Source organism: Electrona antarctica (genome assembly GCF_951216825.1).
Source record: "Electrona antarctica genome assembly, chromosome: 11".
Taxonomy (NCBI): Eukaryota; Metazoa; Chordata; class Actinopteri; order Myctophiformes; family Myctophidae; genus Electrona; species Electrona antarctica.
In genome coordinates this window covers 41143405-41215304 of record NC_136792.1, presented here as the reverse complement: position 1 = coordinate 41215304, position 71900 = coordinate 41143405, and the positions used below count along the sequence as shown (strand labels likewise).

General features: G+C 41.1%; 3 protein-coding genes across 4 annotated transcripts in view; 1 reads left to right on the top strand and 2 right to left on the bottom strand.

Annotated features, from left to right (window-relative positions):
* Positions 1–4211: 4211 nt before the first annotated feature.
* Positions 4212–20492, bottom strand: LOC306932709 (myosin heavy chain, fast skeletal muscle-like). Its single transcript, XM_079514611.1, has 40 exons — positions 20274–20492; positions 20049–20192; positions 19718–19874; positions 19601–19628; positions 19397–19508; positions 19185–19277; positions 19033–19096; positions 18793–18891; positions 17647–17750; positions 17349–17487; positions 16958–17076; positions 15572–15721; positions 15310–15480; positions 14760–14947; positions 14455–14570; positions 14139–14203; positions 13790–13877; positions 13214–13331; positions 13005–13128; positions 12772–12908; positions 12188–12443; positions 11020–11262; positions 10641–10817; positions 10267–10412; positions 10089–10179; positions 9612–10001; positions 9042–9168; positions 8772–8890; positions 8487–8683; positions 7949–8132; positions 7701–7866; positions 7433–7557; positions 6980–7288; positions 6671–6874; positions 6461–6586; positions 5072–5242; positions 4884–4988; positions 4668–4763; positions 4356–4484; positions 4212–4247 (listed from the first exon to the last, which is right to left on the bottom strand). Exons 1-40 carry the CDS (start codon positions 20478–20480, stop codon positions 4227–4229), a joined length of 5805 nt encoding a protein of 1934 aa, XP_079370737.1. The 5' UTR covers positions 20481–20492; the 3' UTR covers positions 4212–4226.
* A 17810-nt stretch (positions 20493–38302) lies between these two features.
* Positions 38303–54913, bottom strand: LOC306932707 (myosin heavy chain, fast skeletal muscle-like). The gene is made up of 41 exons (XM_079514610.1): positions 54870–54913; positions 54259–54477; positions 54034–54177; positions 53769–53925; positions 53650–53677; positions 53446–53557; positions 53234–53326; positions 53082–53145; positions 52857–52955; positions 51713–51816; positions 51415–51553; positions 51024–51142; positions 49638–49787; positions 49376–49546; positions 48836–49023; positions 48531–48646; positions 48215–48279; positions 47866–47953; positions 47290–47407; positions 47081–47204; positions 46848–46984; positions 46267–46522; positions 45099–45341; positions 44720–44896; positions 44348–44493; positions 44170–44260; positions 43693–44082; positions 43125–43251; positions 42855–42973; positions 42570–42766; positions 41911–42094; positions 41667–41832; positions 41399–41523; positions 40960–41268; positions 40657–40860; positions 40447–40572; positions 39224–39394; positions 39037–39141; positions 38827–38922; positions 38538–38666; positions 38303–38429 (listed from the first exon to the last, which is right to left on the bottom strand). The coding sequence occupies exons 2-41, from the start codon at positions 54463–54465 to the stop codon at positions 38409–38411; spliced, it is 5805 nt and encodes a 1934-aa protein (XP_079370736.1). The 5' UTR covers positions 54466–54477; positions 54870–54913; the 3' UTR covers positions 38303–38408.
* An 11350-nt stretch (positions 54914–66263) lies between these two features.
* Positions 66264–71900, top strand: part of LOC306931839 (zinc finger FYVE domain-containing protein 1) — a 26655-nt gene continuing 21018 nt past the window's right edge. For both annotated transcript variants that reach the window (XR_013791077.1, XM_079513464.1), the window contains exons 1-4: positions 66264–66833; positions 68781–69062; positions 69570–69792; positions 70710–70927. Coding sequence is in view for 1 of the 2 variants with exons in the window: in XM_079513464.1 (XP_079369590.1) it covers positions 66693–66833; positions 68781–69062; positions 69570–69792; positions 70710–70927 (864 nt within the window). In the remaining variant the exon portion in view is untranslated. The remainder of the gene's footprint in view (positions 66834–68780; positions 69063–69569; positions 69793–70709; positions 70928–71900) is intronic.

Below are 71900 nucleotides of genomic sequence, written 5' to 3'. Positions count from 1 at the left end.
CAGGGGAAGTTTGCACAAACGAGAAATAGAGACCCTGATACCAGAGCAGAGGCTCCCTTACAGATGGTGCACACAGACCTAGCAGGTCCTGTAGCCACAGAATCAACAGATGGTTACAAATATGCGCTATCGTTCACTGACGATTACTCGAGCGCAGTGTTTGTATATTTTCTAAAGAAGAAAAGCGACACAGTACAAGCTACGGAAAAGTTCCTAGCAGATATATCCCCTTATGGGAAAGTGAGGTGCATGAGATCCGATAACGGGACGGAGTACACATGTAATGATTTCCAAACACTGTTGAGGAAAAATAAGATCAGACATGAAACGTCAGCTCCGTATTCCCCACACCAGAACGGGACCGCTGAGAGGGGTTGGCGTACTCTTTTTGAGATGGGTAGATGCATGCTAGTTGAAAGCAAGCTACCAAAACAACTATGGCACTATGCAATACAAACAGCAGCGGTGGTACGTAACAGATGTTTTAACAGGCGTACAGGGCAGACCCCTTACCAGCTGCTGACAGGCAAGAAGGCTAATGTATCTAAAATGCAGAAATTTGGGTCTGTATGCTACACGTACAAACAGGATAAGGGAAAACTGGATTTTGTGAGATATGACAAGAACAGCCCGGCATATTTGGTATATCATCCAGATACAAATAAAGTGCAAAAACACAGGCTAGTGAAGTTTGTGAGCAGGGCATCTGTGGAGAAACCTACGCAGACAGATGAGACAGATCCAAATGATGGTTATGACCATATGATACAACCTAGGACTAGCGCGACCACGCAGGGGGTCAATAGGAGAGCGGAGAATGCTCAAGAGCCAAGTGTGCAGAGTAGAAGTACACATAGTGGTAGTCCAGGTGCAGTGAGGAGCCAAATACAACAGAGTGTGACAGGTGATGAACCTGAGAGTAGGAGGTATCCAACTAGAGAAAGGAGGAAACCTAGTCACTTAGATGACTTTGTTGATGAAGACAGTGATAGTGATGGGATTCATACCACAGTAGACTACTGCTACAGAGCGGTATATGGTGTTCCACAGACTTTTGGGGAGGCTATGAGGTCAGCTAACTCAAAAGAGTGGGTAAAAGCCATGGATGAGGAGGTCCACTCATTAAATGAGAACAAGACATTTACCCTGACAACCCTACCAATAGGCAAGAAAACAGTGGGGGGTAAATGGGTTTACGCTATCAAGAGTGATGTGGACGGAAGAGACAAGTACAAAGCACGGTTTGTGGCCAAGGGTTACAGCCAGGTAATGGGAATAGACTATGGGGAAACGTTTTCACCCACAGCAAACCTGACGAGTGTAAGGGTGGTGTTACAGAAAGCAGCGCAGGAGGACCTGCTCCTACACCAGATGGACGTGAAAACAGCGTATTTACACGCTCCCATACATTATGACATACATCAATCCACCAGAGGGTTATGAAGAGAAGGATGATGGTCTAGTGTATAAGCTAGAAAAATCACTTTATGGTCTCAAACAATCAGGGCGAAATTGGAATAGAGTCTTGCACGATTGTTTAACTGAAAACAAAAGATGAAAAGGTAATCATAATCATATGGGTCGATGACTTGATAATTGCAGCCAGCAATGAGGAGATTTTGAGAGAGGTGAAAGAGATGCTTGCAGGAAAGTTTAAAATGAAAGATCTAGGCAGACTCAAACATTTTCTGGGTATCGATTTCAGCCAATCTGATGGATGTGTAACCATGTCACAGGAAAAGTACACTAACAAGATACTACAGCGTTTTAATATGGAAAATTGTAGAACCAGAGAAACGCCCTGTGATAAGAAACTTGAATATTCTGAAGATGCAATCAAAATGAATGATGTCAGGATGTAGTACAGGGAGGCTGTAGGGAGCCTTATATACCTAACCACTTGTACCAGACCAGATTTAAGCTTTGTGGTGAGCAGGTTATCACAGTATTTTGCCGAGCCTACAGAAGAGCATTGGGTTACTGTGAAACATGTTCTAAGATATCTCAAAGGTACTTCTGAGAAAGGGTTAAGTTTCAAAAGAAACAGTGAGAAGCTAGGTATACAGGCCTACAGTGATGCTGACTGGGCGTCTGATGTCAGCGACAGGCACAGTACCACAGGGTACTGTGTGAGTCTTAGCAATAACAGCTCTCAAGTTTCTTGGAAAACTAGAAAACAGCCTACAGTAGCGCTCTCCACATGCGAGGCGGAGTACATGGCACTGGCTTCAACCATACAAGAGTGTCTATACCTAGAGCAGTTACTAGAAGGTATAGATAACTACAAGTACACACAAACTGTAGTACATGAGGATAATCAGGGAACGATTGCTCTCGCCAAAAACCCTGTAAACAGACAGAGGAGTAAGCACGTGGACATAAAGTACCACTTTATCAGGTCCACTGTGAGTGAGGGGAGAGTCATTCTGATGTATTGTCCTACAGATGATATGGTTGCTGATATAATGACGAAACCTGTAACTAAATTGAAATTGAAGAAGTTTGGTGCTATTATTTTTGGAGTCTGAAATGTGTAAAGACAGGGGTTCACATTAATTCTGTATGTTTTTTTGTTTTGTTAAGATTACAACAACCTGAGTACAAGTGGGGGTGTTAAGTTTTGATGGGATATATGTGACCACACGCGATATAGGGACTGCCATCGCGGGGGTGGCAATTGTTGAGGACAGCTGAAAAACTATTTTCTTTGTCCTTTTTTATTTTTCTGTCTAAAATAATCTGAAGCTATATTATTATTCATGTCATGTTAGAGCAGGTCTGTAATAAATGTCAGAGCTGATAGACATATAAATATGAAATAAATGCTTAAACATGTCACTATGTCCTCATTTGTATGCAATACTGTTATACATATAATGTGTAATGATATGATTGTGCCACTGTGAGGCGTCAAGACACAAGCTATAGGATGCATACCTGCCTCCTATATGTCAGTATGTCCTAATCACATCCATATGAATACCACCTGTGTGTAACTTAACTTCAGTGGATCGCTGTCACCGTGAGACTGATGAGTGCAGCCCTTCTAATAAAATACGCCAGGCTTGGCTAAATGGATTCTTATCTCCATGTTTTCTCCGAATGCAACGCAGAACTACAGAATAACTTAACAGGGACATTTCACCGCTGGAAGAAACTGCAGTCACTCAATGTTAATAGTGTTTGTAGTAGATAACAATTTCAAATGTGCACCCTATGGCCAGAAAAAGAATGAAGTCTGTGTGTTTGACTAGGGTTTGACTGGATAGCTGAATTCCTACAATGACCATAATTATTTTGTGCACTGCCCCTCCTTGTGGAGAGCGGGAGGCTGCGTGAAGGTGTGACTTGACTTCCAGGAAGAATGTGAGTCACATTTTCATGACAAATTTGGGTCTGAACATGGCATCATGACTAAAATATCTAAACACACATATTATACACATAAAAACCCCAGGAAAGTGTTTCTTGTGTCCTAAACATCATTAAAGCTATATTCAGTGATTTATTTTACTTAAACTTCACCACTTCTTTTTTTGTTTTTGGCTTTTGGCTAGGTGGCCCAGCCTTCATCCAATCAGGATAGAGAGGGGCCTTCCGCCAATCATGATCGAGCGGGGTCGGGCCTTGGTGTGTGTGCTGTTGGCCTGTTGCGTGTCCCCCCACTGTAGTGCGTGCATGTGCACTGCACATCTTTTTACCGGGAGGGACCGGGGGTTTTCTAAATCACTGAATTCTCATTTAAAATAAGATCTGGTTGCAAAAGGGGTGAAGTGGCCCTTTAATACAAGATAATTTATATGTTTGAGGTCGTAGCATTCGTCTCCCTGATCTTCTATTGAGACATTTAGATCAAGTCAAAGGTCACGTCTCAGCTAGACAGGATCTGATATGAATTTTGGTCAAGATTCAATTTATACCGAGCAAGCAGGCCAGCTCTATTAGATCAATGGTAACATTTCAGCACACCACACATTAAACTGGGTTCAAATATAGAAGAGGAAAGTTACATATAGTGCTGCTTTAAGTACATTTATTTATCCTTGCAATGGTTTTACAAAATAGTATATAGTGGACGTGTGAGTTAATTGAGACAAACCTGACAATACAAAGTGAAGTAATGAATACATTAAATGACACCTTTATTGAATACAATGGGTCATATTGTATGACTTTTTGAATGGGTCATATTTTATGAGTTTTTATGGTGAGTTGTATTGGAGAAGTTATTCAGCAGCCTCCTTTCCCTGTAAAATAGGAGCATGCTATTAGATATTCAACATGATTTATTTTGTTAAATCTTAGCCATCTTAGACAGCCAACATAATAAACCTTGATATTGCACATGTATTTACCTTAGAGTCACGACTTTTAGCTCTCATCTTGTTGACCTGGGATTCAGCGATGTCAGCACGCTCCTCTGCCTCCTCTAGCTCATTCTGAACCTTTCTGCACTTAGACAGGTGAGTGTTGGCTGCTTCCTCCTACAATATGATAGAGATGGTTCAAAGCCTCAATATTTGAAAAGAGCACCTTACAATTATAGTCCAAGCAAGACAATTTCATAAAAACTGTAAAGTGTGGTTGTGGCTAATGTTCATGTTAGTGTAATTATTTCACAACACTCTGCCCATGGCGAACACAACTAAAGATGTATATTGTCTTACCGCTTCCTCAGCCTGCCTCTTGTAGCCCTTCACCTTCATCTGCAGTTTGTCTACCAGATCCTGAAGCCTGGCAAGATTCTTCTTGTCCTCTTCAGTCTGAAGTGAGAGTGAATTTATGACATTTATAGATCTTTGTATTTGTATTTTGTAGTTCATGCAATCTATTAATTTAGTTAGTGGCATGATGGATATTTAAGTGAACATGATATACAGTACCTGGTATGTCAGCTCCTTCACTCTCCTCTCGTACTTGCGGACACCTTTAATAGCGTCTACTCCACCTCTCTGTGCAGTGTCGACCTCTCCCTCCAGTTCACGCACCTTCACAAAGGAAATATGCACTATGAAATGACTTATTCTTATTTCATTGACTATAAGCTGTGTTGAAGTAAACCACATCTTACCCTAGACTCCAGTTTCTGGAGCTGCTTCTTGCCTCCCTTCATAGCCAGGTTCTCAGCCTCATCCAGACGGTGCTGCAGGTCCTTGACTGTGACCTCCAGGTTCTTCTTCATCCTCTCCAGGTGAGAGCTGGTGTCCTGCTCCTTCTTCAGCTCCTCGGCCATCATAGAAGCCTGGAAAGAAGATAAAATGTACTTCATTGTCCCGCAAGGAAATAATCATGTCACTGCACACTTGACAAACATGGTACATAGATTACATTTATATAAATTCACATGTTGACTGCGAGAACAAATGTTGTAATATAACAGGTAATAATAGGGTAATAAACAGATACTAAGCGTGGTCATAAGACCAGAGGGAAACAACAACATCATAGGGGGCAAAATCTGTGAAAAACATGGGAATTATTTAAAATTATATTCTAAAAAAGTTAATTCTTTCAGCGCCATTGCTGTAGATGTAGGTCAATTGAAGCCTATTTTTTGATACAACGCTTACCGCCATTGCCGTTGATTAATGGCAATTGCGCTTTTATAGTGCATTCGATCGAGCCATAATGCTACTTACGTTAGCCGGTTAGCTAGCTATGTTGTTAGCACAGCACTGGATCGCCCATCTTAGATCGTCGTCGCCATAATAATCCATTCTATCTGTTTCTTTCAATCGCCTGTATCCCCTATTCCTTGTCCCAGATGACATTTTGGTCAAAACAACGTTTCTTTGACGGCACAGAGTCGACGATGTGGAGCTCTCCAGTGCCCCGGTTTGGATTCATATTGTAAACAACGCCTGTCCAGGCTCTGTTCAGCTTCCTAGGTTAATACTACTTCTGTTAGACTGGAAATGTGGCTTTTCAAAATAAGAGCTCGACTGGAAAAAATGCTGGCGTGAATTAGATCCTAATTTTTCAATAAATGCTAGTGCTGTAAGTGTTAATAATGGAGCTGGGAACTTCTCCTTTGGTCTACCCATTCCTGGGATATGTGAGAATGATCCAGTGGAAAAAAAAAAAAGCAAATCAAAAGCCCATTGTGGGATCACTCTCTCACTAAACACGGGTGAAATTCACCCGAACACTAATGCGAAAGAAAAGTAAAAAAAACAAAACAGGGATGTGGTCAGGGAAACAAACCTGCCCTCTATGATGTCACTGAGCATCATGAAGGTACAGTACTGAAAGAACTTCTGAACAGAAATAAAATGTATGTCGCCACCTCTGTGTCGACACCTCTGTGTTGCCAACACTTCTGTCACCACCTCTGTGTCGCCAAAACTTACGACACAAAGGAATGTGGGTGTGGAATTCTCTCAATTGTAATAATTAAGCATGCCATAAGGATCTCTAATTGTCCTGGTATATTGGATAAGAGGCAGAGCTCCTAACTTACATCAGTGATGGCTTTCTTGGCCTTCTCCTCAGCATTCCTTGCTTCTTGAACACTGTCATCCACTTCACCTTGGACCTGGATCAGGTCAGTTTCAAGTTTCTTCTTGGTGTTCACAAGGCTTGTGTTCTAAAATAAAGATTCAGTTTAGCAATACAAGTATGAATGAGTTGTATGTTAAAAATATGTTGTTGAGTATTTCCATTGACTTACCTGAGAGCCCAACAGTCCAGCGCGCTCACTGGCATCCACCAGTTCTTGCTCAGCCACTTTGCGGCCTCTCTCTGTCTGTTCCAGAGCCACTCTCAGCTCCTCGATCTCAGCGACCATTAGGCCGTTCCTACGCTCCACCATAGCAGCTTGCTCCTTGCTATCTTCTTGGCCTCTGCTAGCTTCATCAAGGTGCACTTGGGCATCCTAAAATAAATCACATTTGAGGTGGTCACGATAAGAGAAACATCAGAATGTGATTTGTTCAAAGCAGTTCCATTGTTTGAAGATCTGTCTAAATATGTTTTGCACCTTAAGCTGTCCCTGAACGTTCCTCAGCTGCTTCTGGGCCTCAGAAGCCTGGCGGTTGGCGTGACTCAGCTGAACCTCCATCTCGTTCAGGTCTCCCTCCATCTTCTTCTTGATTCTAAGGGCATCATTTCTGCTCCTGACCTCAGAGTCCAGAGTGCTCTGCATGGAGTCAACCACCCTCTGGCTGTTCCTCTTGATCTGCTCCATCTCTTCATCCTTCTCTGCCAGCTTCCTGTCCACCTCACCCTTGATCTGGTTGAGCTCCAGCTGGACACGGAGAATCTTGGACTCCTCGTGCTCCAGAGTACCCTGAAATGCAATACAGGATCAAAAGGTTGTAGGACTTTTTTAATATAACATCCATCATTATACTGCTACACTGTTTGAATGTAAAACATATTGAAAGAAAGAAAGAAAGAAAATACAGACATCTATAACCTAAAGTTTTAATACCTCTGCTTCCTCCAAGGCTGTCTGGATCTCTGACTTCTCTGTCTCTGTCTGCTTCTTGGACTTCTCCAGCTCATGGATGCTCTTTCCAGTCTCACCGATCTGTTCAGTCAGGTCTGAGATCTCCTCTGCAGTGGATTGAAAGTAATGAATCAGTCAGCAAATATTTTGTATTTGCATTTTAATAAAGTTGTAACCTGATCCACCATTTGATCGGTTGTTGTTTTTGTTTTTTTACTGTTGCTCTTGAAAGAATGATACGAAAACGTACGTTGCAGGTTCTTGTTTTCACGCTTCATGGTCTCCAGTTGGTCCAGAGACTCCTCGTAGGAATTCTTCATCTTAAACAACTCAGTGCTGAGAGAACGAGCCTCTTTCTGAGCTCCCTCCAGTTCTGCCTGTCCCTCTTCAAATTTCTGCTTCCATTCTGCCAGGACCTGCATACAATTTGTAAGGATTTGTCATTTACCCCACTTTAAGGACACAATAATTATTTTGTAATAATGTATGTCAAAGCACCTTATCGAAGTTCCTCTGTTTCTTGTCAAGATTGGCAGCCAAACCATTGGCCCTCTCCACATCAATCATGAGGTCTTCCACTTCACCCTGGAGTCTCTGTTTGGTCTTCTCCAAAGAGGCGCACTTGGAATTCACAGCCTCGATTTGCTCCTCAGCTTCCTGAAGACGCTGGGCGAGCTTCTTCCTGTTGATCAGTTTTTAATGGAATTCGATTATTGTGAGTGGTATGCATTTTGAGCTTGTACATCTGATAATTCCACTCTTTCCGAAAATGTTGGAAAAAATATGAACATTTTTTAACATTGAAATGATTATCACGATTTTGACGATTATGCCCATTTTTTCATTTTTATCTCAAGCTATTATCTCAGATAATTGCGATTGGGCGACAGGCCTAGTGGTACCTGACAGTGTGAAACCGAGCCCCCAGAGCATCTGTGAAACGCCAGTGAGCAACTTCTATTGAAATTAATACTGGGAGCGGGTCTGTCCGCTCTCTAGTTTATATAACTCTATGGTAAAAACACTGCTGACTTACTTGGCCTCCTCCAGCTCCTCAGTGCGTTGGACAGCATCAGTCTCATACTTGCTCCTCCACTGACACACCTCAGCGTTGGCCTTGGACATTCCACGCTGCAGCTCTGCCTTCGCCTCCTGCTCCTCCTCAAACTGCTCCCTCAGAAGGTCACAGTCATGGCGAGCTGATTGCACAGCATGAGCAAGGGCATTCTTTGCCTGTCAGAAGAAAATGGAAAAAAACAATGTCAGCTGAATGAAATGACAAAGAATATGAAACTAAAATAGAAAATAATCTGTTCCTCACCTTAACCTCCTCTTCAACAAGTCTCTTCAACTCCTCAATCTGTTGGGTGAAGGCCTGCTTGCCTCTTGTGAGCTGAGAGACCAGAGCTTCTTTCTCCTCCAGTTGACGACCAAACTCACCTAATTAGAAATTTGGATATTAATTTCAAACATATCATCGGTGGCTGGGATAACTGTTGATCAAAAGCATTATCTCTAATTATGGTCAATTTGTGCAAGTACCATCGACAAACCATGTAGTCAAATGATTTATGATTAAATGAACATTTACCGTTCTCTGTCAACAGTCTTGCTCTCTGAGCGCCGATATCATTGATCTGGCGAACGTTTTCATCACTCTTGGCCTTGATTTCACTAAGTTGGTCCTCAAGGGTGCGGCACATCTTCTCAAGATTTCCCTGGAAACGAGCATTATACATGTTCAATCATCTTTTTTTTCAGATAGGTTCATTGCTTCGATTTAAAGCAAAGCCAATCGATATAGTCTATATTTCAGCCCTCCGGTTTATAACTGTATGGTTTCCTTACCCATCACTGGGTTGCTTGGCCATCATTAGCTATGAGGAGAGAACAGCACTGCACTGTTTTTAAAGCCTTAAACACTTAACATTTGCCTAATTATCTTAACAGATTAATAACATTTAGAGTTTGCATACTCGTTCACAAGATTACTTGTATGAAACATTCCCACTGTTAAATCTGAGCTATAAAGACTGCCTTTCAATGCCCCACACATGTGGAACTATCAGTTTTAAAATTTGAGTATTTCATTTCACTTTAGTCACTTTAAACATGTTTGTTTGTCTCAAGAATGATATTATACCATGGCATTCCATCATACCTTTGCCTTAGCAACAGCCTCCATGTTGCTGGACAGGTCATCGATCTCCATCTTGTATTCACTCTTCTCCTTCTCCAGTTTCTGCTTGACTCTCTGGAGGTTGTCGATCTGTTCACCCAGTTCCGCCACGCTGTCGGCCTGTTTCTTACGGAGAGCAGAAGCAGTGGCCTCATGCTGCAGGGTGGACTCTTCAAGGTCACGACGCACCTTCTGGAACTCAGCCTCGCGCTTCTTGTTCATCTCGATCTGAGCGGCGGTGGCACCTCCAGCCTCCTCCAGCCTCTCACTGATCTCTTCAAGTTCCCTGGAGAGATCGGCTCTCTGCTTCTCCACTTTGGCACGAGCGGCACGCTCTGCCTCGATCTCCTCCTCCAGTTCTTCAATACGAGCCTTTCAAATGAATGATGTTAGATTAACATCTGAAAATAACCATTCACACTTACTTATTATTAATGATTTTACAGAAAATAAAAATACCTGGAGTTCTTTGATCTTCTTCTGCAGCTGGGCCCCCAAAGATTGTTCATCCTCAATCTTACTCAGAAGCTGGCTTACTTCAAAGTCCTTCCTGTTGAATACAGTCAATAGTCATATTTTAGCATCATTCTGCAGGTGGTTTCACTCCATGACATTTCATATTGTTGGTGCACATTACTTCTTTATCTTCTCGTCAGATTGCTGCTTGTCATTTTCCAGGTCCATGATGGATTCCTGGGCCAGTTTCAGATCACCCTCAAGCTTTCTCTTGGCTCTCTCCAGGTCCATGCGGAGCTTCTTCTCTTGCTCCAGAGAACCCTCCAACTGCACAACAATATATTGTTGTTGTTAATCAGTAAAACAATAAAAATATAATATTAAAGATGGAGTGCCGTGATATTTGTATCTTTTCCAGTTTTCTTTGTACACTTTTTTGAAAAAAAATTGTCCACCTCATATAATGATAATACCTGATGATTATGTTTTAGGGTGGAAAAAAATCACGACACCATCTTTAAATTCAAAACATCTGATTCCCTTTGGTAAACTCACATCGTCAACTTGCTGCTCCAGCTTGGTCTTGGCCTTGGTCAGAGTGTTGACTTTGTCCTCCTCTGCCTGCAGGTCATCCAGGGTTTGCTGATGGGCCTCTTGGAGGGCTTTTTTCTCCTTGGTCAGCTTAGCGACGCTCTCATCCTGAGACGCCATCTCCTCAGTCAGGTTCTTCACCTGATAGAAGCAAAACATAATGTGTTGTCATAGAATGGCTCAAATTCAATCAGTGCTTTTCAAAGTGGATTCCAGGGACTCTCAGGGTTCCTTTAGGGGAGGGGGGTTCTGAATTGACCCTTACAAGTCTGTAACTCTGACAGTATAGATTGACCCTTACAAGTCTGTAACTAGAGTGTATGATCTTGAGTATAATCTATACCTTGTTTTCAGTGGCATGTTTCTCCTTCTCCACTTTGGCCAAGGTGAGCTCCAGGTCATCAATGTCCTTCTTGAGCTCAGAGCATTCATCCTCCAGCTTTCTCTTCTTGGCAGTCAGTTCTGCATTGATCTCCTCCTCGTCCTCCAGTCTCTCGGTCGTCTCTTTGAGCTTTGCCTCCAACTGGATCTTACTTTTAATAAGACCTTCACATCTCTCCTCAGCATCATTCAGAGCCTCGTCTCCCTAGTTGTCAATGAAAATGAATTTGAAGAATGTCAAATTGGGTCAGGCCCTTGTACTGAACAGCCGTTCGACCACCAGGCATTCTCTACCATGGCAGAGAATGCCTGGTGGTCGACTCTACTTATACATTCTACTTTAGATAAAAGCTTTAAAGGGCAATATCACTTTGGTAGAGGTTTGGGTTGTGTATTTACCTTGTCATGATGTTATCCAAATGTGGACAAGAAATCAAAAAGAATTGCTCTAGCAATTAGAAATTGATCATTCTAAATATTCTCCTCATTGACTTACATTGTACACTGAAACAGCTCACAAAGTCACTGAAGGAGGAGAGGACACTGGAGCAGCACGGACATTTAGAGCCTTTTATTAGGTACTAGTATACAGAACGACTAACGTTTCGACCTACGCTCTCAAAGTCACTCTTTTAGTACGTAAACAAACAAACAAAGTTGATTCAGACAATATAGAGCATCACCAAACCCAGTTCTGTTAGGTTTTTTTTAATAAAAATTCCTGTTGATTTTGCCATTTTTATAGGAAGAAAACCCGGACTGGATCCGTGGATCCAGATCCAGATCTTCAAATAGTAAATTCAACAGGAAGTTAACATTATTATTAAAAACAAAAACGGTACTGGGTTTGGTGATGCTCATATTGTCTGAATCAATTTTTTTTGTGTTCATTTAAAAGAGTGACTTTGAGAGCTCTTTCAGCGTACACTGTAAGTCAACGAGGAGAATATTTTGAATTATCAATTTCTAATCAATGGAGCAATTATTTTTGATTTCTTGTCCACCTTTGGAGTTACATCATGGCAACGTAACTATACAACTCAAACCTAAAAAAAAAGTAGTCTTGCCTTTTAAGATGATAAACAATATGAAATATTAGCAACATTTCCTGTACAAGTGTAGCTACTTACTGATGCCGATGCCGATGCAAGGTTATTCTTCTCCTGCACCGCAGCTATCAATTTCTCTTCCAGTGTCTTCTTCAAGGCCAGGGCAGTGGCCAGGTCAGTCTTCATCTTTTCATAGTTCTCCTTCATGTTCTGCAGCTCCTTCTCAGTCTCAGCACTCTGCAAGAGAGGCTTGATCTTGTAGTAGACCATCATCCATGGCCAGTGTTTCACATTGACGAATGAGCGCAAGTTGAACTGGATGGTGTAAATGGCCTCTCTGTGGACAACAGTGGATCATGATTGAAATGCAGATTGAGGGTTTCCATGTAATACGCCTGCAGGCTGTTATTATATAATTGTGTCATTATAGTTGTACTATTGTTGTTGTTATTATTGCTGTTGGTATTATTGTTTTTAACTGCCGCAATGTAAATGCAGGATGACCCCCCATGCTATATCCTGATTCTGCTCGAGGTTTCTTCTGCTGTTTATTAAGGAGATTTTTCCTTGCCACCATCATCAAAAGCTTGCTCTGCAATTTTTGCTATTTTATTATAGTGATTTGACACTTTATTTCTTTTATTGAATAGATGTTTTCAAAGTACCTCCTAGCCGTCATCTTGACAAACTCCTTCCTCATGAGGTAAGCTCGTGCGAGTGCCTGAGTCATGCCGACCAGAGCAGCCAGCTTTTCATCTCGCATCTCTTCAAGGACACCCAGCAGACCAGCTTTGAAGAACACCTGAATACAATGTCACAAACACTGTAACTAAACAACCATAAAAACAATTTTTTGTCCTCTGTCCATAATGTTAAACCAGATTGGGAGTGTGTTTACCTTGGTGTGTCCGAACCTGTACTCATCAACAGGTACGTCAATGGACCCAAGCAGCTTCTCAGATGCCTTCTTGTTGTCCATGAACGCGCCTTCGGGACATGCGCTGGCGTTCAGTACTTTGTATCTGTTTTGCAGAAGTTCATGGTCATTTTGCATGCCTCCCGTTAATAAGTTTGGAACTAAAAGCTGCTGGAAAAAGGAATTGATACCTCTGCTTGAAGTCAGCATAGGGGATTCTGCTTGGGAAGCCCTTTCTACAAATTCTGATGCCCTCCAGCACACCATTACACCTCAGCTGGTGGATGACCAGGAAGTTCTCCATCAGTCCTGTAAATATGTTGCTTCATTATTATTACAACAAAATAGTTACGCACTGGCCAAAGTTGCATTTAATGAGTCAAAACTAGTCAACCAAAATACAAACATACAAAAGAATGTCATTTGCATAGGGAGATCTTATATTTTAAGTGTATTCTGTGTTGTACCCATATATGTCAGCATTTGCTATAATTGTCTGGGCAAAGGGCCCTAGAGCTAAAGCAAATTGTGAGGACAGTGTCTGGTTAGTCAGTCTCATAGCTGCAGTGGGGTTGCTGTACAATAGCCTAATCCATGTAATGAACCTATCTCCAATGTAAAAAGAAATCCATCACTGAGAACAAGTACGAATATTCCACCTGGTCGAAAGCCTTTTCCGCATCCTGGCTTAGTACTACACGCCAAGGTCTTCCTTGGGGCCTCTAGGAGAGAATTGATAAGGCGTCAAATGTTTCTTTTCTGTTTACCTGGACACTTGGACTCGTTGGGAATCAGGCAACGCACAAAGTGAGGATGTGTGCTCCTCAAGTTGGTCATCAGCAACTGCAAGTTTGCCTATTGAGACATAAAGGTTTATAATTAGTCAAAAGTAATAGAATGTTGTACTTTTTCTTCCACTATAATTATTTGAACTCTTTAGATACTACTTACTTTGCAGATTTAGATTGTTTTCAAAACATACTTTAACGACATAAACCCTATTTTAAACTTTAATTCCAACATTTAAAGACTATTTCTTACATGGATATAATGTTGATAATAATAACGCTTCATTCTTACAGGGATATATGTTGATAATAATAAAGATATTCTTACCCTGAAAGCACTAGACACAGTCTGCATGGAACCACCCTTCTTCTTGCCTCCCTTCTGCATCTTATCTGTTTATATTAGAATCATGAGTTATCATTAGTTATATAGAATGAAAATGCTTCCCTTCTTGTCAGATTCTGAATGTTTATAGTATTGATATAACAATACCTTCAGGCTCAGGTGGGGGATAGAACACACATTATATTATTGTCCTATATTAATTTGTTGATGTCCCGCCCCCTCAGTGTTCCTATGGGGTACAGCCATAACTCCAGTTCCCAATATGCTAAATGCTCCAAACCAATTGTAATAAACATACCTTCAGGCTCAGGTGGGGGATATAACATACAGAGCAGCTTCACTGAAGACTTCTGGTACAGCTGACACACAGAGTCGTTGAGAGGATCCTTGTTCTTCTCTAGCCATCCTGTGATGCTGTTGATTGATTGATGGATTGATTGAATACTTTATTAACAGTTTTTTAACAAAAGCCTATCACTTGTTTCCATTGGGGTCCTCCATACTCAATTCATCAAAAACTGTAGTCCACAGTTCCGGTTATATTATATATAATGTATAATTATATATACAGTACATATAGGCATACTATAGGGTTCTGTTCACCTGTAGTCCACAGTTCCAGCATAGTGGACCAGGGAGAAGTGAGCCTCACCCTTGCCTTTACCAGGCTTGGGTTTCTCAAAGGCCTTGTTCTTCCCCAGATGCAGGTCAATCAACTTCTCTGCAAAACTTTTGTCTGTAGCTTTTGGGAACATGCACTGCTCTTCAAGGCTGGAGAAGATGCCCAAGGGCTTTGGGAAGGAGACAAAAGAGACAAATCAACAAAAGCTTAGTGCCAATGACCAAAAAATATGTGTGTGTGTGTGTGTGTGTGTGTGTGTGTGTGTGTGTGTGTGTGTGTGTGTGTGTGTGTGTGTGTGTGTGTGTGTGTGTGTGTGTGTGTGTGTGTGTGTGATGTCCATTAAAGCACAAAATAATTGTATACCTTCAATGAACGCAATGCTGACACCTAAGTCCATAGCAATACATAATAATATAATACGCTATACTAATAATAATTCTATACCTTCTCAATCAGCTCAATGCAACAGTGTATGTATTTCATTCTCAATCAGCTCAATTGCAGACAGCCAAGTCCATGTACAGTACCTACCTTCTCAATGAGCTCAATGCAGATAGCCAAGTCCATGCCGAAGTCAACGAGATCCCAGGGAATTCCCTCTTTCATGTATTCTTCTTGTTCCAGAACAAACATGGTGTGGTTGAAAAACTGTTGCAGTTTCTCATTGGTGAAGTTGATGCACAGCTGCTCCAGGGTGTTGAACTGTGAGGAAATATCATTAGCCCAATCTCTTGTAAATGTGTAACTGTGACAAAAATATTTAGTCTCCAACTTAAAACAAGTCCATGCTTACATCAAAGATTTCAAAACCAGCGATGTCCAGCACACCAATGTAGTAGTTTCTCGGCTGCTTGGTGTCCAGCATCTCGTTGATCCTAATGACCATCCACAAGAACAGCTTCTCATAGATGGACTTGGCCAAGGCACTGACTGAGTTCATTGTCTAAGGAAAAAGGAACATTATAGTGAGTTACACAATTTAAGCAATTTTAGCCTTTGCATAAGCCTGCAAGGTTTTCAAGGCTAGGCCAAGTGCTACGGGCTAGGGTGGAGTCTGAAGAGGTGAATCTTCAGATTACGGTGGAAGATTCAGAGTTTGTCTGCAGATCTAACTGCAATGGAAAGTTTATTCCACAAATTTGAGAGCCCGAGTGCGTTAGGGAAGGTTGACAGCTTCCCTGTGTTAGCTGATCTGAGTGAGCGGGATGGGTTTTGGGGTTGGATACACAATAGGGTATGCACATGCATAAAGTGAATGGCAAATTCACAAATACAACTTCTCTATTTGGATGTATGGGCTGTCAAGGCCAGAAAGAAATGTTTTTTTAAATGATTTGTTTTTTGCTTTTTTGCCTTTATTGATAGATACAAGTGAAGATGGACAGGGAAGAGGGAGAGAGAGACCGGGAAAAACATGCACCAAACGTCGTCATGAACGGGACTCAAACACACAACCCACTACGGGCAGAGCCTATATATGTGGCATGCGCCTGTCCTGGACCACTAGGCCAGCAGGCGCCAAACATGTCAGTAGAGGTACTTGGAACTGCACATGTTTCTGCAGTGTGCTGTTGTTTTTGTAGCAAAAATGCAGGGCAAAGGTTTTTCCTTGGCCTCTAGGGAGTGTGCATTCAAAGTTTTAAGCAAATCGGTGCAGTTACCTGTAAAAATGCCAATCGGCCTGTTATAGTGCCACCATGAGGCTGATTTGAATTTTTTCAAGTGGCGTTACTTCCTCGGCTGTGTGGGAATATGCGTGCAAAATTTCACAGAAATTGCACACTGCGTTCATATGCATTTTGTTCAGTTGAATGGATATAGAGATACTGTGTACCGGTTTGCATGATGTTTGGACAAATCTGTAGGACTAGGAGTGATATCAAAACATGTGTTTTGCAAAAATCGACCTCCTGGTGGCGCGCCGATTACGCCGATCTGAAAGATTTGGGGCAGAGGTTCTGCTCTGGGATCCACCGATCCAGGGAGTGTGCATGCACAGTTCGCGGCCAAACAGTGCCTGAGATTAGCTGACACAGACACACACAAACAGGCACACAGACCGACGGACATGGTGCAAAACATAATCTCTGCCTCGCCTTCAGCCTGGCTGAGACAATAATGTTGGAGCTTATAAGGTGTGTATGAAATCAGAACATGGAAATAATGTAACTTTACTCACCTGTGGCACAGTTTGTCCTTTAGTGACATATTCATTTCCCACTTTAACTCTGGGGTAGCAGTATGCCTTAAGCATATCCGCTGAGTTCAGACCCAACAGGTAGCAGATCTTGTCAGACACTGAAATGATCATACAATTTGCAATTTACGATTCAGGCATTTAGCAGACGCTTAATCCAGAGTGCGATTTTAGCAAGGTAAACACAATTGGTAATACATTGAATGCATACAGCTAGTAATCTAGGACCATATAGGTAAACCAAATAACCTTCAGTATAAACAGTATAATATAAATAAATAATGACAATATATTGAAAATATATTTAGCTTAGTTCTTTTGAAATATAAATAAATACAAGACTATCACATTTGTTGTTGAAGATGCAATTTACCCTCCGTGCCGTCTGGCTCCGCCTGTTCCTCACGCTGCTTCTGTTTGAAGATCAACGTTCCATGATGCATCACTGCACCGGTGAACTTGTAGATGCACGCTTTCTCCTCAACATTGAAGCCCAGGATGCCAATAGCATCCTGAAGATTGAGATTAAGCATTATATTAGCAATCCAGTTTAAATAGGATTATTTTGGGAGGTCATGGCCTGAAAACCACTGCTTTACAAAATGTATTTTGCAGAGCAACTGACTGCAATGCACAGTGAGTATTAGAAATGTAAAATAATGTCCATTTACATCTGTAGCCTCCAACTCGACTTTGTCATCAATGCTGGCCACAGTGATCTGACCCATGCTGATCAACGGGAAGTCGTATGGGTTGTTGGTGATGAGACAACTTTCTGAGAAGGGATTAAAAAAAGTGTGAACATGTGTTTCTATTCATTAGTGTGGTTCAACCAGACTAGTAATAGTAACACTTTTTTTTTTACTTCTTTCTAGAGTAACCCTAAACTTTGCTTCACTACTAATCCCACAGTTTTGATGGCACGCACTTGACCGGCTTCATCGGGAATCGTGTGCTTGTATTTTGTTAAGAGAAATGTTGTATAGTTTAATTGATATTAATGTATTCGTGCATTACATTTCCCCATTGACATGAATCAGAAAATTCGAAAAGTCACGTTCAAGTATTTTTTCCATAAGGGCTATAGTTACAAAACTAGGAGGGCAGGTTCATAATACTTATTAAAATGAATGAACTTATAATTATATTGGTCGGCTATATTGTGGCGCTATAACAGCCCACTTTATGTTTTGGCTTATAACTCTTGAACCGTAGGTCGTAACATTTTTCCCTGGATTCCGTGGGTCATGACGCATCTCCCCATATAGGCCACGTCAGGATAGATTTTCCGCCATTTAGAATTTTCTCCAAAACACACTTTTTGCTCCTCCTGAGTCCTACAGATTATGTCCAAATATCACAAATATCTATACACATGATCTCCGGACCTATCCGATTAAAACAGCACAGACATAATTTTTATAGTGCGTATCGTGAGGCCGTAATCGTCGTCCAAAGTAAGTGGGAGGGGCCTATTTTACAACGTCCAATCCATCCCAAATTTAAATCACATGTCACGGGTGGTTTAATCAACCCAGAGCAAAAAGCAATTCCATTTTCATCCACAGGTGGTGCCGCAAATGCAAAAGAAAAAAAAAAACATTTGTTGAAGAAATTTTATTTTTGGGGGGATAAATCCCCTCCCCAAATTATTTCCACATGATCACAGGGGTGACTTGACATTGTAATTGGCTAGAATAATTAGTGGGAGGGGCCTATGTAACCGATTGCGGCAACCACACTTTGCAATTTTTCAAAATTGCGACTTTTCTAGTTAATTTATGTTCTCACTGCATCATCAGTATAATTCCACTTACCAATAATCCCAGGTATGTGGTCGGTCATCATCTGGAAGAATATATGGTAACCTCTCTCTAGAGGAAGCTGGTAGGTCACTCTAGACTTCTCCAGCAGATCTATATGGGTTGTACAACATAATTAATAATAATAATAATAATAGTAATAATAATAATAATAATAATGGGTTGTACATAAGTCAAAATGTAATCCTCAAATTAACAAATATATAATTTCTCATCTCTGAACTTCATACTTACATGTCTCAATATCAGCACTGGCCAATTTACCCGCACTGTTGAAATGGATTCTGATGAATTTACCCTGTTTGATATAGCACAATTAGTTGCATCCGTCTACATTGTGGAATTATTGCAGGTTTACCCATAAAATGTCATTATTTTACACTTACAAAGCGAGATGAGTTGTCATTCCTCACAGTCTTGGCATTACCATAGGCCTCCAGCAAGGGATTGGCTGCAATAATCTGATCCTCCAGTGACCCCTAGAATGTTTTAGACATTTTGGTCTGAATTATTTTAAATTGAATTGCTATATTTCATATAAATGCTTTATGTTCCAAAACATTTTTGTTAAAGTTAAAAACATATACATATACAGTACCTTAATTTTACCACCATCGGCCGCCGATTTCTCTCCACTAGCAGTCGCTGCTGTTGCAAAGTACTGGATGACACGCTTGGTGTTCACAGTCTTCCCAGCACCGGATTCTCCACTGGTTATAAAAGCATACATTCAGAGAAATGCACTTAGTGAATTTGTGTACAATGTTCTTTTTTTAATGCCTAGTAGATGATGGAAACTTACGTGATCAGGACAGACTGGTTTTCTTTATCTGTAATGTAAAGCACATATTTTTTTAGTCATGGATATACAGCACAAACTCATTATGTATTTGTTTACATTGTCCTGACTAGTACGTACCCATCAGCATGAACTGAAAGGCGTTGTCAGAGACAGAGTAGATGTGGGGTGGAGCCTCAATACGCTTCTTGCCTCTGTAGGCATTTACAACCTCCTGGTCATACACTGGGAGCCACTTGTAGGGGTTCACAGTTGCACAGAACAAGCCAGAGTAGGTCTGAAGGGGAGAAGAGAGAGAACATTAACATTGAACATAACTTCAGAACCATGAGTTGTTTGCATTTGTTTTTCTACGGTTTTTCATTTGATGATATAATTTGTACGCTGTGTTTGTGTTTTTCTTTCTTTGACAGGTGAAATAATGTACTGCTCAACATGTAGAAAAGCTTACATAGATCATCCATGCTGCATAACGCTCTTTGAGGTTATACAGGACAGTGGCTTCAGTGAGGTGGGTCATCATGGCCATGTCCTCAATCTTGTCATACTTGGGAGGGTTCATAGGGGTGACATCCGCCTCAGGGACAGTTCTTTTCTAAAAAAGAAAAAGCACAACTTCAGAATGTAATGTGATTACAGTTGTACTGTGCCACTATTTGATTTTAGATACACCTACTTCTTTCTTGTCCAGCGTTTCCACGGTGACTTTGTCACCATCCTTGCTTATAATCTTACACTTGAGGTATAGCTCTCCCTTATCAGCCACATATGACATAGTTTTGGCATCAAAGGGCGCACTTTGAGCTTCCATTCTCTCCTTCTCTGGCTTACGGAGATAAATGGCGGCAGAGCCATACTGCTTCATCTCTTCGTCCGTACTCATGGTGGCGGCTTTCTGTAGACATTTGAGAAGAGGAGAAGCAAGCACTCAGTCGAGTAGTTCACAATATAAGAATATCGGGTAGTCTATAGAAAGGAATTCCAGCATTAACTTTTTATCCATTTAGGATTCTTTGTTTATTAAAGGTTTACCCCCAGCAGCAGCAACAAACGGACGTTTCAGCCCATTGGCCTTCCTCTGCTTATTTTATATTTATTTTACGCTGAGGAAGGCCTACGGGCCTTGTTGCTGCTACTGGGTGTGAACCTGTAATATACAAAGAACTAGAAAAAGTGCCCTTCTGGGCACAGGTCTCCACCAGGAGGATAGGAGTGTGTGTGATGTTTGGCAAAATGTTTAGGAGTAATATAAACATGTTTTTTTGTTTGTTTGTTTTTTGCAACAATTTTCTTCATTTTGTAGAGGATAGAATTCTGGATGAGCAGGACATGTGCAGCATTTTGTACAAAACGCCGAACGGGCCACTCGCTCTCACATGACTACAGAGATCATGTGTACCGATTTGCGTGAGATTTGGATGAAATCTGTGCGACTAACATAAACAATGTGTTTTGCAGAAATCGGCCTCATGGTGGCGCTAGAACCGGCAGATGTGGAGGGATGCAAGGAAAATGTTTTTCCATGGCCTCTAGGGTGTGCACATACATAAGTTGCATACAGATCGATGCAGTTATAGGTAAAAACAGGAATTGCCCTGTTATAGCGCCACCGTGAGGCTGATTTGGAAAAAAATAAGTGGCATGTCATCCTCGGCCTAGTGGAAATGCCTTTCTACAGACAATAGATGGTGTTGACGCCTTTGCCGTCTTGACATCTGAGCAGATCATTGTAGGACTATGCTAGGTTTAATAGAAAAATTATGAACACTCACTTTTCCCCTCTACCAGTAGCAGTGAAACCTTGAGTGCAGTACAAGTCCTAATTTGGGGGAAAAACATAATTTTGAGGACATTAACATGAGTTTAGTAATATGAATCCTATTGTTCATTCTTGCCGCACAGCACTTCATGAGAGACATTTTCAAATTACTCATTAGTTCCACATCTGAAAAGAGTGATCCATTCCATCCAATATTATCACTGCATGCAATGAAATTAAATTATGCTTGCCCATTCAGTTCTTTTCATTTGTTTGTTTGTTTGTTTGTTATTTTTCTTGTTTTTTGTTTTGTTTTGTACTGAGGCAATGCTAGACTTTTTTTCTCCGTTTCTAATACACTTTAATTCCATTGTATGAATTAAGGTTACATTCAGAGGTGCATGGGTGTACACTAGCCAAACTGTACTCAAGTAAAATAATAATAATAATAATAATAATAATAACAATAATAATAATAATAACTCCAGTAGCTGACATTACATGCAATGCAATAGTAATTATTATTATTACTAATTAGTACTAATATAAACTAAATATAAAATAATTAATAAAAGCAAATTCCAATCTGGCCTAAACCACAATTACAAATAAAAGACTATACAGTCAATGATTTAAATCTGTACATTGTAACATCAATTATGCTGTCCACTATGTGGACTATGCTGTCCACTAAGTGGATCATGTTTGTAGCTATGTGGTATGTAAGGAGTCATATAAATGAAATGTCTGACATGTCTGGTTTATATGACTAGGATTAGATCTCATCTCTAAAACATTTATATGACTATGCATAGCTTAGATATCTAACATATTAGTAGGACGACTGTATGAAAGACAGATGAAGTCTCACTCACCAGATGAAACGCGGAACACCTCTGCAGTGGGTCCGTGTCAACAGGCTCAGCAGGCTTATATGAGTTTCAATTGCATGCTATGCAGAAAGTAAAAGTAGGAATGGCCTTGAATGGTTCTTCCTTCTTGTTGACATTGCAATAGCATCCTTATAGTCCAACCATTCCCATGACACTGGATAGTGCATCTTGGAGGTGCATCAACTTTATGACCATGCCAGTGGCTCTGATATAAAAATAGCATAATTGGCAGGGTGGTGGGGTGCCTGTTTTGGTATAATCATCACAGCATGACTTGTCAGATACATTATTTTAATATTCATTGAGGAAAGTAAATACGTAAATGTGTTGAGAATTGCAAATACTCCACTTAAGTAAAAGTACCTCAAAATTGTCCATTAATTGAGTAAATGTAATTAGTTACTTTACACCACTGGTATTTCCATTGTATACTTCACACTTCTACTGCACTTAGTTTTGGGGGTTTGATGTTATTTTTTAGTCACAGTTCAGATTTAGGTTATATGTCCTGATGTCAGATGTCTTAATGGCACTGGCTTCAATGTAGGAGCAGCACTGGCACTTGATCACTCAACCTCCAGCCCATTAACGTGTCTCACCTAACGCAATTTATATTCCTTGTGCTCATCACATTTCAGCATTACATTTCACCAAAAATGCATTCGTTAACAGACACCTTCCATGTTTAATTGCAAACACAGCTTCTCTCACACAGCTGATACAGTCCAAGTTTGTTGTCACTCACAGCTTGCCTATATAAAATCAAGCAGGTACAAATTGCCTAAACCCAAATCTAGTGTGTAATGAATAGACCAGTGGTTCTCAAACTGTGGGTTGGGAGCCCAAAGGGGGTCCCCAAATGATTACTGGGAGATTTGCTTACTGTGCAACATTGTTTGTTCTCACTCAACAGTAGTTAAGTATATGCAGGGTATCTGCACATTTTTAAAGTGACAATTTAAGGTCTTTAAAGTATCAAAAGTAATAACTATATTATAAAAATAAAACCATTGGTCAAATAGTCAAATGATCTAAGAAAGAGGGACATTTTTTGTTGATCGGCTATTTTCACAATATATCTGTGAAACCGAGTGCTGAGCAGCAGTGGTGTACAGTAAGTACATTTAATTTGTTATTGTACTTAAAGGGCCACTTGACCCCTTTTGCACCCAGATCTTAATGATGTTTAGGACACAAGAAACACTTTCCTGGGGTTTTTATGTGTGTACTATGTGTTTTTAGATATCATTAGATGTCATGACGCCATGTTCATGACCAAAATTGGTGAAATCTCCCTTTAAAGATGGAGCGCTCTGATTCCCTGATCAAATAAGTGTTAAAATTCAGTTTTTATGTGGCCACACCCACCAGTTTATCAGAAAGAAACCAGAAATACACATGGAAGACATATTTGAATATTAAAACCACACCTGGGTTCTATTTGAGTGATTTGAAATGGACCTTCTGAATAAATAGTAGCCTACTTTTACTTTTGGTACTTTTCTACTTTTACTCAAGTACATTTTGAATATCGAAATTGTACTTGTAAACAGACTATTTCTACAATAGGGTATTGATTATTCATTCCATCACTGATAGGCATTATAGTAGATAGATTACATCTAGATCTGAGTCACTGAGCAACTCTACATGAAACATTATGAAGTATCATGCAGTGGTGTAAAGTAACTACAGTATACTGCGTATAGTTACTAGAGTACATTTAGAGTACATTAAGTACTGTAAAACATTTGAGGGATTTCTTTTTTGACTTTAGTATTATGCATTTTCAACCCTTTCACTTCTGCTTCACTACATCTCTGAGGCAAATATTGTACTTTTACTCCACAACAATAATTTGACAACTTTAGTTTGAATATTTGGATTATTATTACATATAACATACATTCACAACTTCATCCCTATACTTTGGCTATTTGAAAATGGACGTACAACCCGTCGACACATTGTGAACTCATTGTAGATCTGCACCAGTCACCAGAACCAAGGTTGTGTGTTTCAGGGAATCTAACAGAGAGTTTCTAATGGCTTTGACGTTTCAATGGGTTGTTATATACAGTGGAAAGAAAATGTGTGTGATGTCATTATTATCAAATATTATTACACACTATGGTCTTTGCTAGAGAAGACATAGGAGGAATGACCATGTGTTTGTGGCCCCTCACATTGCAAAAGTAGTATCCAAGTATCCATTACATCTATTAATAAAGCACATCAAGTGTAAATGATACAACATTCATCCCATACTTGGTATGGAGTGAATGAGGTGAACTTGCTACGTGGTATCCAAGTGGCTAGTGATACATTTAATTACTGCTGACAGCATCAAATAATCTGTATAACTGGGAGGGTGGCAGGGTGCTGGGTTTCTTCACTTGGTGTCACTATATCTTGTCAAATAAATTATTTGGAATAGGTTAATATTCAGTGGTGGACCATTTTGGTGCCAAAAGCCTACTTATACATATACTCTGTATGTAGGCATGTCAGGCTGGGACAAAATGTTGGCCCTGGTCCCGGAATGTGATCCCATAATAGAGTGTCTCACATAATGTTATTTTCATCCCCTATACTCATCACATTTGATTTCAGCATTACATTTCACCGTCAAACGATGAATTAACAGACTATTTAATGTATTGTAAACAGACTATTTCTATGTATTAACAGACTATCCTTTCTGATACAGTCCAAGATTGTCACAACTTGCCTATACTATAATATAGTATATCTTTGCTGTCGGGCAGAAACCATATACGGGCATATACAGTACTAAACAGGTATAGTACTATACAGGTATAGTACTGTATATACTATACAGGTATAGTATATGCATAACCTCTGACTGTACTACCTGTACTGTTAATAAGTGTTAATAGAGATTGGACATTGTTATTGACATCTACTTGCTTCTATAGGAGTTCACATAAATGTGTCCTGTATATTATGTGTGTATGTGATATTGCATTATGTCATAATGCTGTGTGCAAATTGTCATTGTGTTTTTATCTTTCTCAAAAGGGGTGAGAAGTTCATCAGAACAGAATGGTCTGTGAATTGCTACCGAAGTCTGTACGACTCCATTGAAATGAATGGCTGTGGCAGTCTGCTCTCTGGTTTATATAATTCTATATAAACTACAAAATCTACAAAATCACACCCACAATTGAGACAGCACTGCCACTTCTGGTCCGGGAGAACGGTGTACTGCAGTTTAATCTGTATAGTTAGCCTACTTTTACAATAATCCGAAATGAACTGAAGACTAGATTGAATCGGGGGGGAAATTAATACAAATAATAATAATACTAGAAAAAAAAGAAATCGCTGCAAGCAGAGATAAGGCAGGACCAAGCAGGAAGGCATTAAGCAATAAGAATAATATGCACAATAAGCCATAGAAACATGGAAGACTAAACTTGAGAAAAAGACCACAGAATTTTGACAGGGTCGGTTTTTATAGTGGGGGGCAGCGGGCAGGGTTCTTGAAGACTCTTACACTAAGTTGGCGGTGGCCGGATTTGAACCCATGACTTTGTGTTGCAAAGGTAAGAGCTCTACCTACCGAGCCAACTGGACACAATCAGTTCTTCCATTGTTAACAGTAAAATCATTCAGTGTTTTTGTAGCAAGTTGCGCAAGGATAACTAATGATAAAGGTGGGTATAAAGATAAATGAATTGACTGCGTATAAACCAGAAAATGTACCAGATTCGGACGAGGAGCTCAATGAGTGAGTGAAAACCAATGACATGAGAGTCGGAAACAGGGATTAAATGTTAACTGAAAAATTATTATTAAAATTCACACAGAAAATAAACAGCTTTGAACATTCATGAAAAACAACAAACAAATGGGGGCCCCTTTAAGTTGGTGACTTAAAGGGTAAGACCACTTTTTTAGAGGTTTGGGTTGTTTTCTTACCTTATTATGGTCAAACTAGTCCAGTCCAGGAGTTATTTCGCTCCATAGTGCAGTTTTACAGAAAATAGCGTTATAAAAATACCAGCCCATTGACTTACATTGTACACTGAAACAGCTCTCAAAATCACTCTTTTAGTTCGTAAACAAACACAAACAAAGTTGTTTCAGACAATATAGAGCAACACCAAACCTCATGTGGTTTTTTTTTTTCATAAAAATGTTAACTTCCTGTTGATTTGTCCATTTTTATTCAGAAGAAAACCCGGACTGGATCCATGGATCCGGATCCAGATCTTCATATAGTAAAATCAACAGGAAGTTAACATTTTTATGAAAAAAAAAAACCACATGAGGTTTGGTGTTGCTCTATATTGTCTGAAACAACTTTGTTTGTGTTTGTTTACGAACTAAAAGAGTGATTTTGAGAGCTGTTTCAGTGTACAATGTAAGTCAATGGGCTGGTATTTTTATAACGCTATTTTCTGTAAAACTGCACTATGGAGCGAAATAACTCCTGGACTGGACTAGTTTGACCATAATAAGGTAAGAAAACAACCCAAACCTCTAAAAAAGTGGTCTTACCCTTTAACTTGAAAATTCCCAGTTCAGTTCCTATTCAGTTCTAATGGGAAATCAGTCTCTTTCTCAAATTTAGAGAACCAGATTACCACATTTGTGGGTGGAAGGGGGGTTCAGAATTCCGGGGCGGCTTGCCAGGTCTGGGTACCTTCCGGTACCAGTCCAGAACCATCCATCAATGCATGCATGCATTAATTAATTTGAGCGACCACATCAAACAAGATGTGGATGCTGGCAAATACTGCGGCATGGTCATGCTGGACCTCCAAAAGGCTTTTGACACCGTGAACCACTCCATACTGGTTAACAAGCTAAAAGCAATTTGTTTCGATAGCACATCAGTGAGCTGGATGCAATCCTACCTGGAGGGGAGAGAACAGATGGTGGAAGTGAACGGAACACTGTCCCCCCCCCCCTCCCAGTGAGCTGTGGCGTTCCACAAGGAAGCATACTAGGGCCTCTACTGTTCCTAATATATGTAAACGACATGACTTCAGCTTGTGACTGCAATATGTTCCTGTTCGCAGATGACTCTGCACTGCTGGTCTCGGACAGGGACAAACTGCAGGTTGAAAATCCCCTCAGCTCTGAACTCAGTAGAATCTGCACCTGGCTCGCTGATTTACACCTGGGAAAAACTGAATCCATTCTCTTTGGATCTAATAGTAATCTCAGCAAGGCAAATGGCTTCTTGGTTAGAGTGGGTGACAATGTTATCACACCTAGGTTCCATCCTGGAGGCTAATCTTTAGGTTTAGGTTTAGGTTTATTTATTTAGCATGTAGTACAAAAGATAGACAATACATATCAAAAAACAAAAATACAATGCAAGGAAAGGAAGAAGCCAGCTGGCTTATTTGGAATCCTTTCCTGTATGAGGTCAATTGATTTAAAACAGATTAAAAGTTCAATTAAGAACAATACAAAAGTCTAAGAGGTTTGGCAAAGGGGGGCAGATGTGCAATAAAGAAATAAAAAACAACAGACTGCACAAAAAAGGGAAATAAACAAAACAACAAACATACAAAAGAAAATATAACACATAAAAGTAAATCATGTAATCTACAGAGAGGAAGACATAAGATATTTCTTTAGATGTTTTTTGAATATTGACAGGGATAATGAGGATTTAAGTGAAGCATCTAGGGAATTCCAAAGATGAGGGCCTCTAAATTTGATGAAAGATTGATGTTTTGAAGTACGACAAAAAGGTAATTCAAAATCATCTCTTTGCCTTGTGGGGTAGGAGTGAATGTCAGAAGTAACACGGAAAAAATTGTGAAAAGAAGAGGGAATGTCTTGTATGCATTTTTTGAATTTAAATATAAATAAACAGGTCTGAAAAACGTTTACTTTGTCAATGGGTAATAGTGAATATTTGATAAAGAGCGGGGCAGACGGCTCATACCGATTTGAATGTGAAATCATTCTCAGAAACCTTTTTTGAATGATCAGTAATTTAGAGAGATGTGTTGAATATGTAGCAGCCCAGACAATATTACAGTAATTAATATGAGGGAAAATTAAGCTATAATAGAGTGTTAAGTGACATGAAGGAAGAACAAAAGGGCAGATTTTTCTCAATATACCAAGCATCTTCATAGACTTCATACATACAGAATCAATATGTTGTTTCCAATTTAAATGTTCGTCTATAATGACACCCAAGAATTTAGTATGTGGAACCTGGTAAATTTCAGAGCCATTGATTACAATTTTAGGTTTTTCTTTGGGAAATGTTTTGTTAATATTGCTAAAAATCATGAAGTTGCATTTTTTTATATTGAGAGTAAGCTTATTCAATTGAAACCATTTGAAAACATCCAACAATTCATCATTAACATATTTAACGAGAGTATTTAAATCCCTGTGTGAGGCAATGAGATTGGTATCATCTGCAAATAAAATAGGAAGAAACTTATTGCAGTTCATGGTTAAATCATTAATATAAATCAAAAATAATAAAGGACCAAGTATGGAGCCCTGTGGCACCCCGACTGAGATTTTCAACTTTGCAGATATGCAACCATTGATACATACATATTGGTCTCTGTCTTCTAGATAATTAGAAAACCACTTGAGAGCAACATCCTGAAGGCCATATCTATTAAGTTTAGAAACAAGAATTTTATGATTTACAGTATCGAAAGCTTTGGTTAAATCCAAGAAAACCCCAAGAACAAATTTCTCATCTTCTAGAGCAGAAGAGATATTGTTTGCAAGCTGTAACAGAGCTTGTTCAGTTGAGTATTTCTTGCGAAATCCATATTGGTGGCAATAGAGGATGTTGTTCTGAAGTAAGTGGGCTGAAATTCTGGAATAGATAAGTTTTTCCAAAATCTTTGAAAAGCAGGGAAGAATTGATATAGGACGATAATTGCTAAAATTATTTGAATCTCCTGATTTATGTAGCGGCACAACTTTTGCTATTTTGAGTTCATGCGGAACGACACCAGATTGTAAAGATAAACCAAAAATATGAGTTAAAGGTTGAATAATAAAATCAATTATTTCTTTGATGAAACTACTTCTGAACCCATCATGCCCTTCAGCAGAATTCTTTAAGTTTAAGACAATGCTTCTCACTTCAGCAATACTGGGGGGCTCAAAACTGCAGAGTGGAGAAAACTGACCCTTAATCAGACTAGCTGGTATTTCATCAGAATCATTTATGTTTGCTGCCAGCGAGAGGCCAATATTGACAAAGAAATCATTTAAACCATTTGCAATCTCTCCCTGATTGAGAGGAGAACCTTCATTTCCTAGTACCTCAACTGGAACAATTAATTGTTGTTTTTTGCGTTGTAGCAATTGATTAATGACACTCCACGTGGACTTAGTGTCATTAGATGCATGGATGAATTTGTCTGAGAAATATTTCTTTTTTGCATTCCTTACAGATTGAGTGAAAGCATTTTTGCATTTCTTATAAGTGTCCACATTAAGAGGCGTGGGACTTAGGATAGATTTTTTATATAGTTTCTTTTTTAGAAGAGAATGTTTTCTTAATTCTGTGGTGAACCAAAGGTTTGCTTTAGGAGCTTTTTTCTCTTTTGTAGAAGTTATCATTGGGAAGCATTTCTCAAAGACAGGATTAAAAAGCATTAAGAACAACTGGTAAGCTTTCTCCACATCTTGCAGCCCTAAAACACCATCCCATGAAACACACTTTATAGAAGATATGAAGAATTCTACATTCCTTTTGGAATATTTACGATATTTAATTTCCTCTTGTACCAAGTTATTACTAAGTGCATTATCATTAATATGAATTAATTGGAAAACCGGGAGATGATCTGAAATATCATTTAACAAGAGGCCAGAAGTAATTTCAAGGTTCAAAAAGTTAATTAAAATATTATCAATAAGTGTGGCTGATGAAGTAGTTATTCTGGATGGTCTGAGAATTGAAGGATAAAAATAAGTAGAATAAAGAACATTAAGAAAATCTACAGTAGCTGACTGTTTACTGTTGAGAAGGTTTACATTAAAGTCTCCTAATAATACACACCTTTTCCGCTCTTTAGAAATCATTTCAAGCGTGTGATAAAGGGCATCATTAAAAATGGCAAGATCTGACTCAGGTGGTCTGTAAATGCACCCAATTATGATGCTTTCCCCATCAAAGGGTAAGCATGATGGAATTTCCACAAACACAGCTTCCACTGAGGTCTTATCAAAATACTGGTTTAGCTCCTTTTTTTCCTTGAAATTAAACTGGTCTGAAACATAGAGGGAAACACCACCACCTGGTGTGGTGTTTCTACAGGAATGAATAGCATTGTAATTTTCCAAAGGATAGAGACATGTAATATTATCGTGAAGCCATGTTTCTGAAAAGGCCATTACTGAAAATGAGAAATTTAGGATAGATAGGTAATCAGTTAATTGATCATAATGTTGAGGTATACTACGAATATTTAGGTGGAAAAAAGAAAATGTACTTGGCGCTTTTACTTGAGCAGAATTACTAAACTGATCATCAGTGTAATATTCACAAGATAATTTAACATTTTTCAGGTCAACATGATTTGAATCAGGATTAAAGAACTCATCATAGATGCTATCCTTATCAATACATAAATCAAAAGGATTAAATGCTGGTAGACTAGATATGGGTTGTAAAGGCACATAAATATGGTCAGTCATGATAAAAGAAAAAGAAAAAACAAAGAAAGACTTAAAAATTTAATTTAAAATGGCCACCAACGTAATCAAAAAAGTCAACCAAAGAACAAGATTCCTTTACAGGATCTCCTCACTGGTCAACAAAAACACCTTGAAGACCTTAACATGGAGCCCTCGTACAAGGCTTCTTTGACTATGCATGCACCTCCTGGTACGACAGCACCTCAAAGGCCCTTAAAACTAGGCTCCAGACTAGGCACCAAAACCAACTGGTCAGGCTCCTACTTGGCCTCACCCCCCGAACCCACCTCACCCCTGCCCACTTTGACAGACTGGAATGGCTTAGGGTCGACGACAGTGTACAGCATCTTGCAATGGGTCTGGTCCACAAGATTCGATACTCCACCAAGATACCCATGTACCTGTCTAGATACTTCCTTAATGTTAACGAAGTCCACACCCACAACACCAGAGGGAGTGCAACGAACCATGTACAACCCAGATTCGGCACAAACAAGGGACTAAATTATTTTCGCTCCTATGCCACCAAAATGTGGAACGCCCTACCAACAGTCATTAAGACCTGCAAATCCCTTGACTCCTGGCCCCCGTAAAATCTGAATCAAAAGTGTATTTCATAATATGTCTTATTCAAACAAAAGTGTTCAAACATAAACATAAATCAAATGCTTTCAAGTGAGAACTCAAATACTTTCAATACAAATTCAAATCAAATAACTCAAAAACAGTTAACCAGTTGATCCAATGATGAAGACACCAAGCCTAAAATTACTCACAGATGAGTAACAAAGGGGTAACGAAGGGCTAGCACAGGAGTGTAGAAGAATCACCAAGAGGAATCAGAAGCTGCTGCCATGCTGGCAAACATGTCGGCCATCTTGGAATGGAGGTGGGAGTGTGAAGTGCCATAGATATTAAAAAATAGATGCCTCATTGGCTGCTGCAGTTCGTTGGAGCGATGTGTGTGTTGACGGTAGGGCGGAAGAATTTACACTGGCGCCGGAAGAGTGGACAGCACACTACGTCACGCTGCCACTCAAGTGACTACTAGTACTGGCCAATCACCGCGCATCTTTTCCGGGACTTATCAGACCCGAACATGCGCTCTGTGACACGTGCTCATGCTTCCGGGGCTTCGCAAGGAATCTCGGGAATATTTTGCCCTCCCTACCTTTATATGTCTATGGGAAGTGCAAGGAAGCTTTGAGAAGGAAGAGAAGTGGTCACGTGATTGGCCCCATTACTGTATTTATTATATATACTGCCCCTCGGACCCATCCTCTCCAAACACGCCATCTCCTTCCATTGTTATGCTGACAACGTCCAAATTTACATGCCACTTACATCCGCCAGCAATAATTCATTTGATCCCTTAATTAACTGCATAGATGACCTGGATGGATGCAAATTTCTTACATCTCAATGAAAAAAACGAAATCATCATCTTCGGACAACACCCCACCCCTTTTGTTAACAACCTCGGGCCACCTTACATCCACCATCCATACCAGTGCAAAAAATCATGGCGTTATTTTCGACCTCAATTTCGATCAGCTCTGTTGTTAAAACAAGTTTTTACCACCTACGTTTACTCGTCAAGATCAAACCCTACCTCCCCCTAAACAATTCGAAACAGTCATCCATTCATTCATCTCCTCAAGGTCAGACTACTGTAATGCACTATATTATGGTATCCCCCAATCCTCTCTCAGACGACTACAATTAGTCCAAAATGCTGCTGCCCGCCTCCTCACTGGCACCAAAAAGTTTGACCACATCACACCCATTTTAACCTCACTCCACTGGCTCCCCATTAAACAGAGAATTGATTTTAAGATCCTCCTATTTACCTTTAAATCTCTCAACGGCCTTAATCCATTGATACCTGGAACGCATCCATGTCACGTTAGCGTTAGCGTTTTAAACATTATGTTATAATTTAGCTATTGAAAAATAGCAGATCTACAAGCTCATAGCGCGCCACCGAGTGGCGCGCTATGAACTTGTAGGTCTGCTATTTTTGAAAAATCGTTAAAATGTGCCTCAAATCTTTCCGAAAATTGTCATTATTTAGAAAACTTTTTTTTTTTTAATTTCGACGTCAGGCCTGAATGGGTTAATCGATCTTAATATATGGAGATGGCCATATATGGAGCATGTGACGGACTGATTGACACGAGGCGTGACTAACGAATGACTAATGAAATTAAGGTTTTCATAGTAAACTGTGACCTGCAGTCGCAAATATGCAAAAGCTAAACTCTTTGTATAACTATTGAACATTTTCAAATAATGTCATATATATTTTTTGTACAGATTTGTGACACTTATTAGTATGTGCCTGCCATGCAATGGCAAAACACTTGGATTATACCATTATATTTAAAGGGACATTTCACCGCTGGAAGAAACTGCAGTCACTCAATGTTAATAGTGTTTGTAGTAGATAACAATTTCAAATGTGCACCCTATGGCCAGAAAAAGAATGAAGTCTGTGTGTTTGACTAGGGTTTGACTGGATAGCTGAATTCCTACAATTACCATAATGCTTGTGTGCACTGCCCCTCCTTATGGAGAGGGGGAGGCTGCGTGAAGGTGTGACTTGACTTCCAGGAAGGAAGTGAGTCACATTTTCATGACAAATTTAGGTCTGGACATGGCATCATGACTAAAATGTCTAAACACACATATTATACACATAAAAACCCCAGGAAAGTGTTTCTTGTGTCCTAAATATCATTAAAGGTATATTCAGTGATTTATTTCACTTAATGCAAATATCACTTATTTTTTTGTTTTTGGCTTTTGGCTAGGTGGCCCAGCCTTCATCCAATCAGGATAGAGAGGGGCCTTCCGCCAATCATGATCGAGCGGGGTCGGGCCTTGGTGTGTGTGCTGTTGGCCTGTTGCGTGTCCCCCCACTGTAGTGCGTGCATGTGCACATCTTGTTACCGGGAGGGACCGGGGGTTTTCCAAATCACTGAATGCTCATTTAAAATAAGATCTGTTGCAAAAGGGGTGAAGTGGCCCTTTAATACAAGATAACTTACATATTTGAGGTCGTAGCATTCGTCTCCCTGCTCTTCTATTGAGACATTTAGATCATGTTAAAGGTCATGTCGTGTATTATGGACACGAAACACCACGAATTACTTAACCAAAACGGGAGAGTGGAGATAATTGTGAGACGCAGCAGACAGAGTGATGTTCCTCAGAGATGTTTTATTTCGGAGTACACAGCAAAGCATACAGGCTCCTCCGGCGGCCTTACGCCGTCCCAGACTGACTGACCCAGTGTTCACATTTTCATCTGATTATAAAGAGTTACAAATACACATAGCTCCAGACAGCTGGCCACTGGCCACCCCCCTAGATAGTTAGAGACCCTTTGAACCATTTCAACAGTGACCACTTTGAACCCCTGTTTTAGCAACTCCTTTTGTCATACAAATAGCCACAGGAAGAAACATAGCAAATGGCAAAGCCCTCACCACATGGGATCGGGTGTGTGGGAAAGACAGTCACATACTTTGGAGACGAACTGACTAGTGCAATTAACTATGCTTACTGAATAAACAGGATCACCCATATGCTATGAGCACAGTAGCACACATTATGGATAGAATTATGATTTCCAGATTCCACATAACCCCCCTTATGACATATATGTCATATAAAAAAATATGGAACCATAATTCTTACCAGTTACCACCCCCCTTGACCCTCAGCTTAACAATACATTTAAGACACCAGAATAACAGATTTCCCCAACATGGTTTTCGAACACAAACATTCAAGATTACACAACTCGACATAAATGATTTCATTTACAGTAAGTACAAATACAATTTCGTATCAGTGGAGAATTCATAAATGGTTTCCATTACAGTAAGTTCAAATACAATTTCGTATCAGTGGAGGATTCTCTTTGCGTTATTTCAAACTCTTATGGCTAAAAATGTTACAGAACATTAGGAGGATAATTTCCCTGTTGTTACTCAAATCTAGGATAACATGTTTATAAGCACCAGATCACATGAAACTCTCTTGGAGATTCACAGGACCGAAATCAAAATAAGTCTTAGACTTATCCTGACCATAACACACCAGATCACATAAACCTCTCTTGGAGATTCACAGGACCAATAACACACCAAATCACATAAACCCCTCTTTTTGGAGATTCACATGAAAAAATAAGAAAAAGTAAGGAAGAACACGTTACCCCAGAAGCCAACAGAAATTTAACCCCTCACTAATAACTTCCATCCCGTAATTTAAATCACATTTTAAGCCCTAGAAAACCACAAAAGAGTCAAATTAAACCCTCTTTTCACTGTTGGCACTACACGACTACCAATTAATTACCCTGTAATCTAATCACTATCCTGACTTTAAACACTGTCGGCACCCAACGGCTGCCAATTGCCCTCAAAGTTCGCTTCAGCCACGGATCAAGTTGAGAAAATGTTCACCGCTGTTTTCGCTGAAAGTTCTCGAAGCAAACTCTCTCCATCATCATCTCCCCCCCCCTCCCAGCTCTGAAACAACAGAGATGGGAAAACGAGAAAGAAAAGGCAACATCTTCATCACAGACCCCTGCTCAGGTCCGTGAAGGCCCCCAGCTTGTGTTGTCAGCCGGCCATGGAAAGCCAAGCCACCGCCGCCACGGAGATGTGTCCTTCTTCGGCCCGTGTCGTGCGTGCAATGTGTGATCAGTACACCGCATACCACACGGCCGCTGTTCGACACTGTCCTCCTGTCCACTCCGAAATGAACTCTCGAAAGTGGAAACCGCCGCGCCAAGCGTCGAGTGGTCGCCTCACCCCGTCGAGGACCTCCGCTGGTGTCCCCGTGCCGTGCTGCATCGCTCCTCTGCTCGCCGTCCCCTGCGCCGAGTCGATGATCGAAGGCCTCCGTGTGGCTGTTGCGTCGTCGAATGCCCCGCTGTCCACCCGTCCAGCAGCTGGTCCCAGCGATGCATGTCGTCGCTGCGCAGTGCGCAACACTCCTCATCGCGGCGGTCCGTCGCCATCCTCCTCGTTCCGCTGGAACACGTCGCCGCCGTCTTCCACAAAAACCCGCTGATTAGACTGAATAAAAAGCCGCTGATCCTTCCTGTCTGGCGCTGGAACGCACCAAAGACACCGGTTTCGTCGCACCACATGTCGACAGTCCTTTCGCCTGACGCAAAAAATGCATCAACACGACCGGGTCGGCACCACATGTCGTGTATTATGGACACGAAACACCACGAATTACTTAACCAAAACGGGAGAGCGGAGATAATTGTGAGACGCAGCAGACAGAGTGATGTTCCTCAGAGATGTTTTATTTCGGAGTACACAGCAAAGCATACAGGCTCCTCCGGCGGCCTTACGCCGTCCCAGACTGACTGACCCAGTGTTCACATTTTCATCTGATTATAAAGAGTTACAAATACACATAGCTCCAGACAGCTGGCCACTGGCCACCCCCCTAGATAGTTAGAGACCCTTTGAACCATTTCAACAGTGACCACTTTGAACCCCTGTTTTAGCAACTCCTTTTGTCATACAAATAGCCACAGGAAGAAACATAGCAAATGGCAAAGCCCTCACCACATGGGATCGGGTGTGTGGGAAAGACAGTCACATACTTTGGAGACGAACTGACTAGTGCAATTAACTATGCTTACTGAATAAACAGGATCACCCATATGCTATGAGCACAGTAGCACACATTATGGATAGAATTATGATTTCCAGATTCCACAGTCACGTCTCAGCTAGACACAGGATCTGATATGAATTTTGTTCAAGATTCAATTTATCCCCGGGGGGCACGGTGGCACAGTTGGTAGTGCTGTCGCCTCACAGCTAGAAGGTCCTGGGTTCGATTCCTGCTCGGGGCGCTGTGGGTGCTGGCGGCGTGTTTCCTCCTCCGCGTCATCAGTGCCCATACCCGAGGCGGGGTTGGCGAAAGGGCCCCTCTGTGTGGAGTTTGCATGTTCTCCCCGTGTCCCCTAGGGTAGGTACCCTCACAAAAAACATGCAGTAATCCTGGTCTCTAAACTGCCTCCCCCTGGCCAGCCAGGGCGCTTGATGGAGGGGAAAGGAACTGGTTGGAATAACGTGTTCCCTCCACGCGCTACTTCCAACCAAGGAAACTCCCTGTCAGGTGTAAAGGAGCAACTTGGACACTCAGGCATAAGGGAAGCATGAGTTCAAGTCCGTTGCTCTCCCCATGTCCACCATATATGGGGACTAGGTTGGCGGAGGGTGTGTAGAGCCCAGGATCACATTAGATAATTGACACAGGGGTGAAAAATGGGTTACAAAATCGTGGGATAAAAATTATTATAAAAAAAAAAGATTCAATTTATCCCCTGAGCAAGCAGGCCAGCTCTATTAGATCAATGGTAACATTTCAGCACAACACACATTAAACTGGGTTCAAGTTCAAATCCATAGAAGAGGAAAGTTACATATAGTGCTGCTTTAAGTACATTTATATATTGTTACGGCCCTATGTGGCCTTGTGTTGTTGTGGTTTGTGTTTAATCCACTGTCAGTGTGTTTCAGTGCTGTATGATGATTGGAGGGTGGATTGGAGGAGTGGCTTGGTGTCTGGAGACACCTGGGCCTCATTTTCAATCAGCCAGCCACCAGTATAAAAGCCTGGGAGAAGCTCCTCGTCAGTCTTGCCATCCGTCACCTGTGCTGCTGAACCCAGTCTGTAGCTAGGGTAGTGTCTGTAGGCTGTGTGCCTCACCTGCTTAGTTCGAGGTTTCTTTATTTACTGTGTGTTTAAAGAACAGACCAACCTAGTCATCTTTGTATGCAAACTGCTGTCAAAGTATCTCAAACCCTTTTCCTGTGTCATAAGAATAAAGGGAAGCTGTATGGTAAGGGTGTGCTGCTATTTTCTTTCGTTGCCCCAGTTTTGGCCCATTGTTTCTGTTTAGTCAGGGAGCCTAGAGTGTAATTTTCTTTTTGGTGTAGTTTAGGATTGTTTCTTTTCTAGGTAGGGTTGGGGGGGGTTTGTTGTTTTAGCATTAGCCACCCTGATATATATACATGCTTGCCCTATCTTCCCCTGATATATATACATGCTTGCCCTATCTGATATATATACATGCTTGCCCTATCTTCTAGCTACTGTGAAACCTTTTTCTCAATAAATGTACACTTTTGCTTGAATGGGTTTGTGATCCTTGACAGCACTCATATATTACTCCTTTGGAGCCAAGACCCCATATATGGTCAGAAGGTTCGTAATATATATCCTTGCAATGGTTTTACAAAATAGTATATAGTGGACGTGTGAGTTAATTGAAACCAGAATACTCTGACAAACCTGACAATACAAAGTGAAGTAATGAATACAATGTACAATGAATACATGAAATGACACCTTTATTGAATACAATGGGTCATATTGTATGACTTTTTGAATACAATGGGTCATATTTTATGAGTTTTTATGGTGAGTTGTATTGGAGAAGTTATTCAGCAGCCTCCTTTCCCTGTAAAATAGGAGCATGCTATTAGATATTCAACATGATTTATTTTGTTAAATCTTAGCCATCTTAGACAGCCAACATAATAAACCTTGATATTGCACATGTATTTACCTTAGAGTCACGACTTTTAGTTCTCATCTTGTTGACCTGGGATTCAGCGATGTCAGCACGCTCCTCTGCCTCCTCTAGCTCATTCTGAACCTTTCTGCACTTAGACAGGTGAGTGTTGGCTGCTTCCTCCTACAATATGATAGAGATGGTTCAAAGCCTCAATATTTGAAAAGAGCACCTTACAATTATAGTCCAAGCAAGACAATTTCATAAAAACTGTAAAGTGTGGTTGTGGCTAATGTTCATGTTAGCCCATGGCGAACACAACTAAAGATGTATATTGTCTTACCGCTTCCTCAGCCTGCCTCTTGTAGCCCTTCACCTTCATCTGCAGTTTGTCTACCAGATCCTGAAGCCTGGCAAGATTCTTCTTGTCCTCTTCAGTCTGAAGTGAGAGTGAATTTATGACATTTATAGATCTTTGTATTTTGTAGTTCATGCAATCTATTAATTTAGTTAGTGGCATGATGGATATTTAAGTGAACATCATATACAGTACCTGGTATGTCAGCTCCTTCACTCTCCTCTCGTACTTGCGGACACCTTTAATAGCGTCTGCTCCACCTCTCTGTGCAGTGTCGACCTCTCCCTCCAGTTCACGCACCTTCACAAAGAATGATGCACTATGAAATTACTTATTCTTATTTCATTGACTATAAGCTGTGTTGAAGTAAACCACATCTTACCCTGCCCTCCAGTTTCTGGAGCTGCTTCTTGCCTCCCTTCATAGCCAGGTTCTCAGCCTCATCCAGACGGTGCTGCAGGTCCTTGACTGTGACCTCCAGGTTCTTCTTCATCCTCTCCAGGTGAGAGCTGGTGTCCTGCTCCTTCTTCAGCTCCTCGGCCATCATAGAAGCCTGGAAAGAAGATCAAATGTACTTCATTGTCCCGCAAGGAAATAATCATGTCACTGCACACTTGACAAACATGGTACATGGATTACATTTAAATAAATTCACATGTTGACTGCGAGAAAATATGTTGTAATATAACAGGTAATAATAGGGTAATAAACAGATACTAATCGTGGTCATAAGACCAGAGGGAAACATCATAGGCTGTGAAAAACATGGGAATTATTTAAAATTATATTTAAAAAAAAAGTCAATTCTTTCAGCAATTCTTAAGCGATACAACGCTTACCGCCATTGCCGTTGATTAATTGCGCTTTTATAGTGCATTCGATCGATCGAGCCATAATGCTACTTACGTTAGCCCGTTAGCTAGCTATGTTGTTAGCACAGCACTGGATCGCCCATCTTAGATCGTCGTCGCCATAATAATCCATTCTATAGTTTCTTTCAATCGCCTGTATCTCCTATTCCTTGTCCCAGATGGCATTTTGATCAAAACAACGTTTCTTTGACGGCACAGAGCCGACGATGTGGAGCTCTCCAGTGCCCCGGTTTGGATTCATATTGTAAACGAGGCCTGTCCAGGCTCCGTTCAGCTTCCTAGGTTAATACTACTTCCAGTAGACTGGAAATGTGGCTTTTCAAAATTAGATTTAGATTAGAATTAGATTCCTAATTTTTCAACAAATGCTAGCGTGTTAATAATGGAGCTGCGAACTTCTCCTTTGGTCCACCCATTCCTGGGACATGTGAGAATGATCCAGTGAAAAGAATAGCAAAAAAGAAAAAGCAAATCAAAAGCCCATTGTGGGATCACTCTCTCACTAAACACGGGTGAAATTCACCCGAACACTAATGCGAAAGAAAAGTAAAACTGAGCATCATGAAGGTACAGTACTGAAAGAACTTCTGAACAGAAATAAAATGTATGTCGCCACCTCTGTGTCGGCACCTAAAGGAATGTGGGTGTGGAATTCTTCCACAAGGATCCAGCCTTCCATAAGGATGTCTAATTGTCCTGGTATATTGGATAAGAGGCAGAGCTCCTAACTCACATCAGTGATGGCTTTCTTGGCCTTCTCCTCAGCATTCCTTGCTTCTTGAACACTGTCATCCACTTCACCTTGGACCTGGATCAGGTCAGTTTCAAGTTTCTTCTTGGTGTTCACAAGGCTTGTGTTCTAAAATAAAGATTCAGTTTAGCAATGCAAGTATGAATGAGTTGTATGTTAAAAATATCTTGTTGAGTTTTTCCATTTACTTACCTGAGAGTGCAACAGTCCAGCGCGCTCACTGGCATCCGTCAGTTCTTGCTCAGCCACTTTGCGGCCTCTCTCTGTCTGTTCCAGAGCCACTCTCAGCTCCTCGATCTCAGCGACCATTAGGCCGTTCCTACGCTCCACCATAGCAGCTTGCTCCAAGCTATCTGCTTGGCCTCTGCTAGCTTCATCAAGGTGCACTTGGGCATCCTAAAATAAATCACATTTGAGGTGGTCACGATAAGAGAAACATCAAAGCAGTTCAAAGCAGTTCCATTGTTTGAAGATGTGTCTAAATATGTTTTGCACCTTAAGCTGTCCCTGAACGTTCCTCAGCTGCTTCTGGGCCTCAGCAGCCTGGCGGTTGGCGTGACTCAGCTGAACCTCCATCTCGTTCAGGTCTCCCTCCATCTTCTTCTTGATTCTAAGGGCATCATTTCTGCTCCTGACCTCAGAGTCCAGAGTGCTCTGCATGGAGTCAACCACCCTCTGGCTGTTCCTCTTGATCTGCTCCATCTCTTCATCCTTCTCTGCCAGCTTCCTGTCCACCTCACCCTTGATCTGGTTGAGCTCCAGCTGGACACGGAGAATCTTGGACTCCTCGTGCTCCAAAGTACCCTGAAATGCAATACAGGATCAAAAGGTTGTTTTAATAAAACATCCATCATTATACTGCTACACTGTTTGAATGTAAAACATATTGAAAGAAAAAGAAAATACAGACATCTATAACCTAAAATTGTAATACCTCCGCTTCCTCTAAGGCTGTCTGGATCTCTGACTTCTCTGTCTCTGTCTGCTTCTTGGACTTCTCCAGCTCATGGATGCTCTTTCCAGTCTCACCGATCTGTTCAGTCAGGTCTGATATCTCCTCTGCAGTGGATTGAAAGTAATGAATCAGTCAGCAAATATTTTGTATTTGCATTTTAATAAAGTTGTAACCTGATCCACCATTTGATCGGTTGTTGTTGTTGTTTTTTTACTGTTGCTCTTGAAAGAATGATACAAAAACGTACGTTGCAGGTTCTTGTTTTCACGCTTCATGGTCTCCAGTTGGTCCAGAGACTCCTCGTAGGAATTCTTCATCTTAAACAACTCAGTGCTGAGAGAACGAGCCTCTTTCTGAGCTCCCTCCAGTTCTGCCTGTCCCTCTTCAAATTTCTGCTTCCATTCTGCCAGGACCTGCATACAATTTGTAATGATTTGTCATTTACCCCACTTTAAGGACACATTATTTTGTAATGATGTATGTCAAAGCACCTTATCGAAGTTCCTCTGTTTCTTGTCAAGATTGGCAGCCAAACCATTGGCCCTCTCCACATCAATCATGAGGTCTTCCACTTCACCCTGGAGTCTCTGTTTGGTCTTCTCCAAAGAGGCACACTTGGAATTCACAGCCTCGATTTGCTCCTCAGCTTCCTGAAGACGCTGGGCGAGCTTCTTCCTGTTGATCAGTTTTCAATGGAATTCGATTATTGTGGCAATATTTTGTATAGTGAGTGGTGCCACGGGAAAGATGCGTGATGCATTTTGAGCTTGTACATCTGATAATTCCACTCTTTCTGAAAATGTTGGAAAAAATATGAATTTTTTTCAACATTGAAATGATTATCACGATTTTGACAATTATGCCCATTTTTTCATTTATCTCAAGCGATTATCTCAGATAATTGCGATTGGGCGACAGGCCTAGTGGTACCTGAAACGGAAACGTTGAAGTCGCCCAACCCTTCTGGCCAAAGCTGCAACTGCAGGCAGGCGGTTTTGCTTGTGCATGTAGCTCGAGCAAAAGTGCTAACTCGTTCACGAGTTAGCACTTGTAGAGCGTTCTTCCGGGTGCTTCAAACGCCAGTGAGCAACTTCTGTTTAAATTAATAGTGGGAGCGGGTCTGTCTATGGTAAAAACACTGCTGACTTACTTGGCCTCCTCCAGCTCCTCAGTGCGTTGGACAGCATCAGTCTCATACTTGCTCCTCCACTGACACACCTCAGCGTTGGCCTTGGACATTCCACGCTGCAGCTCTGCCTTCGCCTCCTGCTCCTCCTCAAACTGCTCCCTCAGAAGGTCACAGTCATGGCGAGCTGATTGCACAGCATGAGCAAGGGCATTCTTTGCCTGTCAGAAGAAAATGGAAAAAAACAATGTCAGCTGAATGAAATGACAAAGAATATGAAACTAAAATAGAAAATAATCTGTTCCTCACCTTAACCTCCTCTTCAACAAGTCTCTTCAACTCCTCAATCTGTTGGGTGAAGGCCTGCTTGCCTCTTGTGAGCTGAGAGACCAGAGCTTCTTTCTCCTCCAGTTGACGACCAAACTCACCTAATTAGAAATTTGGATATTAATTTCAAACATATCATCGGTGGCTGGGATAACTGTTGATCAAAAGCATTATCTCTAATTATGGTAAATTTGTGCAAGTACCATCGACAAACCATGTAGTCAAATGATTTATGATTAAATGAACATTTACCGTTCTCTGTCAACAGTCTTGCTCTCTGAGCGCCGATATCATTGATCTGGCGAACGTTTTCATCACTCTTGGCCTTGATTTCACTAAGTTGGTCCTCAAGGGTGCGGCACATCTTCTCAAGATTTCCCTGGAAACGAGCATTATACATGTTCAATCATCTTTTTTTTCAGATAGGTTCATTGCTTCGATTTAAAGCAAAGCCAATCGATATAGTCTATATTTCAGCCCTCCGGTTTATAACTGTATGGTTTCCTTACCCATCACTGGGTTGCTTGGCCATCATTAGCTATGAGGAGAGAACAGCACTGCACTGTTTTTAAAGCCTTAAACACTTAACATTTGCCTAATTATCTTAACAGATTAATAACATTTAGAGTGCATACTCGTTCACAAGATTACTTGTATGAAACATTCCCACTGTTAAATCTGAGCTATAAAGACTGCCTTTCAATGCCCCACACATGTGGAACTATCAGTTTTAAAATTTGAGTATTTCATTTCACTTTAGTCACTTTAAACATGTTTGTTTGTCTCAAGAATGATATTATACCATGGCATTCCATCATACCTTTGCCTTAGCAACAGCCTCCATGTTGCTGGACAGGTCATCGATCTCCATCTTGTATTCACTCTTCTCCTTCTCCAGTTTCTGCTTGACTCTCTGGAGGTTGTCGATCTGTTCACCCAGTTCCGCCACGCTGTCGGCCTGTTTCTTACGGAGAGCAGAAGCAGTGGCCTCATGCTGCAGGGTGGACTCTTCAAGGTCACGACGCACCTTCTGGAACTCAGCCTCGCGCTTCTTGTTCATCTCGATCTGAGCGGCGGTGGCACCTCCAGCTTCCTCCAGCCTCTCACTGATCTCTTCAAGTTCCCTGGAGAGATCGGCTCTCTGCTTCTCCACTTTGGCACGAGCGGCACGCTCTGCCTCGATCTCCTCCTCCAGTTCTTCAATACGAGCCTTTCAAATGAATGATGTTAGATTAACATCTGAAAATAACCATTCACACTTACTTATTATTAATGATTTTACAGAAAATAAAAATACCTGGAGTTCTTTGATCTTCTTCTGCAGCTGGGCCCCCAAAGATTGTTCATCCTCAATCTTACTCAGAAGCTGGCTTACTTCAAAGTCCTTCCTGTTGAATACAGTCAATAGTCATATTTTAGCATCATTCTGCAGGTGGTTTCACTCCATGACATTTCATATTGTTGGTGCACATTACTTCTTTATCTTCTCGTCAGATTGCTGCTTGTCATTTTCCAGGTCCATGATGGATTCCTGGGCCAGTTTCAGATCACCCTCAAGCTTTCTCTTGGCTCTCTCCAGGTCCATGCGGAGCTTCTTCTCTTGCTCCAGAGAACCCTCCAACTGCACAACAATATATTGTTGTTGTTAATCAGTAAAACAATAAAAAATATATTAAAGATGGAGTGCCGTGATATTTGTATCTTTTCCAGTTTTCTTTGTACACTTTTTTGAAAAAAAATTGTCCACCTCATATAATGATAATACCTGATGATTATGTTTTAGGGTGGAAAAAAATCACGACACCATCTTTAAATTCAAAACATCTGATTCCCTTTGGTAAACTCACATCGTCAACTTGCTGCTCCAGCTTGGTCTTGGCCTTGGTCAGAGTGTTGACTTTGTCCTCCTCTGCCTGCAGGTCATCCAGGGTTTGCTGATGGGCCTCTTGGAGGGCTTTTTTCTCCTTGGTCAGCTTAGCGACGCTCTCATCCTGAGACGCCATCTCCTCAGTCAGGTTCTTCACCTGATAGAAGCAAAACATAATGTGTTGTCATAGAATGGCTCAAATTCAATCAGTGCTTTTCAAAGTGGATTCCAGGGACTCTCAGGGTTCCTTTAGGGGAGGGGGGTTCTGAATTGACCCTTACAAGTCTGTAACTCTGACAGTATAGATTGACCCTTACAAGTCTGTAACTAGAGTGTATGATCTTGAGTATAATCTATACCTTGTTTTCAGTGGCATGTTTCTCCTTCTCCACTTTGGCCAAGGTGAGCTCCAGGTCATCAATGTCCTTCTTGAGCTCAGAGCATTCATCCTCCAGCTTTCTCTTCTTGGCAGTCAGTTCTGCATTGATCTCCTCCTCGTCCTCCAGTCTCTCGGTCGTCTCTTTGAGCTTTGCCTCCAACTGGATCTTACTTTTAATAAGACCTTCACATCTCTCCTCAGCATCATTCAGAGCCTCGTCTCCCTAGTTGTCAATGAAAATGAATTTGAAGAATGTCAAATTGGGTCAGGCCCTTGTACTGAACAGCCGTTCGACCACCAGGCATTCTCTACCATGGCAGAGAATGCCTGGTGGTCGACTCTACTTATACATTCTACTTTAGATAAAAGATTTAAAGGGCAATATCACTTTGGTAGAGGTTTGGGTTGTGTATTTACCTTGTCATGATGTTATCCAAATGTGGACAAGAAATCAAAAAGAATTGCTCTAGCAATTAGAAATTGATCATTCTAAATATTCTCCTCATTGACTTACATTGTACACTGAAACAGCTCACAAAGTCACTGAAGGAGGAGAGGACACTGGAGCAGCACGGACATTTAGAGCCTTTTATTAGGTACTAGTATACAGAACGACTAACGTTTCGACCTACGCTCTCAAAGTCACTCTTTTAGTACGTAAACAAACAAACAAAGTTGATTCAGACAATATAGAGCATCACCAAACCCAGTTCTGTTAGGTTTTTTTTAATAAAAATTCCTGTTGATTTTGCCATTTTTATAGGAAGAAAACCCGGACTGGATCCGTGGATCCAGATCCAGATCTTCAAATAGTAAATTCAACAGGAAGTTAACATTATTATTAAAAACAAAAACGGTACTGGGTTTGGTGATGCTCATATTGTCTGAATCAATTTTGTTTGTGTTCATTTAAAAGAGTGACTTTGAGAGCTCTTTCAGCGTACACTGTAAGTCAACGAGGAGAATATTTTGAATTATCAATTTCTAATCAATGGAGCAATTATTTTTGATTTCTTGTCCACCTTTGGAGTTACATCATGGCAATGTAACTATACAACTCAAACCTAAAAAAAAAGTAGTCTTGCCTTTTAAGATGATAAACAATATGAAATATTAGCAACATTTCCTGTACAAGTGTAGCTACTTACTGATGCCGATGCCGATGCAAGGTTATTCTTCTCCTGCACCGCAGCTATCAATTTCTCTTCCAGTGTCTTCTTCAAGGCCAGGGCAGTGGCCAGGTCAGTCTTCATCTTTTCATAGTTCTCCTTCATGTTCTGCAGCTCCTTCTCAGTCTCAGCACTCTGCAAGAGAGGCTTGATCTTGTAGTAGACCATCATCCATGGCCAGTGTTTCACATTGACGAATGAGCGCAAGTTGAACTGGATGGTGTAAATGGCCTCTCTGTGGACAACAGTGGATCATGATTGAAATGCAGATTGAGGGTTTCCATGTAATACGCCTGCAGGCTGTTATTATATAATTGTGTCATTATAGTTGTACTATTGTTGTTATTATTGCTGTTGGTATTATTGTTTTTAACTGCCGCAATGTAAATGCAGGATGACCCCCCATGCTATATCCTGATTCTGCCCGAGGTTTCTTCTGCTGTTTATTAAGGAGATTTTTCCTTGCCACCATCATCAAAAGCTTGCTCTGCAATTTTTGCTATTTTATTATAGTGATTTGACACTTTATTTATTTTATTGAATAGATGTTTTCAAAGTACCTCCTAGCCGTCATCTTGACAAACTCCTTCCTCATGAGGTAAGCTCGTGCGAGTGCCTGAGTCATGCCGACCAGAGCAGCCAGCTTTTCATCTCGCATCTCTTCAAGGACACCCAGCAGACCAGCTTTGAAGAACACCTGAATACAATGTCACAAACACTGTAACTAAACAACCATAAAATCTATTTTTAGTCCTCTGTCCATAATGTTAAACCAGATTGGGAGTGTGTTTACCTTGGTGTGTCCGAACCTGTACTCGTCAACAGGTACGTCAATGGACCCAAGCAGCTTCTCAGATGCCTTCTTGTTGTCCATGAACGCGCCTTCGGGACATGCGCTGGCGTTCAGTACTTTGTATCTGTTTTGCAGAAGTTCATGGTCATTTTGCATGCCTCCCGTTAATAAGTTTGGAACTAAAAGCTGCTGGAAAAAGGAATTGATACCTCTGCTTGAAGTCAGCATAGGGGATTCTGCTTGGGAAGCCCTTTCTACAAATTCTGATGCCCTCCAGCACACCATTACACCTCAGCTGGTGGATGACCAGGAAGTTCTCCATCAGTCCTGTAAATATGTTGCTTCATTATTATTACAACAAAATAGTTACGCACTGGCCAAAGTTGCATTTAATGAGTCAAAACTAGTCAACCAAAATACAAACATACAAAAGAATGTAATTTGCATAGGGAGATCTTATATTTTAAGTGTATTCTGTGTTGTACCCATATATGTCAGCATTTGCTATAATTGTCTGGGCAAAGGGCCCTAGAGCTAAAGCAAATTGTGAGGACAGTGTCTGGTTAGTCAGTCTCATAGCTGCAGTGGGGTTGCTGTACAATAGCCTAATCCATGTAATGAACCTATCTCCAATGTAAAAAAAAATCCATCACTGAGAACAAGTACGAATATTCCACCTGGTCGAAAGCCTTTTCCGCATCCTGGCTTAGTACTACAAGCCAAGGTCTTCCTTGGGGCCTCTAGGAGAGAATTGATAAGGCGTCAAATGTTTCTTTTCTGTTTACCTGGACACTTGGACTCGTTGGGAATCAGGCAACGCACAAAGTGAGGATGTGTGCTCCTCAAGTTGGTCATCAGCAACTGCAAGTTTGCCTATTGAGACATAAAGGTTTATAATTAGTCAAAAGTAATAGAATGTTGTACTTTTTCTTCCACTATAATTATTTGAACTCTTTAGATACTACTTACTTTGCAGATTTAGATTGTTTTCAAAACGTACTTTAACGACATAAACCCTATTTTAAACTTTAATTCCAACATTTAAAGACTATTTCTTACATGGATATAATGTTGATAATAATAACGCTTCATTCTTACAGGGATATATGTTGATAATAATAAAGATATTCTTACCCTGAAAGCACTAGACACAGTCTGCATGGAACCACCCTTCTTCTTGCCTCCCTTCTTGGTATTATCTGTTTATATTAGAATCATGAGTTATCATTAGTTATATAGAATGAAAATGCTTCCCTTCTTGTCAGATTCTGAATGTTTATAGTATTGATATAACAATACCTTCAGGCTCAGGTGGGGGATAGAACACACATTATATTATTGTCCTATATTAATTTGTTGATGTCCCGCCCCCTCAGTGTTCCTATGGGGTACAGCCATAACTCCAGTTCCCAATATGCTAAATGCTCCAAACCAATTGTAATAAACATACCTTCAGGCTCAGGTGGGGGATATAACATACAGAGCAGCTTCACTGAAGACTTCTGGTACAGCTGACACACAGAGTCGTTGAGAGGATCCTTGTTCTTCTCTAGCCATCCTGTGATGCTGTTGATTGATTGATGGATTGATTGAATACTTTATTAACAGTTTTTTAACAAAAGCCTATCACTTGTTTCCATTGGGGTCCTCCATACTCAATTCATCAAAAACTGTAGTCCACAGTTCCGGTTATATTATATATAATGTATAATTATATATACAGTACATATAGGCATACTATAGGGTTCTGTTCACCTGTAGTCCACAGTTCCAGCATAGTGGACCAGGGAGAAGTGAGCCTCACCCTTGCCTTTACCAGGCTTGGGTTTCTCAAAGGCCTTGTTCTTCCCCAGATGCAGGTCAATCAACTTCTCTGCAAAACTTTTGTCTGTAGCTTTTGGGAACATGCACTGCTCTTCAAGGCTGGAGAAGATGCCCAAGGGCTTTGGGAAGGAGACAAAAGAGACAAATCAACAAAAGCTTAGTGCCAATGACCAAAAAATACGTGTGTGTGTGTGTGTGTGTGTGTGTGTGTGTGTGTGTGTGTGTGTGTGTGTGTGTGTGTGTGTGTGTGTGTGTGTGTGTGTGTGTGTGTGATGTCCATTAAAGCACAAAATAATTGTATACCTTCAATGAACGCAATGCTGACACCTAAGTCCATAGCAATACATAATAATATAATACGCTATACTAATAATAATTCTATACCTTCTCAATCAGCTCAATGCAACAGTGTATGTATTTCATTCTCAATCAGCTCAATTGCAGACAGCCAAGTACATGTACAGTACCTACCTTCTCAATGAGCTCAATGCAGATAGCCAAGTCCATGCCGAAGTCAACGAGATCCCAGGGAATTCCCTCTTTCATGTATTCTTCTTGTTCCAGAACAAACATGGTGTGGTTGAAAAACTGTTGCAGTTTCTCATTGGTGAAGTTGATGCACAGCTGCTCCAGGGTGTTGAACTGTGAGGAAATATCATTAGCCCAATCTCTTGTAAATGTGTAACTGTGACAAAAATATTTAGTCTCCAACTTAAAACAAGTCCATGCTTACATCAAAGATTTCAAAACCAGCGATGTCCAGCACACCAATGTAGTAGTTTCTCGGCTGCTTGGTGTCCAGCATCTCGTTGATCCTAATGACCATCCACAAGAACAGCTTCTCATAGATGGACTTGGCCAAGGCACTGACTGAGTTCATTGTCTACGGAAAAAGGAACATTATAGTGAGTTACACAATTTAAGCAATTTTAGCCTTTGCATAAGCCTGCAAGGTTTTCAAGGCTAGGCCAAGTGCTACGGGCTAGGGTGGAGTCTGAAGAGGTGAATCTTCAGATTACGGTGGAAGATTCAGAGTTTGTCTGCAGATCTAACTGCAATGGAAAGTTTATTCCACAAATTTGAGAGCCCGAGTGCGTTAGGGAAGGTTGACAGCTTCCCTGTGTTAGCTGATCTGAGTGAGCGGGATGGGTTTTGGGGTTGGATACACAATAGGGTATGCACATGCATAAAGTGAATGGCAAATTCACAAATACAACTTCTCTATTTGGATGTATGGGCTGTCAAGGCCAGAAAGAAATGTTTTTTTAAATGATTTGTTTTTTGCTTTTTTGCCTTTATTGATAGATACAAGTGAAGATGGACAGGAAAGAGGGAGAGAGAGACCGGGAAAAACATGCACCAAACGTCGTCATGAACGGGACTCAAACACACAACCCACTACGGGCAGAGCCTATATATGTGGCATGCGCCTGTCCTGGACCACTAGGCCAGCAGGCGCCAAACATGTCAGTAGAGGTACTTGGAACTGCACATGTTTCTGCAGTGTGCTGTTGTTTTTGTAGCAAAAATGCAGGGCAAAGGTTTTACCTTGGCCTCTAGGGAGTGTGCATTCAAAGTTTTAAGCAAATCGGTGCAGTTACCTGTAAAAATGCCAATCGGCCTGTTATAGTGCCACCATGAGGCTGATTTGAATTTTTTCAAGTGGCGTTACTTCCTCGGCTGTGTGGGAATATGCGTGCAAAATTTCACAGAAATTGCACACTGCGTTCATATGCATTTTGTTCAGTTTAATGGATATAGAGATACTGTGTACCGGTTTGCATGATGTTTGGACAAATCTGTAGGACTAGGAGTGATATCAAAACATGTGTTTTGCAAAAATCGACCTCCTGGTGGCGCGCCGATTACGCCGATCTGAAAGATTTGGGGCAGAGGTTCTGCTCTGGGATCCACCGATCCAGGGAGTGTGCATGCACAGTTCGCGGCCAAACAGTGCCTGAGATTAGCTGACACAGACACACACAAACAGGCACACAGACCGACGGACATGGTGCAAAACATAATCTCTGCCTCGCCTTCAGCCTGGCTGAGACAATAATGTTGGAGCTTATAAGGTGTGTATGAAATCAGAACATGGAAATAATGTAACTTTACTCACCTGTGGCACAGTTTGTCCTTTAGTGACATATTCATTTCCCACTTTAACTCTGGGGTAGCAGTATGCCTTAAGCATATCCGCTGAGTTCAGACCCAACAGGTAGCAGATCTTGTCAGACACTGAAATGATCATACAATTTGCAATTTACGATTCAGGCATTTAGCAGACGCTTAATCCAGAGTGCGATTTTAGCAAGGTAAACACAATTGGTAATACATTGAATGCATACAGCTAGTAATCTAGGACCATATAGGTAAACCAAATAACCTTCAGTATAAACAGTATAATATAAATAAATAATGACAATATATTGAAAATATATTTAGCTTAGTTCTTTTGAAATATAAATAAATACAAGACTATCACATTTGTTGTTGAAGATGCAATTTACCCTCCGTGCCGTCTGGCTCCGCCTGTTCCTCACGCTGCTTCTGTTTGAAGATCAACGTTCCATGATGCATCACTGCACCGGTGAACTTGTAGATGCACGCTTTCTCCTCAACATTGAAGCCCAGGATGCCAATAGCATCCTGAAGATTGAGATTAAGCATTATATTAGCAATCCAGTTTAAATAGGATTATTTTGGGAGGTCATGGCCTGAAAACCACTGCTTTACAAAATGTATTTTGCAGAGCAACTGACTGCAATGCACAGTGAGTATTAGAAATGTAAAATAATGTCCATTTACATCTGTAGCCTCCAACTCGACTTTGTCATCAATGCTGGCCACAGTGATCTGACCCATGCTGATCAACGGGAAGTCGTATGGGTTGTTGGTGATGAGACAACTTTCTGAGAAGGGATTAAAAAAAGTGTGAACATGTGTTTCTATTCATTAGTGTGGTTCAACCAGACTAGTAATAGTAACACTTTTTTTTTTACTTCTTTCTAGAGTAACCCTAAACTTTGCTTCACTACTAATCCCACAGTTTTGATGGCACGCACTTGACCGGCTTCATCGGGAATCGTGTGCTTGTATTTTGTTAAGAGAAATGTTGTATAGTTTAATTGATATTAATGTATTCGTGCATTACATTTCCCCATTGACATGAATCAGAAAATTCGAAAAGTCACGTTCAAGTATTTTTTCCATAAGGGCTATAGTTACAAAACTAGGAGGGCAGGTTCATAATACTTATTAAAATGAATTAACTTATAATTATATTGGTCGGCTATATTGTGGCGCTATAACAGCCCACTTTATGTTTTGGCTTATAACTCTTGAACCGTAGGTCGTAACATTTTTCCCTGGATTCCGTGGGTCATGACGCATCTCCCCATATAGGCCACGTCAGGATAGATTTTCCGCCATTTAGAATTTTCTCCAAAACACACTTTTTGCTCCTCCTGAGTCCTACAGATTATGTCCAAATATCACAAATATCTATACACATGATCTCCGGACCTATCCGATTAAAACAGCACAGACATAATTTTTATAGTGCGTATCGTGAGGCCGTAATCGTCGTCCAAAGTAAGTGGGAGGGGCCTATTTTACAACGTCCAATCCATCCCAAATTTAAATCACATGTCACGGGTGGTTTAATCAACCCAGAGCAAAAAGCAATTCCATTTTCATCCACAGGTGGTGCCGCAAATGCAAAAGAAAAAAAAAACCATTTGTTGAAGAAATTTTATTTTTGGGGGGATAAATCCCCTCCAAATTATTTCCACATGATCACAGGGGTGACTTGACATTGTAATTGGCTAGAATAATTAGTGGGAGGGGCCTATGTAACCGATTGCGGCAACCACACTTTGCAATTTTTCAAAATTGCGACTTTTCTAGTTAATTTATGTTCTCACTGCATCATCAGTATAATTCCACTTACCAATAATCCCAGGTATGTGGTCGGTCATCATCTGGAAGAAGATATGGTAACCTCTCTCTAGAGGAAGCTGGTAGGTCACTCTAGACTTCTCCAGCAGATCTATATGGGTTGTACAACATAATTAATAATAATAATAATAATAATAATAATGGGTTGTACATAAGTCAAAATGTAATCCTCAAATTAACAAATATATAATTTCTCATCTCTGAACTTCATACTTACATGTCTCAATATCAGCACTGGCCAATTTACCCGCACTGTTGAAATGGATTCTGATGAATTTACCCTGTTTGATATAGCACAATTAGTTGCATCCGTCTACATTGTGGAATTATTGCAGGTTTACCCATAAAATGTCATTATTTTACACTTACAAAGCGAGATGAGTTGTCATTCCTCACAGTCTTGGCATTACCATAGGCCTCCAGCAAGGGATTGGCTGCAATAATCTGATCCTCCAGTGACCCCTAGAATGTTTTAGACATTTTGGTCTTAATTCTTTTAAATTGAATTGCTATATTTCATATAAATGCTTTATGTTCCAAAACATTTTTGTTAAAGTTAAAAACATATACATATACAGTACCTTAATTTTACCACCATCGGCCGCCGATTTCTCTCCACTAGCAGTCGCTGCTGTTGCAAAGTACTGGATGACACGCTTGGTGTTCACAGTCTTCCCAGCACCGGATTCTCCACTGGTTATAAAAGCATACATTCAGAGAAATGCACTTAGTGAATTTGTGTACAATGTTCTTTTTTTAATGCCTAGTAGATGATGGAAACTTACGTGATCAGGACAGACTGGTTTTCTTTATCTGTAAAATGTAAAGCACATATTTTTTTAGTCATGGATATACAGCACAAACTCATTATGTATTTGTTTACATTGTCCTGACTAGTACGTACCCATCAGCATGAACTGAAAGGCGTTGTCAGAGACAGAGTAGATGTGGGGTGGAGCCTCAATACGCTTCTTGCCTCTGTAGGCATTTACAACCTCCTGGTCATACACTGGGAGCCACTTGTAGGGGTTCACAGTTGCACAGAACAAGCCAGAGTAGGTCTGAAGGGGAGAAGAGAGAGAACATTAACATTGAACATAACTTCAGAACCATGAGTTTGTTTGCATTTGTTATATAGTGTACTGCTCTCAGCATGTAGAAAAGCTTACATAGATCATCCATGCTGCATAACGCTCTTTGAGGTTATACAGGACAGTGGCTTCAGTGAGGTGGGTCATCATGGCCATGTCCTCAATCTTGTCATACTTGGGAGGGTTCATAGGGGTGACATCCGCCTCAGGGACAGTTCTTTTCTAAAAAAGAAAAAGCACAACTTCAGAATGTAATGTGATTACAGTTGTACTGTGCCACTATTTGATTTTAGATACACCTACATCTTTCTTGTCCAGCGTTTCCACGGTGACTTTGTCACCATCCTTGCTTATAATCTTACACTTGAGGTATAGCTCTCCCTTATCAGCCACATATGACATAGTTTTGGCATCAAAGGGCGCACTTTGAGCTTCCATTCTCTCCTTCTCTGGCTTACGGAGATAAATGGCGGCAGAGCCGTACTGCTTCATCTCTTCGTCCGTACTCATGGTGGCGGCTTTCTGTAGACATTTGAGAAGAGGAGAAGCACACAATATAAGAATATCGGGTAGTCTATAGAAATGAATTCCAGCATTAAATATTTATCCATTTAGGATTCTTTGTTTATTAAAGGTTTACCTCCAGCAGCAGCAACAAACGGACGTTTCAGCCCATTGGCCTTCCTCTGCTTATTTTATATTTATTTTACACTGAGGAAGGCCTACGGGCCTACATTTGTTGCTACTACTGGGTGTGAACCTTTAATATACAAAGAATAAATGGAATAAAAGTGTGTGCTGGTATTCCTTTCTACAGACAGACAATAGATGGTGTTGACGCCTTTGCTGATTTGACATCTGAGCAGATCATTGTAGGACTATGCTAGGTTTAATAGAAAATTATGAACACTCACTTTTCCCCTCTACCAGTAGCAGTGAAACCTTGAGTGCAGTACAAGTCCTAAGTGTGGGGGGGAAACATAATTTTGAGGTCATTAACATGAGTTTAGTAATATGAATCCTATTGTTCATTCTTGCCGCACAGCACTTCATGAGAGACATTTTTAAATTACCCATTAGTTCCACATCTGAAAAGATTGATCCATTCCATCCAATATTATCACCGCATGCAATGAAATTAGATGATGCTTGCCCATTCACTTCTTTTCATTTGTTTGTTTGTTTGTTATTTGCTCGTTTCTTTGTTTCTCTAATCTCTAGCACCGTTAACCCGGTAGATGCCATGGATGCCATCGATGAACCTCTGCCCCAAATTGTCCAGAACGGGCTGTTATAGCACCACCAGGAGGCCGACTTATGAAAAGCAATTTTTTTAATATTACTCTAGTCTATTCTGTCCAAAAATCCCGCAAATCCCTGCACCCTATCTCTATAGTCATGTCATGTGTTCAAGACGGATCTGTCCGATATTTCAGATTCTATCCTAATTGTCTAACTAAAGTTTGCAGGATTGTCCCGTTTTGAACAAAAAGCCTCAAATCATGAACGGAGCGTGCAATTTACGTGAAATCTTTCACAGACTTTCCTACTAGGCTGAGGAATATATCCCACCCTTTTCACATTGGCCTGTTATAGCGCCACCAACATGTGGATTTTTGCAAAACACATTTTTGGAACAAAATGCAAGGAGTAAGAAGAAATGTCATGCCCTTTTTACATTGGCCTATTATAGCGCCACCAGGAGGCTACAACCTGACCTGCCCTGGTGGAGACCTGTGCCCGAGGGGCACTTTTTCTAGTTTCTTCTTTTTTCGTACTGAAGCCATGCTAAAATAATGTTTCCCCTTTCTAATACACTTTCATTCCATTGTTTGAATTAAGGTTACATTCAGAGGTGGTTACACTAGCCAAACTGTACTCAAGTAAAATAATAATAATAATTATTATATTATTTAACTAATCATAACATAATTTAAATAGAATAGAATTTAATTTAATTTAATTTAATTTAATTCATTTTAATAAAATTTAAATAGAAATTAATGAACAAAAGAAAATTCCAATCTGGCCTAAACCATAATTATAAATAAAATACTATACAGTCAATCATTTAAATCCTTGGATGGCAATTGGATGATTTGAGGCATTTTGTTCCAAAAAATGTGTTTTGCAAAACTCCACCAGTTGGTGGAGTTTTACAAAACAAAGTTACAGGCCAATGTGAAAAGGGTGGGATATATTCCTCAGCCTAGTAGGAAAGTCCATGAAAGATTTCACGTAAATTGCACGCTGTGTTCATGATTTGAGGCATTTTGTTCCAAAAATGTGTTTTGCAAAACTCCACCTGTTGGTGGCACTATAAGTTACAGGCCAATGTGGAAAGGGTGGGATATATTCCTCAGCCTAGTAGGTAAGTCCATGAAAGATTTCACGTAAATTGCACGCTGCGTTCATGATTTGAGGCTTTTTGTTCAAAACGGCCAATCCTGGAAACTTTGAAAGCCAATGTTAGCCAATTAGGATGGAATATGAAATATCGGACAGATGCGGCTTGAACACATGACCATAGAGATAGTGTGTAACGATTTTGCGGGATTTTTGGACAGAATCTGGAGGAGTAATGTAAAAAATGTGTTTTTCAAAAGTCGGCCTCCTGGTGGCACTATAACAGGCCGTTCTGGAAAGTTTGGGGCAGAGGATCATCGTTGGCATCCAGGGGGTGTGTGTGCAAAATTTGGCATCGATTAGCTGTACACAGACAGAAGGACGCACGGACGGACACACACACGGACGGAGTGCAAAACATACTCTCTCCCTATGCCTTCGGCCTGGTGGAGACAATTATGCTGTCCACTATGTGGACTATGCTGTCCACTAAGTGGATCATGTTTGTAGCTATGTGGTATGTATGCAGTCACACAAATGAAATGCTAACATGTCTGGTTTATATGACTAGGATTAGCTAACATCTCTAAAACATTTATATGACTATGCATAGCTTAGATATCTAACACATTAGTAGGACTATGAAAGACAGATGAAGTCTCACTCACCAGATGAAACGCGGAACACCTCTGCAGTGGGTTCGTGTCAACAGGCTCAGCAGGCTTATATGAGTTGTTAATTGCATGCTATGCAGAAAGTAAAAGTAGGAATGGCCTTTAATGGTTCTTCCTTCTTGTTGACATTGCAATAGCATCCTTATAGTCCATAACCATTCCCATGACACTGGATAGTGCATCTTGGAGGTGCATCAAGTTTATGAGTCAACTTTATGGACATGCCAGTGGCTATGATATAAATATAGCATAATTGGCAGGGTGTGGGGTGCCTGTTTTGGTATAGTCATGACAGCATGACTTGTCAGATACATGATTTTAATATTCAGTGAGGAAAGTAAATGTGTTGAAAATTGCAAATACTCCACTTAAGTAAAAGTACCTAAAAATTGTCCATTAATTGAGTAAATGTAATTAGTTACTTTACACCACTGGTATTTCCATTGTATGCTTCACACTTCCACTGAATTTAATTTCAGGAGGACTCTTAAGCTTCAGTTACGTTTTGGGGGGTTTGATGTAATTTTTCATCTTTTTTTGTCACAGTTCAGATTTAGGTTAGATGTCCTGATGTCAGATGTCTTAGGCACTGGCTTCAATGTAGGAGCAGCACTGGCACTTGATCACTCAACCTCCAGCCCATTAACGTGTCTCACCTAACGCAATTTATATTCCTTGTGCTCATCACATTTCAGCATTACATTTCACCATAAATGCATTCGTTAACAGACACCTTCCATGTTTAATTGCAAACACAGCTTCTCTCACACAGCTGATACAGTCCAAGTTTGTTTTCACTCACAGCTTGCCTATATAAAATCAAGCAGGTACAAAGTAGCCTAAACCCAAATCTAGTGTGTTTAATGAATAGACACACCTCCAAACAGCCCCCTATTTTTATGTTCATGTTTTATGTTCATTATTTTTTTTCATCCCTATATATAGGCTATTTGAAAATGGACGTACAACCCGTCGACACATTGTGAACTCATTGTAGATCTGCACCAGTCACCAGAACCAAGGTTGTGTGTTTCAGGGAAGCTAACAGAGTTTCTAATGGCTTTGACGTTTCAATGGGTTGTTATATACAGTGGAAAGAAAATGTGTGTGATGTCATTATTTTTCAAATATTAGTTTTTGAAATAGTTAACTTTAAACAACCAATAAAGTCTATCGGAAATTAATGTTATTTTCACTTGTTACTTTAGCATGTTTGCTTTACCTTAAACTACATTTAAACTTTGAAAGGTTGAGATATAATCGCAGCAGACTTTGATTACTGTGTTTTACTTTATGATCACTTGTATACTTACCTGCTATCCAACTTCAAAGGAGGAGGTGGACTGTGGATCTCACAGTCTTTTCAGTTTTTCCAATACAAACTAATGGTCTTTGCTAGAGAGGACACAGGAGGAATGAGCTTGTGTTTGTGAAGTCACTGCGGCCACATTTCTTACACTACAGATCTGTGTGATGTACTACTACTATACATTTTAAGTTAAGACTCTGCACTGTATAGCAATTAGTACACTTGGGGCTGTTTCATGCTTATCCTGTGAAAGTGGTGCAAAGTAACTAAGTACATCTACTCAAGTACTATAAAATAAAGTGCAGTGCTCACAATGCACAGTAGGGCCTCACTCAGACCTTTAAAACATTTATGCATGCTTGTTGTATGAATGTTGTAAGTGTCATGGCCGCCCCAATGCATTTCCAATGGAAGTCACATGGTTTGATACAACATTTTGGACTACAAGCTGTTGTATGGCTTTCGGCTGTGTTTCGACTGCGCCCCTCCCCCTCATACAACACAAATGTTTTGTCAAACCATGTGACTCCCATTGGAAATGCATTGGGGAAAGCTGTATCACATCCTTTGCATACAACAAGCATGCATCAATCTGTTGCGACCGTGTGAGTCAGGCCTATAAGGCCTCACTCAGACCTTTAAAACATTGATGCATGCTTGTTGTATGAATGTTGTGAGTGTCATACTTTTACTTTACTTTCCATGTTTGTTATACTTCATATAGCATTTGACAGCTTTAGTTACTTGTTACTTTGCAGATTGTATAATACAAAACTTAACACTTTGGCTATTCGAAAAAAGCTGAGCTACAATGTGATGTGTTGTGTTTGTAGATCTGTTGTTTCTGAAAAAGATTGACACTATTTGGAAAATCTGAGTAGGCCTACTTATTTTACTTTAGTGACAATAACACCCTTCACCCCCCACACCCCCTCACAGGGCAAAAGTATCCAAGTAGTCATAACATCTATTAATAAAGCACATCAAGTGTAAATGATACAACATTCATCCCATACTCGGTATGGAGTGAATGAGGTGAACTTGCTACGTGGTATCCAAGTGGCTAGTGATAAATTTAATCACTGCTGACAGCATAATCTGTATAACTGGGAGGGTGGCAGAGTGCTTGGTTTCTTCACTTGGTGTCACTATATCTTGTCAAATAAATTATTTGGAATAGGTTAATATTCAGTGGTGGATCATTTTGCAGCTGTAGGCATGTCTGGCTGGGATAAAATGTTGGCCCTGGTCCCCTAATGTGATCCCATAATAAAGTGTGATTTCAGTATTACATTTCCCTGTCAAATGATTCATTACAAGACTAGTTAATTTAATGTATGCACACTCAGTCTCTCTGATACAGTCCAAGATTGTCACAGTTTGCCTATCGAATCAAGCAGATACTAAAATTGCCAAAACACAAATCTAGAGGCTTAACGTTGTCTGGCAGAAACCAGCTAACTCCATTTTTCAGGTTTTTCATTGTTAAGGGACCACTTATTGTTTTTGTGTTTTTTTTCTTTTCTTCTTCTTCTCCTTCCACCAAAAATAGCAGTTCTGGCTGAACCGTGCAGTCGGTTTTCGTGTAATCTGGTAGAGGGCCATGCCAAACCGTGACTATGCAAAGCCCATGGCGATTGGCCAAATGGTGGCGCTATAGCACTCAATTGAAAATGCAGACTTTGAACGTGCATAGCTCATGAACCGTTTGACCGTTGGCAATGACACTTTGATACACATATGTGTCTCCTCATGCCGAACAACTTTCGTGTTCTGACTTTTGACCTCTGACCTTTAGATCACCCACCATTTTGAATTATATGAAAAACAGGATCTTTGATCAAAATGCACAAAAACATCTACACGTGAACTCTGGACCTATACGGACAAAAAAATCGCAGTACATTGTTTTTAAGTGAAAAAATGAAGTTTTTATGAGCCAATGAAAATTGCTGGTTTGTGAAAATTCTTCTTCTGCCTCTAATACATACATGCAGCGTCATATGCTTATGTCACTTTACAGTATAGTAGAGGGTCATGCCAAATAGTACTGAAAGCAGTTTACTCCAATTAGGCAAAGGGGGGCGCTATATCAATTTTTTGAAAATGAAACCTTTGAACAGTCATAACTCATGCTTTGTTTGGCCAAAAGTCATGGCACTTGTTTCCACATATGTTCCTTGACTTATGGGGAACACATCTGTCACTTTGACAAGTAAGCTCCGCCCTCATTTTTTTTCGCCATTTTGAGGAGTTTGAAAAATTCTTATACCTGATTTTCTGCCTGGATTTTTGAGTAATTTGCATGAAACGTCCTACACACAATCTATGGACCATTACTGAAATACCGGTTGAAGAGAAGTTTGTACGTGAAAACATGAACATCCAACACACTGTAGAAATGGATGATGACAGGACTCACATACTTCTTACCAAAACACTGAATGATGTTACTGTTTAGAATGAGTCAATAGCTCAGTTGGTAGAGCTTTTGCCTTTGGAGCACAAAATCATGGGTTCAAATCCGGGTACCGGCAACTCAGCCTGTGATTCTTATTTGTGCATATTGTTCTTATTGCGTATTGTCTTCTTTCTTGGTCCCGCCTTATCGCTGCTTGCAGCCATATTTCTTTCTTTGTTTTTTTTCATACATTTGTGCTATTGAACACACAGGCTTTGTCACCCTCAGCACCAGGAAACATGCGCACGCATCCCATAGAGTCCCATTTAAAATAGGATTTTCCCTCTCTGTTTTCTCAGAAACTATGAGTGCTGTCCGTGGTTTTGACCATCCATCCGAGGTTCGGATCGGATTTGTGATTATTCATCGTATCGTGATTGAAATATTAACATTTCTTGCAAAAGGTAAACAGCGTGAGCTAATGCTAACATAAGGCGTTTCTTTCAATGGAGGTCTGCGAGCGGGGAAACCGGATGTCAAAAGGTAGTACCGTATTGTGCCGAATGGCGACTCTGATTATAAGACGACCCCCATTTTTCCAAGACTCATTTATGGAAAAAGAACATTGAATGTCAAATAGTCTAGTCCCCGATTATAATACAACCCTGTTTTTGTCTCCACCAGGCCGAAGGCATGGGGAGAGAGTATGTTTTGCACTCCGTCCGTGTGTGTGTCCGTCCGTCCGTGTGTCCGTCCTTCCTTCCGTCCGTCTGTGTACAGCTAATCTCCGGCACCGTTAACCCGGTCCCGAAGGCATGGGGAGAGAGTATGTTTTGCACTCCGTCCGTGTGTGTGTCCGTCCGTCCGTGTGTCCGTCCTTCCTTCCGTCCGTCTGTGTACAGCTAATCTCCGGCACCGTTAACCCGGTCGATGCCAAACTTTGCACACACACTCCCTGGATGCCAACGATGAACCTCTGCCCCACATTTTCCAGAACGGCCTGTTATAGCGCCACCATGAGGCAGCTTTTCACATTTATACCTAAAACTGTACCGATCTGCGTGAAACGTTGCATGCACACTCCCTAGAGGCCAAGGACAAACCTTTTACCTGCATTTTCCGCATCTGCCTTTTATAGCGCCACCAGGAGGCCGACTTTTGTAAAACACATTTTTTTATATTACTCCTCCAGATTCTGTCCAAAAATCTCACAAATCGTTACACAATATCTCTATGGTCATGTGCTCAAGTCGGATCTGTCTGATATTTCATATTCCATCCTAATTGGCTATAATTGGCTTTCACAGTTTGCAAGATTGCCCCGTTTTGAACAATAGCCTCAAATCATGAACGCAGCATGCAATTTACGTGAAATCTTTCACACATTTTCTTACTAGGCTGAGGAATATATCCCACCCTTTTCACATTGGCCTGTTATAGCGCCACCAACAGGTTGATTTTTGCAAAACACATTTTTGGAACAAAATGCCTCAAATCGGTACACATGAACTCTGTAGTCATGTGATCAAGACGAGTCTGTTGGATTTCTCAGATTCTACACTGATTGGCTAAAATTGCCTTCCAAAGTTTTCAGGAGTGGCCCGTTTTGTACACAATGCTGCACATGTCCTGCTCATCCAGAATTCTATCCTCAGAGATGCTATGAGTGATCTGGCTCTGCATTTCCTCAACAAAATGAAGAAAATAAAAACATTCTCCTAAACATTTTGCCAAACATCACACACACTCCTATCCTCCTGGTGGAGACCTGTGCCCGGAAGGGCACTTTTTCTAGTTTTAGGATATTTCCATTGGAAAAAAACAGTTTTGTATTCAGAATAATATATAGGGTAATATGGCCAATTCCTCTTGGCAAGGCTTACCCTCCATGGCCACACGGTGGCAGCTAACCCGGTCGATGCCAAACTTTGCACACACACTCCCTGGATGCCGACAAACTTTTTTTTCCAGAACGGCCTGTTTTAGCACCACCATGAGGCCGATTTTCACATTTTTACCTATAACTGCACAGATCTGGATGAAACGTTGCATGCACACTCCCTAGAGGCCAAGGAAAAACCTTTGACCTGCATTATTTCACATCTGCCCTTTATAGCGCCACCAGGAGGCCGACTTTTGTAAAAACACATTTTTTTATATTACTCCTCCACATTCTGTCCAAAAATCCAGCAAAACGCTACACAGTATCTCTATATTCATGTGCTCAAGACGGATCTACACATTTTTGGAACAAAATGCCTCAAATCATCCAATTGCCATCAAAGGCGTAAGAAATGGAGCCCTTTTCACATTGGCCTATTATAGCGCAACCAAGAGGCCACAATAACCTGACCTGGCCTGGTGGAGACCTATGTTCTAGTTTTAATGGTGTTTAGGACACAAGAAACGGCGGCTGGGGCAGCAGTGGCTCAGGGGTACAGTGACCGGATGGGAGCCGCAAGGTTCCCAGTTCAAATCAGGGCTCCCCCAGAGTTAGTGTCGAAGTGTCCTTGAGCAAGACACTGAACCCCTAATTGCTCCTTATGTGCAGGTTGGTGCCTTGCATGGTTTCCGCCGGCATCCTCCGGCATGTGTGTCGGTGAATGTAATGCACAATCTCTGTAAAGCACCTTGGATAAACTAAGGCGCTATATAAATGCACCATTTACCATTAAAAAACACTTTGCTGGGGTTTTTATGTGTGTAACTGTAATGTGTTTTAGATATTTTAGTCAAGGAAAGCTATACATATACCCAAGACGGAAATAGCAAGATCTCCGGTTTACTTCCTGTACCATTTTCAATGGATGAATGAACTGAACTAAATATTGGTCCCAATCATCGCAAGGCACACAATATTTCCAAGATGTTCACACTAAAAAAAAAAAAGTTTTAGCAAGACAAATCAGGAGAAAATCAACTTTCTCTAGCCCAGCAACACACTCTCGTGAGATTTGGGAAGATATCTGAAGTGTCTCTCTGTCCATCTGCAGTCTGACGGATGACACAGAGGGCTCTGTCCTGAGATTATAGATGTGAATATAACGTAAAATCATTATGGACATATTAAAAATGAAATAAAATCTGTGTTCCAATGCTCAATAATATAATTGTCCATAACTGTCTTGGTTAATGCTGAATTAAACGGTTGCACTGTGTTTAGAAAGGACTATTTGCTCGTCCACATATGACGTAAATTCTCCATTCATTGTCAATGGCATTTAATGTTTGTGTTAGGACAACATTGACGATTTGCTCGTATACATCATCGTAAATTATCCTTTCATTGTCAATGACATTTTATGTTTGTGTTTCCACAAAAAGCCCATTTGTTCAGACACATATTATGTCGTAAATTCTCCTTTCATTGTCAATGACAAATGTGACACAAGTTCAGGACAAAAAAGCTGTATATAGGATATATACAAAAAAGCTGTATATATCAAAAGTCACACAGTGAAGGGCGCTATTATCATAAATCAACAGACATCATCATCATCATCATACATCATCGCATTCTGGCCAAAATTAATATTTTCTATTCAAGATTTGACAAACACGACTTCAGTTACGAATGTAAGTCTGTTTGTGCAGGGATGACACCCGCCCCTATGACAGTTAAGGAACAGGAGGTAATTTCAGTCTTCCAACAGGTTAAAGGTATATTCAGTGATTTGACTTAATTCATATATCACTTTTTTTTTTTTTTTTCTGGATAATCCTCCCTACTATAGAGTGTGCTGACCATATAAGGAGTTCCTCCCTGTCCCCAGTGAGCCCCTGGGGTCAAAAAACCCTAGTTTCAGTTTTGGTGGCGGGTGGCAAAGCCTTCATCCAATCAGGATGAGAGGGGCCTTCCTCCAATCATGATCGAGTGGGGGCGGGCCTTGGTGCACATGCTGTTGGCCTGGTGCACTTCCCCCCACTGTAGAGCGTGCATGTGCACATTTTGTTACCGGGGCGGACTGGGTGGTTTTCCAAATCACTCAAATCACTGAATGCTCCTTTAACCCTCACAAAGCCACCGGGTCAGATGGGCTCAAGGGAAGGGTCCTGAAAGAATGTGCCATCCAATTGGGACCCATATTTACCAAACTATTGCAAATGTTTCTCAATATCAGCTTTGTCCCCCAGGCCTGGAAAACGGCAACCATTGTCCCTGTGCCAAAAACTGCACGAGCAAAAGTGCCAAATGATTTTAGACCTATCGCCCTCACTCCTCTATTAAGCAAATGCATGGTGCGTGTAGTGAGTAAAGACCTCTCACTGCAAACAGCTAAGTGCATGGACCCCATCCAGTTTGCTTATAGAGCCAGTTGAGGTGTAGAGGATGCCACTCTAACTTTATTGGATAAAATACATAGTCACTTAGACAAGCCTAAAACATACGTCCGTGTACTTTTTATGGACTTCTCCTCTGCTTTTAATACGGTCCAACCCCATCTTCTCCTAAAACGCTTGTGTGACCTGAACGTCAGTAGTAATCACATTTTGTGGATTAGGGAGTTTCTGAGAGAGAGCCCAACGAGTCTGTATTAATAATGCTGGGTATAGGAGGGGCTGGTACCCCTAACCCCTCAAACAAAATCTCTAAACTAATGTAAAGTAGCCTTCCAGGGCCGTGCAGAGAGCACTGAGTATAGGAAGTGCCCACGCTGATTTTTGGGGTGGTCTTTTTTTGTGGGGGTCCCTTGTGCCATTGCACACCAAAAATGTACATTGGATGTCTCAATAACTTGCAATTGGACATTGTCAGACGACTCAGACCTAAATGTATCCTTCAACTAAGCACAAAATAATTGGAGGTTTTGAAGCAATTTCTAGAAATTGTTTTAATCATACACATATGTAGACTATTAACATTTTCGTAGTTTCCGTAACAAATTTATTTTTACAGGGTGGGGTTGTTAGCCCAACGCCTAACCCTAAGAAGGGGGTTTTGGGTGTCTGGCCACTATCCATCTGCCTGTCCGCTATGGTTAGACCTGCCAGGAGCTTTGAAACTCCGGACGGCATAGCCTTCAGGGTCATTGTGACACACAAACCTTCCTACCACGATAAGGTAGACACCCTCAGGAAGGATATATGTAGACTATAGGCTACATTATTTTGTTTTGTTTTTGTTGTTTTTTTTGGGGGGGGGGGGGGGGGGGGGGGGGGGCAAGCTATTAAATTAATTTTGTATAATTATTTACCGTTTTAAAATAATTTCATATATTTTTTGTACAGATGTGTCGATTATTATGATTATTAATTTATTATTATTGCTAAATGTCTAAATTGTAATTATTATTTTATTTATTTATTTATTTTCATAGCGTTTCCGTGACAACAAAGTAACCAATGGCAGCGCGGCGTAAATAAATGCCCTCCTCGGGGCTATGGGATCGCTGTGTGTGTTGTGAGCGGTTGTGACTGGACCAGAGCCGACCAGAGCCATAGAGTTACGACAACTCCGTTCACTGGCTCTTCTAAAAGGGACAACCGGAAGTTTACGGAATGCATTGGAGTCTATGGGCTCGCGCGAGTACATGAACCACGTGACTGCCCCCTCAATGTCGTAACTCTGTCTAGAGTGTACTGTAGAGTAGGAGAGTAGTGACACGCTTTTTGATCTCGCCGCAAAGCGGGTGCCTGCTTCCAAACATTGCTCCTATGGCTGGAACTATCGCATTGAGATAGAATGAGCACTTCCGCATTCCATTGTTACAATGGGAGTCAACGCTAGTGTCGCCACTCTCTTGCTAGATTACTCTGGGCTCTGAGTCTGGACTGGACCCTCGCAGAAGTAAGCCTGGGACCGAGGCTAGGACTGGACTGGAGAGACCGACTGAAGTGACAGACAGACAGGACTCGAGTGTGGGTGAACTTTCAGGTTTAGTCTGTCTGACTGTCTCCCCGCCCTCCTCCTGACTGTCTGTCCTCTCAGAATGAGAAACATGTCGTGCTGTTGTTGACCACCACCACCCACCAAAAACAAAAACAGTCAGTGACTCAGTCAGCATCCATGTCCGAGACACTGATGAGAGAAATGGACGTGAACGTGTCGCTGTGTCTCGGCAAGCCGGGGGGCGACGGAGGAGGACGGCCCGGTGACAGTGACACGGACCGCAGCTTCCTGCTGGTGGACGAACAAGAAAACCTGCAGGTGTGTGAACTAGTAAAAAAAAAACTAACTTGGCTAACTCCATACTAGCTGGGTGGCTAACGCTCGAGCTCCGAAAACGGCTGATCTACAAGCTCACAGTGCTTCGCGCCGCGACGCGCTGTGAGCTTGTAGATCTGCTGGAAACAAAACAAAGTCCAGTCCACATTTGACTTAAAAGGACACGCTTGTTATTTTGCATTGTGACAGTTGCGTTGTTGGCATAAATAGCAAGCGGGACACACGAAGACGCCATCATTTAAAAGTTTATAACGGTAATAACCGAGATATAATGATATTATTACTGACAAAATGAATAGCCTGCCAAAGCTGTGTGTTAGCAAGCAGTTGATGACTTCCTGTGTGGGCGCTTAATATACACACACCCACCATGATACTGCAACAATAACAATAACAGCAATAGCACAGACACGGAAATAATACATGTTTTATAACTGAGTAACTGACGTTAGCTGTGTGTCGTTTTGTCTTTGCGTAGGTAGGCTACGCTACTGTATAATATACAAGGAGTGCAGATTGAAAGACCGATACCCTGGAGAAATCCCTTGAGTCATAACAAGAACTAGGACAAGAGGCAACACTATAAATTATAAAAGCGGTACAAACATAATCCATGTGGATATCATAGCAACGAGCAATGGTTAACGCAACCCTTCTGCCTCGGATTGAAGCATGCTCCATGCCCCCTCCTATAAGTTTGTCACTGAGTAATTGAAATATATCAATATCATTATTGATATTTTCATGTTTTTGTAACATTAACTATGTTTACTTTAGTAAGGTATGATGATATAGTTTATTAATACCCTAAACTTTCATGCGCCGATCATCACTGATCGGTGGCCGATTGATCGGAGCACCTCTAATTAATATGTATTTGTCTGGAGGACAACAACTACTGGCACACACTATCCTAAATTGAGGGAAGCTCACATCCACTGATGTCCATACTAGTACTCTGTAGCAGAAGATGGTGAAGGCAAGGGGTCCAGGTAGTGCTAGGCATTATCGTTGCTGTGTTGTCGGGCAGAAACCTCTTATCTCCAACTTTTAACTTTTTTCGTAAATGAATGCTTGATCATACCAGTCAGTTCAGCGACTCAGCGTCACAAAAATAGCAGATAGAGCTTGTGAATTCGGAATTCTGAAAAGTAACAGTTTTGGACATACAGTAATGAGGTTTCCACTTTCCACCTGAAAGACGACATCATGACCCTTGATTCAATCGATATGGGAAAGGGACGTTTTATTTTCAGTGTTTTCACACATCATCTGCTGCAGCAGACGTGTAGACAAGGATGCGGCGAAGACTCCATCCGTATGAGTAGCTCTCTTGTAGGCGAAGAAAGAGAACAATGTGAGCATACATAACTAGTTCCAAAAAGAGGCAGACACGTAACATAATGTAATTTGGAAATGATTGTGTTACAGGCAAAATTATACTGAACAACCAACCACGTTTGTGAGTTGTATGAACATTGCAACAAAGACAGGCAAGAGGCAACATTATAAATGTATTCAATCTGAAGATAAAGCACGTTATCAATGTAAGTAAGTACGATTAATGTATCAAGTTAAAGAGTCATGACTGCCTTTGACACTCTCCTGTAAGTGTAACCTCAGCCAAACGTCTGAACACCCCCATCTTCCTCTCCCTTCTCTTTCTCTCTCTCTCACATACAGAAGCCAGCATGTCTTCTATGGAAAAATAGCCGTAAAATAGCTGTAGACAGGCTGGAGGATGGGGGACACCCTTCATACCGTATCAAAAATCGCAATTTAGGAATTCATTGGAATTAATTAAATCAATCCATGCACGTTGTTGTAAAGGGAATAGATGCCCTTGTTGCTCGGCTGATACCAACAATAAGTCTATCAGTCCTACTTATTTACTTCCCTCCTATCAACCTGTTGTTGTCCCCCCCCCAGGTGCGTGATGAAGCCGAGTTCCTACAGGGGCTGGGCTGCGGCCAAGTGGCGGGGGTCAAGGTCCTGTCCATCTTCGGCAACACCGGAGACGGCAAGTCTCACACCCTCAACCACATCCTGTTTGGAGGGCAGAGCGTCTTCTACACATCCAAGTCTCCCAACTCCTGCACCGTGGGCGTCTGGGCTGCTTACGACCCCACCCTCAACCTGGTCGCCCTGGATACCGAAGGCCTGCTGGGGGCTGCAGCCCATCAGAACCAGAGGATGAGGTTGTTGCTCAAGGTAATAATAAAGCCCAGCGGTGGACAGCAGAGCCCTGCATTGGGAGTGGGATCCCACGCACGGGAACTATTCCACTATCTCCGAATGCTGGAGGAACGACACCGAACTACACCTGCCGAAATCCGAAAACAGAAGCTGTGCTCTGTTTGCCAGTTCTGTTCGCGAAAATAGATTTCTTCTTTCAATTTCTGCTAAGCAGCAAGCTATATACTGTAGGCTTCGACTATAGTAATTGCCCGACTTTACTATTTATTCTGTATAAACCTTTTTGATTGTTTAGTAATTTCCCAGCTTTATTTATCTATTCTGTATGAAAAAAATCTTACATCATTTAGGACAATTTCGTACAAAGAAAATGTCTTAAGTCATTAAATTGTAACTTTGGAAATGTGCAGATACCCTACACTTATGCTGGTTTGTTTACTGTTGAGTGAGAAGAAAACAATGTTGCACATTAAGCTAATCATCTGCGGACCCCCCAAAATTTGGGTCTCCACTCTCTCTCAGGTCCTGGCGGTGTCAGACGTGGTGGTGTACCGCACGCGGGCAGAGAGGCTCCACAACGACATGTTCCAGTTCCTGAGCAACGCGTCGGGTGCCTACCTGAAGCACTTCACCCCGGAGCTGAGGGCCCTGTCCAGCCGCTGTGGCCTGGACGTGCCCCTCTCCTCCCTGGGTCCTGCTGTCATCGTCTTTCAGGAGACCACACACACTCGGCTGCTGGGCGACGGTAGGTGAAAAGCATGCAGTGATGTGATAGTCTGGATGGAATTAGGTTTGCGATCCGTTTCAGATTTGAACAATTCTGATTCCCTCTTAAGGGTCCAATTCATGAATAACGATTCCATAAACATATCATTGCTGCCTGTCGGGCAGAAACCTCTTAACTACATGTTCAAACTTTGTGTTTTTCTTTCTTTTGTTTTGGTAAATATTAAAGGAATGCCCTACTTGATCATACTACAGCGTCACACAAAGGTATCAAAAGTAGCAGATATACAAGCTCGAAGCTCGAGCCATTAATATTTCCCATAGAGATTTACAAAAATATGTATCAATTATTTTAAGCCTAGAATCAAGCCGTTCAGGATCCTAGTGAATCATGACAATAAAACCTTTAATTCTGTATTTCTGTAACCTTTACCAGCTAAAATTAGATGCAGCTAATCAATTTTCATAAGAAAGCCTGAGGAGTCAACATTTCACAGGCAAACCTTCCCTGTCTCCCTCACACTCAAATTGCATTCCCACTAAAATATATGCTCTTTGCCTCCTGCTGAAAGTTGCTGTACCTGTCACCGTTCTAACATCCTTTGTGCTCACTCCAATGTGAGTGAAGACGGTTTCACACTAACTCGCCAGGAAAATCGCTCCTTGTTTCCATCACTGTCATTCTTATTTTTGCATTTATTATAGGACAACTTCACCCATTTAAAATCTTCATATAATTGGTCCTCACTGTTGCTCCCAGAGGAGGGCCCAAGCTAATAGAAATGTCAGCATCTCTATTCCTGGAAAGTTGACATGCTATAACGGAAGCCATTGTTAATTTAAATTAACATCTAAATTATAATCGTACAAAAAAATGTTTACTCCACTAACCCATGATTCCACACCCCTCCACCTGCCTCCCCACACTGGTTGCAGAGTCCAGAGTGTCCGGCCAGGCCGATACGCTGCTCCAGAAGCGCTTCCATGACCTGGGCATGGGCACGGAGGCCTTCAGCTCAGTGCAGTACGTAGGCACACAGACCATCACCCCCCCGACGGACTACAGCCTGCTGCTGGACGCGGTGAGGCAGCAGGTCAGGAACACCCACACCCGCTCCCCACGCCAGCCCGGGATCGTGTTCCACGCCCTGGAGGTAAGAGCGAGAGAGAGAGAGAGAGAGAGACAGAAAGTGTTGTGGTCTCACTTATCATAATGCTGCGTTCACACGGGCAGATGCAAAGATACATTTATTTATTATTTATTCATACGCCAGAAACGCCACCAGCCAATCGCGTACTATGATTGCCTGCCTCCGAAGCTATGACACGCGCACCGTGGAAGGGCTGATTTCCGCACCGTAGCCAGCCAGCCAGCCACTCTACGACCGCAGCTCGAAGCGGTCGTCGACTGCTAATGTTATGAGCTAACTGCAAGGACAGTAGGAAAGCCACAACAAAACATTGAACCACGCACAGAACGTCGGAAACAAACGCAAACAACGGCCGCGAGGTTGCCACGCAGAAACATAGACGTTACTAAAATAATAACAATAATAATATGGGGGGAAAACAAAAAAGGACAACGGAGACAGCGCGCGAAACTCTGCCAACGCCGCCTGCATTGCAACGAGGTTGCGACAGAGAAACATACGTTACTAAAATAATAATATGGGGGGGAAACAAAGACAAAAAGGGAGACACCGGAGACAGCGCCTGTTTCATCTGACACATTATGACTGTCATCATTCCTTGTTTTATTCCCCCTCCCTGCTATTTTTCACCCTGTTCTGGCTGACAAACTCGCAGCGTCTTATTCAAGTCCATTTCCAATGCATATAAATAATGTCTTTTCATATGCCTCGTGTGAACGCAGCATCAAGGTGGTTGCACACTGGGCGCGTTTTTCGGAAAACCGATGGAGAAACGCCGCTAGAAATCCGAAAAACGAGCTCGGTGTGTGGGGACCGTTAGAGTCGGAAATCTCTGCCTAGTGCCTACTGATTGTCTTCGTGTCTGTCGGGTGGAAAATTGGTCCAAAATTGTTACTTTTCAGGATTTTTTTTTTTTTTTTTAAAGTAGCAGCTCTACAAGCGTGTAGCAGCAAGAACTTGTGGATCTGCTACTCTT

Excerpts from the sequence above, each read along its gene's own strand:
- LOC306932709 (XM_079514611.1), bottom strand. The coding sequence starts at position 20,480 with ATGAGTACGGACGAAGAGATGAAGCAGTATGGCTCTGCCGCCATTTAT. Across the intron at positions 19,278-19,396 it reads CCGATGGTGGTAAAATTAAG|GGGTCACTGGAGGATCAGAT; the intron begins GTACTGTATATG and ends AAAACATTCTAG. Across the intron at positions 8,891-9,041 it reads AAGACTGTTGACAGAGAACG|GTGAGTTTGGTCGTCAACTG; the intron begins GTAAATGTTCAT and ends ATTTCTAATTAG.
- LOC306932707 (XM_079514610.1), bottom strand. The coding sequence starts at position 54,465 with ATGAGTACGGACGAAGAGATGAAGCAGTACGGCTCTGCCGCCATTTAT. Across the intron at positions 44,083-44,169 it reads AGAAGATCAAAGAACTCCAG|GCTCGTATTGAAGAACTGGA; the intron begins GTATTTTTATTT and ends TTCATTTGAAAG. Across the intron at positions 40,861-40,959 it reads ACGTTCAGGGACAGCTTAAG|GATGCCCAAGTGCACCTTGA; the intron begins GTGCAAAACATA and ends GATTTATTTTAG.